Here is a 71,943-nt window from a genome sequence, read left to right on the forward strand (position 1 = left end):
GTGCAAATAATTGAATGTTCATTTGTCATATAAGCAAATAACTCAATGCTCATTTGTGAAATGAGCAAACAATTCAATGCTCATTTGTCAAATGAGCAAATAATTTAATGCTCATTTGTCAAATGAACATGCAATTCAATGCCCATATACATACTCTTATCAAAGAATATTAGACTTATGGGGATATTCAATTTTCACATAGAAGTAATGAGCAATTAAACTAATTTTATTTAAAACAAAGTCATTAATTTCAGCCAGAGCTAGTAATAACACATAAATGAATTACCTATTGGTTTGGTATGTGGTATCAAAGGATACCATATCACCAAATAGAGCATAACTCTTTTTACAAAGGGGGTCTGCCCACAATGCTCTACAAAGGCAATAATCTTCATCCATCTCAAAATCAAAGAAAAAAGCGTTCCACATCAGCTTTTTGTTGGTAAAGTTATCCACGAACATTTGAGCATCGCTTCCTTGAATGTATGCTTTTAAATCTCTATGAAATTTTTTGAAATCTTCCTTAGATGCACCAATGTTTTCATATCCTCCAACAATTTCCTTCATCATTCGAAAAGTTGTAACGGGACCAATATTCACCTATTTAAAGAACAAAACAGTTTGTCACATGAGCAAATAATTCAATGCTCATTTTTAAAATGAGCAAACAATTCAATGCTCATTTGTCAAATGTGAAAAAAATTATTTTCCCATTTGTCAAATGAGCAAACAGCTTTTATTAGAACATACAGAGAATTCATGAAACATAAGAGAATTTGAAACATAAGAGAATTCATGAAACAATTCAATGCTCATTTGGCAAATGAGCAAAAAATTATTTGCTCATTTGTCAAATGAGAAAACAACTTTTATTAGAACATACATAGAATTCATGAAACATAAGAGAATTTGAAAGTGTTACCTTAGAATTATTCACAATTATTTTTTTGTGTAAAATGTTCATTTTCCTTCCTTCTTTTTGGAATAGATTGCAGCTAGGTGTATAAAGTGCATGAGTATGTCCCTCATGAAATTTTGTCACTATGAATGTGTTATCATCACAATGCTTTAGGACAATATGTGCCTTGCACCCAACACGAGTAACGAGTCTCTTCCTTTTGATTGAAGATTTTTCTTCATTGTTTTCCCCTTCCTTGTAATTTAAATCTTTTTCTACAGTAGTCTTTCTTTTTTCTTTGTATCCTTCCTTATTGCACAAGATATACTGATATTTTAATTCTTTGCTTCTTCTTTGTCTTTTAGTTGTAGACTTCCTTGTATTGAAACCAGAAGCAAATGCATAGCCTTTATAAAATTCAAGGCCCTCTTCAAGATTATTAAACTTCATCCCTATAGCTGGTTTCAACTCATTGGGGCATATTGGATGCCATTCTTTTGTTCCTCCAGGAGTGATCAAAGGTGCTACTTTAGGAGAAACTACTATTGTAGGAGTAGTTGGCACATTTGTGATGGTACTTGATTGACTCTCAACTTGTTCGTTGTTGCTCATCATTTGTGAATATGCACCTCCTTAAACACACTTAAACACACACATGCACTCTTAATAATTAGAACTGAAATCAGATTCTTAAACAAACTTACACACACACAGACATAGATACACACTTACACACACACACACACACACACACACACACACATACACACACACACACACTCAATAATTTCATAATCTATAATTATAACTGAAATCAGTTTCTGAAATCACAATTGCAAGCAGAAAGAGGAGGGGGCAGGGGGGGATAGGTTTGGTCATTTGTCAAATGAACATGCAATTCAATGCCCACATATATAAACTCTTACACTCAATCACACTCACACTCACACACAGACACACTGTTACACTCACTCACACACACACATACACTCTCACACACGCACACACATACATACACAATTCTGTATACTTAGTGTTTTTACAAGCTAATATTTGCAAAACTTATAGATCCTTGAATTAATTATGAATGTCATTATTATTTGCTCATTTTAATTGTAGTTACCTCATTTTAAATGTTCTATTATACATATTTAGGTTTGCTCATTTTAATTTATTTGCTCATTTTGAATTTGATTGAAAATAAGAACATAATAACAGCAAAGTTCAATTTGCTCATTTTTATATGACTTTGCTCATTCCATATCCACTTTGCTCATTTCATATCCACTTTGTTCTATTATACATATTTAGGTTTGCTCATTTTAATTTATTTGCTCATTTTGAATTTGATTGAAAATAAGAACATAAATAATTGATTCAATCACTATAAAGTTTAATCTGATATTATTAAAATCTCTATCAAACCTAAATAATTGATTCAATTCAATCAAATAATTGATGCAATTAAACATTCAATTCGATTAATGTAATTCGAAAATTAACATGCAATTCCAAATTTTTCAGAGATGTAAAATCAAAATATATTGAATATTCAGATTAACATGCAATTCAAAATTAAAATTACAAACAAACCTTAATGGTGGTGAAATTGCGACCGTTGAAAATTGCAGAAAGAAACCGCTGAAATTTGCCGAAAGAAGAGCATACTCAGTGAATCGCCATCGATAAGTAAATTGCCATTGATGAGCTTTGATTTGCAGACAGAATAGAGGGGAGAGATAAATTAGATGCTGAAAGTTAGTTGTAGGCAGACTTATAATCTCAGCAGTTGGATTTCATCTAATCTAGCGGCTGAGATTTGTTCTCACATAAGGTGTGGATTCTCACATAAAGGGTGGTTCTCACCGGATCCCGGCCCTATATATATATATATATATATATATATATATAACTCTTCAAAATAAATTCTATCAAAAACAAAAAAAACAAAACAAAAAAGCTAGACAAAATGAGTTTTATTAAATTCTGACATTATTACAAGATTAACAAATTTCAGATGAAATAGTTCATACTCCGTGCTAAGTAAGTTAACACTCAATACACACAAACAACAAAAAAATTGTGCAAGTATAAGCTCCATCGTCAAAATAAGTTAAATATAAATGATACCACTTACTAATTAGTTCACTTTAAAAGTTGAATTTGAAAAACCATTTTTGGATATCAAAGACTTTGATGCAAGTAAAAGAAACCATAAAGGGCCTCATAAGCATAGTATTGTATTATTATGTGTGTATAATCAAATCATTTGGGTCAACAATAAGGATTCAATTGACTTGATTACATTACAAATCAGATGTCATATATTAATTTGTTTGACCACAGTTTCAATTTTTTTTATATTCATCAATTATAAATTATTTTTATAACTAATTCTAATCTTACATACAATATAATGCAACATAACATAAATCACAAGAAAGATACCTATTAACGGTACACTTATGAGAGCTTAAAGAAGAAGAAAAAAGAAAAGAAAAAAAAAACCGAGTAATATCCAGGTCAAACTACAAGCTGCCTTCAAGGAGTAGAAAGAAAACAAGTCAAAAGCTAAATCCCATCAATTTATCATGTGAAAGAAATTTGTATTGAAAGAATGGTTAGAAAAATTCTCTATAATCATCTAAACTTATGTACACAAGATCAACATGAGCTATAGCCAGGAATACATACACACGACGAAATTAAAAGGCGACAACTACAAAGAATACAACAAAGAGGAAGCTAAGAGAAAGATACAACAAAAATCCAACAAAATATAAAGAACATAAGCAACAACCTCTGGGAGCTAAATCCTACTTCGTATTACATAGCATCCAAATATTAATTTCCAGAATATTGAGACTTTTTTAAGGTTCTCAAGCCATACGCATCATCAACCACAACACTAGTTTTCATGGATAAATTTCCAACTAGAACGTAAAAACTGAAAAGACAGCTAACATCTAAACGGTAAAAGGGCGGTGTGATGCTTTGCAGGATCCGGACACCATGCATACGACTTCAACTCCAAAACCTCAAGGTAATGTTCATCTCCAAATAGTCTCCCAGTCCAGCTTCAGTCTCTGAGTCAAGGTTGCCTTCAACAACTACAAACAAATAGATCTTATCAGATAATATTTACAATAAGAAAAGGAAAAAAAAAACAGATTCTAAGACTGAACAGACATAAACCAAGCATTAATATTACTTATGGTATATTACTTCAAACATTCCCATGAGTAAAGTTAAAAGTAAAAAACCAGATTAGCCAATATATTCTGCAAGCATGTCTCCTGAATCCTGCTTTAGGCAGGGCAATAAGCATGACCTTCAAGGACTCGTTAAAAACGCCACAGAACAACCTATTAGAGCAAACGTTTCTACAAGAATTATATAACAGTAGCATTGTATAGCAGACTTTAGATCAAATTTGTATGGAAGGGACTAATATATTCACCATTTTGTCAAGGACCTTTTATGTCGAAAGTTGTCTAAAAAGACCTTATAAGTATGTTTTGTTGTTTATAAAGACCTTGACATCGGAATTCGGCGTTTAACTTTGATTTCCCGGCATTGACCCCCACATGCATGTCACGTGACATTAAAAAAATTACCCTCTCCCTTTTTTTCCCTTTTTCCCTCCAACCCTAGCCTTCAAAACACTAGCAAAGTCAAACACCGGATTCCAATGTTAAGGGGAAAAAAGTGAGAGGGTATTTTTATTAATGCCATGTGACATGCACGTGGGGGGGGGGGGTCAATGTCGGAAAATCAAAGTCAAAACGCCGAATTCTAATGTCAAGGTCCTTCCAAACAACAAAAATCTTCAGAATATAAGGTCCTTTCTGACAAAATAGTGAACATATAAGTCCCTTCTAGACAAATTTTCCAATTTTCAAAAATCTTTGAAGTCTATCATGGTTTGTATATCATAGGTTGATAGTAAGAGGCTTGTACGTTATTACCACAACAAAGTTGAGAGTTTTTACTATGCTTGGTATGTTCACATTAACATTGAGAACAAAATGAGATACATGAACATGACCAAGTTCAGGATCCTACTATCTTTTGCTACAAGTATATTATAAGACCTAGTCCTTACACGAGCCTTTCCCAAAGACTTGATCACATTATAGCACAAACCTCATAACTTGCTACCTCTAGCAATGGCTATGCCTATCGCACCTATCAAGTCTAGGAATCACCAAGGAACAGTTCGATAAAGCAGCAGGCACGAAATTTTGTAAATTAATAGAAGAGAAAATTCCAAGATTCATATTAATTCATCAGGAAAAATAAAAAAAATAAAAAAATAAAATAAAAAAAAAACTCCCAACATTCAAAACTTAAAGGAGATGATAAAAGATCCACAGGTATCATTCATGAGATTAGCAACTTCTACAGACAAATAAATCTCCAAACTAAATGAATAGAAAATAATAATTAAATGTTATATAACAAAAAGTTTCATTCAGTAGCTTCCAGTCCAGTGTAAGTTGTAACAACAAACTAAAGACCAACTTAATTATGATGTAAAGAACCTACAATCAACAAAATCTTCATATTTATTCAAAAATCAAGTACATCAAATAAAGTCTAGATCATGCAGATAGACCTGTAACACCAACTGAAAGAGTATACCATGAAACCCAGGCCAGAACATATATTACATAATGGGCGAAGAAATTAAATGAGTACTGTATAGTTTGCAGTGCAATAGGTAAAATTTCACTATTTACACCAAAATAAGATAACCTGTAGGAGCTTATAAGAAGCCAATTACAATTCAAAACGAAGAGCAGATCAGCATGAATTCAAAAAGACACATATAACACCAATCAACACAAATGCACGCGCACGTAAATCGTACACACACAAACAATATTTGGTCCTGTCTTATAAAACAATATTGGAGTAACCTAAAGCTTTTTCATAGATGGCCCTTAATCACATATCTAAAAATTAAAATAAGGATTTCTCAATGCTATACTGTTAATAAATAACAAAGGTTTATAAATTCTATACTTGAATGAAGCAGCAGCACGTAATAAAGGTCATTTATAAAGTTAACAGAAATGAAACAAAGATGGCTAGGTGGATAAAATGGCATGAGAGAAATAAGAGATGGTAAATTACTTACCTCCTACATGAGAGTAGAAAAGCACACCCCAGAAACATAAGGAACATGAGTGACTTAAGAAATGAATCATAACTTGTGACCCAAAAAAGGTAGAAGCTAAGAAGCACAGTGAACCCCCAGTCATCCAGCCTCAAAAGCAAGCATAGTAGTAAATATCAGCTATTCAGAAGTTATCCTCCTCCTCTTCCCATAGTCAGCATCTCTAGATCTTGGACGCTCTTCTTCTTGGGACACACGGGACTTACTATGAGTCCTCGATGGCCGCCTCTCCCATTCTTCATCATAATCTGCTTCACGGTCCCTGTACCTATGATGATCAGCATATCTATCTCTGTCTTCTCTGTAGCGATCCCTGTCCCTTTCTCGCTCACGATCTCGATCACGAGAACGCTCACGATCACGGTCGCGTGAGCGTTCACGATCACGGTCCCTCTCACGGTCACGAGTTTCTCTGTCATCACGATGTCTTCTATCCGGCCATTCATGATCGTGTGCTGCCTCTTTCTCCCTAGGTATATCCCTGTCATATCCAGGCTCCCTATCTTCCCGATACTTCCTATCAGAAGACCCTGAAAAGTCTCTATCAGGAACCTTTTCTTTAACAGGATTCTGCCAACCAGTCCGGTCGTGACTTGCCTCTCCATATTGATGGTCAGACACAGCTTCTTCCCCATAGCTAGACTCAGCAGCTCTCCCAGCATGCTCATCACCAGCCCATGCACCCATATTGGGATCAGACCACATACCCATATTAGGACCATCAACACCAGCATTAGGCATCATTCCCATCCCATTCATGGGCATGCCTCTTCCAAAGAATGCAGGATTCACGTGTGGAGCTACTCCAGGCAGGCCAACATTACCCACAGGTGGGAAATTTGACATTAATCCTTGAAATGGAGGTTGAGGTCCACCCGGGAATCCACCATAATTGCCCATTCTCCCCATAGGCCCTCCAAAACCAGGATCAAAACCTTGACCCATCATGGCTTGAGGATGCATCATCGGAGGAGATGGCCCCATACCTTGACCAAACCCATTGCCACCATTCCCCATAATACCTCTTCCAGCCATCCCACCAGCAGGCCTGTTTCTTATAGGTCCAACTGGGCCCCTACCACCCATGCCTTGAGGATTGCCTCTCCCCCAACTGCCTCTCATAAAATTCCTGTTTTGATCCCCACCTTGGTAATTGCCACCAGTTGATATGTTGTTCCCAGTTGGCTTATTTCCACCCTCAGCAGGGCCTCTCCTAGGTTGTGAAAGTGTTTGTGGTGTCGTCTGTTGATTTCTATTAACCTGTGCCTCACCCATCCTCTTGACAGTAAATGGAGAAGCAAATGCAACGACACATGGCCTGCCATTGAAAACATGTCCATTCATTCCCTCCTTACAAGCTAAAGCAGCAGCAGCATCATAGAACTCAACCTGGCAATATCCCTTCGACTTCCCACTAGCCTTTTCATCAAAGAACTTAACTTCTTTAACATTCCCATACTTGACAAGCTCAGTTTCAAGTTCTGCATCCGTAGTCCACCAATGCAAATCTCCAACAAAAAGAACATTCCCACCACCCCCTCCACCACCAGCACCACCCATACCAGCACCCATTGGCGTAACTTGCACAGCAGAACTTCCTGTTCCACTCATGTTCCCAGCAGTCCCATTCACAACCCCACCTCCACCACCCTGTCTAACAATTCCCTCATTTCCTACACTCATACCATGTGGTTGCTGGGGTTGACTAATCCCTTGAGGTGGCATACTATTAACTGCTTGCTCATCTACATCACCTACTTTACTTGAATGCGGCCCTAACTCAACCCTCAGTCCACCTCCATAACCACGTCCTGCACCAGACACCCCAGCTCCTGAACCAGAACCCATACCACCATTAGGCTGTACAGGGCCTTTAACATCATTCCCTCTTAAACCCTGATTCTGAAACCCATCTACTCTACCCACATCACCCTCAAACTTTCTCTCTCCCTCACCCTGCCCAACACCCGGTATCGACAACCCATCATCCTCAGACAAAAAGGGGGGTGGAGGATGCTGAGATTGAGACTGAGGAGGTTCAAGCCTACTACTTTCACCATCATTCCTAAACCCTACTTCCTCGTTTTTCCGCAAAGATTGCAAAAACCCTTCTCCTACATTAACATCATTATAAAGATCTTCGTAATCATCATCTTCCTCACCAAAACCCTCATCAGTAACCGCAGAAATCGCTTCATTACGGTGGAATTGCTCCACCTGATCTCCTCCCCCTCCTCCTACTCCTTCAGCATCATCCATCTCTCCCCCTTCTTCTCTAAACCTCTCAAATTGTTAAAATTAGGGTTAGCTTAGTGACTTCTAGCTAATTAACGGCAAAATTAAGCAAATTTAGTGCAAAAATACAGCGAATGTTGCACACAATTTCAAACAAATTGAATCCATAAACAGAAACAACAATAAAAATTGAAATTCTACGGATTTGACTTACCAGAAAGGAAAGAAATTGCAGACGACGAGTGTTGGATTGGAGGGAAAAGGGAGAGAAATGAAAGGGAAAAACGAAGAGAGAGAAAGTTTGGAAACCCTAATCTGGAAGATTGTGTGTGATTTGAAAAGAAAAGGAATAACTTAATTTTAAAAATAAAAATAAAGGGATTTTCGAGAGAGAGAGGGGTGAAAATTCTGATCCGTATTCCATTGTGTCATCAGACTCATCACTAAATAAGTTAATGGTAATTTTACGAGCAAGTCCGGGTTTATCTCCTTCCTCGGTCACTTTTTTTTAATTAGTTAAAAAAATAGTTTAAAAATCAAGTGATAAATATCGTAAATAAACGATAATAAAAAGTCAAGATGGTATTTTTAAAAGAAAATTATTAACTAAGGGCCTGTTCATATTTACTTATTTTCAATTCAGTTCAGTTTAGTTCAGCTCTTAATTTCCCTTTCTCATAAAATATTCATTTCAGCTTAGTTCAGTTCAGTTCAGTTCAGCTCAATTCAGTAAATATGAACAGACCCTAATAAGGGTTCGTTAGGCATTGTTGTGGTTTTCAGTTTTTTTTTTTTTTGTATTTTAAAAGTGTATAGTATATGTTATATAATTAATTAAAAAAAATAGTCAAACTTATTAAAATCATGCTAATTTAGAAAACTGACAACATAAAAGTGAAAACACATTTTTCTTGTTTCCTGTTTTTTGTTTTAAAAAAAAAAACTGAAAACTGAAAATAAAAAATAATGCCAAACAAGCCCTAAGGCCACATCAAAAGAAAAGTTGTTGATTTTTCAAGTAGATGAACTTGGAATTTCTTGTAATTATGTTCTTCATGTTTCACCATCACAATTAATATTTGGAATTCAATGCATGAATTTGAAATTGGGAATTACTTATTGATGTAAAAAAATTATTTATGTGCACCGAAATAAGTGATTGTCTTATAGTTATTTAAATCCACCCTCACCTTATTTTTTAACTCTACTTTTTTAGGGTATATCTTAATTGAATTGAACCAAATGGAGTAATATCGTGTTCATGTGGTGTGCTTATTTGGGTGAGTTTATATTGGGTGAGCCTAAGTTTTCGCAAATTAGAGAATGGTCACTCAAAATTTACAAGTACCTTAATACATGTGTCTTCTAGTTATTATTATTTTTTTTAATTATTTTCTATAGATCAATGGTAGCACATCATAAAGGTGGTCCCACGGTGGATCTCATTTCCTCCTAAAAAAATTACATCATTTAGTGTTTTATTCTTGTTAATAGTTAATAGAAAATTTTCGATATTAATATCTTTGATAGGGTTAAAATGTTAAATTAATAAAAATTTGATATTTGAAAAGTATAATTCAAGACAAATTTAATAAGATCACACACAATTATATATATTTTTTCTTATATATAAAGAGCAAAAGATAGTCAAAGAGCGATGTGTGACTAGTGAAAATTCAAATTGTGCTATTAAAAAACGGAGGAAGTATTTCGTTAACAGCTTACTTATTATGTAGTATTATTGTAATTTAGGTTATCAATTAAGTTTTACAAGTTTGAATTTGAATCCATAGACCATTTCCCGTTAGATAAATTAATGAAGATATAGGTTTATTAAGTTCTATGTCTGCTTATTTAACTTGATATCATATCCGTAAGGGTGATAATATTTCAGCTCATTTGGCGGCTAGACTACTACCTCGAAATGGGGTGAAACATGTATTTCTAAGCTCTTTCCCACATGAATACATGACATTAGTGCCTTGGCGGAACTTACTTTATTGGAATAAAATCCAACCCCGATTTTTCCAAATAAAAAGTCGTGTCACTTTCTTCTGTTTTTAAGATACTTTGTAAAAGACAACTTATCAATTGTAGCCTTGTAAATTTGAGTTTTTTTTTTTTTAAAGTAAACTATTTATACCTTATAATATACATATGTTTTTTTTTTCTCTTCAGTTTGACAATTTCCATACATACCCAAATGAATATTTTTGAATATCTTTTATATAATATATATTTTGTAATGTTATTGTCAAAAATATTTAACAACTTTAACCTAATTTTGGACTTTAACACCAAAAATACCGGTTATTAGAGTCCTCAAGGACGCACATTATTAAAGGTTTAGCAAATCTCTGTAAATTTAGTTTCTTTATCTACTTATTAAGTTTTTACAATTACAAGTACATGATTCATCGTTTTATTTGTACCATGAAACATCGAATTGTTAAATTGATTCAGGTCATCGGGTGGTGTTCGTATTGGTTTTTCTTTTCTACTCCATAATACGGAGTAAAAAAATACACCGTATTTATGGTGTACATTTTAGTTCCTCTTCAAATAAAATACAGTATTAGTCTCCACAAATTTCTCTCCCGATTCAGCAACGATCTCCTCCGGCTAAGAAAATCGGCAGGTAGAGCTTCTTCTTTCTTGTTTCATAAATTTTGCCCTTTTATCTGTTATAATCAACTATTATGCATTTTAAACTTTGTTATATTTCCCTAATGATTTTGAGTTTAATATAATTCTAGTATCAATGCAAGTGAAATTATTTTTGGGGGTGTGTAAAAATTTAAAGAAGAGTCATTTTTATTTGATTGGATTGATTAAATTTTGTGGGTATGAGAAAAACTCCATAAAATCAAGAATAGGAAACAAGGGTTTTAGATATGTGGTTGTGTAAGGGAAAGATGGAGTTTTTAGAGTATGCACATCAGGTGTTCGATGAAATTCCGCAGAACAAAATGAACGTTGATTAACAAAATTGGAATCTTGGAATATAAGTTCTGTTTTTCTTAGTAATGGTTGTTAATTACTCTATCAAATAAGCAAATTTAAGGTACACAGTAGTGATTTGGAGGCTAGTTTGTTAGCAAATGATTCATTAGCAGACCCCAGGTAGTGAATTGCATTTGAGTATTGCTTGGTAAGCTCTAGGCAGTGATTAGATGAATATGTCATTTGATTAATTTGATTACGCAAGCTAGATTTGCTGATGGGGTGCTGTGTAATGCTTGATCAGGTACTTTGTTGTCATTTGAGTAAGCTAATACTGTAAAGGCTACTATTTCTAGTAAAAATCTGGAAAGGGAAATTTCCGACGAGAATATTTCAAGCAATTAGCTAGGTTTGAAAGAAGCAATTGTTTGATGGCGTTGAGACGTGCTCTTGGGTGGTCTGATGGTGAGCTCATGCGATCAGATGCGAAGCCTTGCTCAAGATTAATGAGACAAACAGCTGGGATTTTTACAGTTGGTGGAGCATTGGGTTTTTGGGTCTTGTGTAGAATGCACTATGGTATGTGTGTGTTTTTTTGTTTTTTTTTTTATTGATCTTAATCTGCTTCATTACAAGTTTGCACTACTCTTTACTACATGGTGTATACTGTTTCATACCAGTTTACACATTCGCATCCCTGTCTTCCTTTTTTATTGTATTTGTCATACCTCCATTAATCAAAGATAAAAACTTGTGAGGAACTACCTGTTATATAGGTCTTTTGAATTATATGTAGTAAACAAAGCTTGAGAAATTTATGGTGCCTCTGCTACTGAACTTTTGTACGTGGCGATAGCTATAATACTCAAAATTATACAAGATCCCTCATAGTTTTGGTACCTATTTGTACTACAAATTTCTATGTAACCCTGTTTATGGTAGTTTGATTTCAATTGATTTAGCTCCTCTCCCTTCACCCACCTGGTTGGAGAAGTCATTCCTTACGTAAGGTTTGAAGTTCCTCTCCAAATCCTTTGGGCACTCATTTCTACCTCTAGTAAGCTATGTAGGGCTCATGGAGACATGGACTCTCACCCTCCCTTTACCCCAAACCTCACCAAGAAGCCCTTTGGACAAATAGGGGTGCTTTATTTCCCCTTTTTTGTAAGCAAATCAATGTACAAGACCAGGAAGTATATCTAGACAGTTGGGGGAATGTCTTAACTTGCAAAAGTTATTCATTACTTTTAAAAGTTTGAACAAGAACACTGCGTGGATGAGAATAAAATAGGAAAATCCAAAACATATGCATACCATGTATCAATGTATGATTTCTCAGTTTCTCCCTATATATCCTTGTTGGGGGAATCACCTCTAAGGTCATTTGGTTGTAAGCAGATATATTTTGTCAATCTTATCACTTAAACTTTCCAATGTGCCGCTTGTGATTTTCACTTGAATTAGTTCCCAACCTTTGAAGAATTATAGCAGCTGACATGCTCATAATATCTTTGCATCATTCTAATGTACCAATGAACATAGAGTAAGTGAACTAAATTCTTAGTGTATTCTAAAGTTTGAGGCCTTTAGCTGAGAAAGTTTCTATATGCAGGATTATAAATTTCATCGGATGATCAAACTGATGATCTTGATCTATCTTTGCTTACTTTCAATCTGTCATTACCCTCATTGGTCATTACCCTATCTGCCCCCAGACTTTTTATTATAGCTATTTTGATAATGGCTATTAGCTTCAGCATACTGTTTAATCTTTAGGACTGAAAAGGATTATTGCAGTTAACGTAATATGAATAAAACAGATGGAGCTCAAAGTTTATGTTTATGTCTTCCTTTAGGAAATTGGAACTTCTTGCCCTATCAATTGATGAAGACTAGAAAGTGTGGCCATGCCATTACCACAGCATAATTAGCTGCTATTAATTTATAATGTACCTAGTCAGTTTCATATATTATTTTATCCCTTGTGTTAGAGATTCCTTCATGTATACTTGTGGCCATGAATGAAGTGATCAGTCTGATAGCAGTTGTGCAGATGGGTTAATGTCTACATCTCTTTTATTGAGAATTCGAGGTGTGGTTTTGTCAAGTCAGTCCCAATATTAACTAAAAGGAATATAACACTGAGAATACAATTATATGCTCCATCATTAAGCAGTCAAAGAGAGTACTGGAGTGAACCAGTTGGGATTATATTCAAAAGAGTGAGGTTTGAAGTATACCGGGCTGCATGAGGATGGCTCACGCTGTAGATTCATGCTTTTAGTGCTCCTCTATTTTACTCTGTCTCTCTGTTTCACATTAAGTATCTGTGTCAGATGCTCAACTCTTGAACATAGGTGTTAGAGTATTAGACACTTCAATTTGGATCAATAGTAACCAAATTTCATAAATTGGCCATGTCCGACCCTGCACATACTGCACTTCTTACCAAATCTAAGTAACATAGGTGCTTGTACTGAATTGCTTTGATGATGATAATATTTTATAACCTATGCAATTGTAATGATCTTTTCTGCATTAGTTCGTAGATGTAGTACTAGTACTATTCCTCCATTTAGTTTGTCACAGAATTTTCACTGGGCAAAAACTTTGACTCTGAGCTTGCTGAAGATTATCCTGGTGTTAGATTATTCTTATGAGCGAGATAACATTAGGCACATCAACTGCTAAATCCAAATTTCACTGGAAGGTGCCAAATAATCAGGTTGTATCTTTAGAGCTTGCTATGGGAATATTAGTTATACTCGTATTAAGATGATTTATTTAAGAGCTTACGTTTACCTTAGTCTTGTGTTATTTTTGTCCTCAAGTTTTATCACTGGTGATTTTGTCATTCACCAAGTGTTAGATACATCAACAGATGTAGCTAAATTATACTACGCAATTGACATGAATAATTCAAAGTTTCAATCGTCTTAATATATTCCACCTGTAGATAATCTAGACAGTCACAAAGTCCTATTTTTTGGGTGTATCCCGACTCTCTTCTCAAGATAGTCTAGAAGTGTTTGTATTTTCTACTGTATATACTAGTACAACATACAAAATTAGACCCAGCAAAAATTAGAAATATTATTTTTAGACGATTATGATTATGTCCCTTTAAAACGTGTGATTATTTAGCTTATAATACAAAAGTGCAATTAAATTAAAAAGATTCTTAAGTGCGGCACTTTTGTTGTTTTCATTTATTTTCATTCATTCTTGTGGTTTTCTGTCTGGCAGGATCAAGAGTAACAATTCCCAGAAGTCTCAGATGGGCAGCTTGTGGAGCTGTATCCGTTAGCTCAACAACAGCTCTTCTGGTCCGCCTTTTGAGTCCTGAATGTGAACCCCAGAACATAGTTGCTTATGACAATAAAAGCTGAGTTGCCTTTTAAAATCAATGTAAGATGTATGTTATCCCTTGTATGGGACAGTCATGTAACAAACTTCTAACATGTAGTCACTCAATGTGAGAAGTGGTCTTTTGATTGATTTATTACGAGTGCTCGCCAAATTGTTATTCTTGGATTTAGTTTGATATAGGGTTTTTCGGTTTTTCCCAAACCAATACCTCTTTCACGGTTTTGCCTAAAATTAGTTGTAAAATTAGTTGTCACATTATCGTTATTTATGATTAGAGTTTCTTCCTTACCATCAACTTAATAGATGCCCTTGCTTTTTTTTTTTGGGTGAGGGCTAGAATTTGTTATATACACCCGGGATCATTTGTTCATTCAATTAACAAATGAGCAAATAATATTTTTACTTATTTGTTGATTGAATGAGCAAATGATCCCAAGTGTACGGTACACATAGGTATACATAATAGGCTCTCGGAGGGGTGTTCCTAATTTCATATGCGATCCATCTACTAAATAACCAATCGATTGTTTTAGGTTGTTCATTTGCGCAGAAAGGGCAAATACAAACAGGTTTGCATAATCAAAATGGGTAAAATTAAAAGTGACTTCCTCTCTAATAATAGCGCACCTACACAAAAACACATCATTATTGCAGCGAACAAACTTCCACAGTTCTATGTTTGCTTCAAAACAAGCTTTAAACCAGAAACCAACATTGCAAACCTTTATAGGTTGTTAATTTTTGTTGTTTTGATTGAATTAAGGAGGCGTTTGGTTAGTGTATCTTTTGGATTGAAAACGGATTCGATTAAACCGATACCATTACCGTGTGTTTGGTTTGAAGGCATGATAACAATTACCACTACCTAAGGGTAATGGTTACCCCTCATTTGTTACCTCTCAAAAACTTGGGGTAACAAATACCCTTACCCCCCTCTTAACAAATACCCTTTTCATGGTTAAACCAAACAAATGAAAAAGTAATAGCTAAATGATTCCTTTTCCCCCTCTTATTTATTTCCTTTCCACTCCATTTCCATTTTCCGAACCAAACACCCCCTAAGTTTTGTTAGATTCCATAAGTAATGATAGGCTAAGCAAAAAAAGCAAAATTTTCAATAAAATGATGCATTAAGATTTAAGGCTGTGGAGTAAAAGATTTTAAACAAATTCGTTCATTTGTGAAAATGAGTAATTGATATGAAATAATACATTGTAAGACAAGCACATTTGCACAAATGTTTTTGTTACTAGTTACTATTTATTCAAGCTTGATTGGCACACTGCAAATATTTTTATGTACACATTACCTGAGATTGAAGAAAAAAAAAAAAAACACCCTTTTGCAGATGACTTAGAGCGAGGTGACCAAATGGACAGGTTGGGTCGGGCTTTTATATAAAAATATCGTGCTCAAACCCGCTAAAAAGGTGCGGGCTTTTGCGGGATTTGAATTAAAAATGCATATTTTTACTTGCCCAAACCCGCACTTTTTTCGGGCGGGTTGGACTAGGTCGACGGGCTAGGCCATAGATGATCAACTCTAAGATGACTTCCTTTTTTTTTTTTTTTTTTTGAAGAACTTCACATTTTGCAAGTTATGTGAAAATAGAAATTTTAAACGAATACAAGAATAAGAGGGTGAGGAGTGGGGGGCAAAATCCTAATCTCCTAAATAATCTCGAACATAAACAAGGGTTTAGTTGATTCTTGTCATTCTTCTACTTCGATGACCCATTCCACTTGCTCCATAACACGGGTTTATTCGTTTTGTAATCTATAACATTAATCCCTTGATCTGTTACAATCCAATTGCAATCTTTATAATCACAATGGTGATAAAAATCACTTCTCATAGTAAAAACATCACTTTTCATGTAGCCATATTTGTTAGACCAAACATTGCACCAATAAAGGGTAGTGTTAAAGATATTTGGTTTAAATTTCCATGAAAATGCTTGATGAACATTTAGTATGTGAAAACCCAAATCATCATTCTTTGATTTGCAATTAATTCTGATAGGTTGATTGCCAGGCAATTCATTCTTTATTGAGACGTGAAGATCCGCAAATATGACTACATATTGATTTAATATGACTATTGCAAATAAAACTATTCCCCAAGAAAATTTATACATAATGTTTGCCTAAATAATGGAATATTGGTTAGCTAGTTTGAGTGTATTATAGAAAATGGTTTATTTGAAGGTTTTTATAAGGCATATCACTTCTAAATTTTGTACGGTGAAAATATGTGTGTTATTACCTCCTAAATTTACTCTTTGATTTCTCATGGAATTTGGATATCCATTATAATGTATATTATTTAAGTATATTACTAAAAAAAGGAATGATTTTCTTCATACAAATCATAGTAAAAGAGAAAATAGATTGTTGGTAAAAATAGGTTTTTTATTTGAACAAATAACTTATACTTTGTATATGACACTTGTCCATGGCTAACTTATAAAAATAAATAACCTATCTATACAACTAAAGTAATCACCAAAGAGACACTTGACATAATTTTGTGAAAAAATTTTCCCTCCAAAAGTGCTATTTACTTATATTATTTCCTTACAAAAATTCTATTTAAAAAATTAAAATTCTTTTAATAAATTTTATTTATATATATAATATGCAACACATAAGGATTTAAAAGATAGACATTAAAAAATTCAAATTTGAAATAAAATAAAATTGTTACATAAGTCATTTAATTTCAATCAACTATTTGTTAATAAATCTTACTTTATGAATCCGTGCATTGCACGGGACCAAAAACTACGGAGTAGTAAATAATAAAAACTTATAATAGTTTTTTTTTTCAAAATTTCCTACAATATTAATTTTGTTGATTTTCGTCATAATATATACTTCCTGCTTTTTTAAATACTTGCAACAAATCCCTAAAATGGAAATGTCAATACTTGCAACACACTATAAATGCAAGGCCGACCCTTAGGGTGTGCGGCATGCGCAACCGCACAGGGCCCAAAATCGCTTGGGCCTCAAGTTTACAATTATATACAAAATTGTTGTACAAATTTCTAGTGTTATTGTTATGGCTTAGTGGTAAGTATGGTGATACTAAGTTTTGTAGATACGTGGTTCGAGCCTTGCTTATGTACTTTTTTTTTAAATTCCATTCCTATATTTTGAAAGATTGTAACAATATTTATATTTTTATCCCCAATAATAATGGTTCCTTTGCTCAATTTCATTTTTAGAAAATATTACCATTCTCTCTCGTCTTTACAATACCCCGTAAATACTTTTATAACTTATTTTTATTTTTGCTTTTCAACATATTTTGATCTCTTCAATATTATTACAAAAATTACATATATTTCTTTATTCTAAACCTCTTCAACAAATAAATCATAGCGGAGCATTTAATAAAAAAAATGCAATATTATTATACGTTACTTAAAAAAAAGAGGGGAGGGGGGCCAAATGTATCTCAATTGCACAGGGCCTCCATAATAGTTGGAACGGCCCTGTATAAATGGATAGTTTTTTGGGAAAAAGTTGTACTATTTTTCTTATTTAAAGCATATGACCCACTGTACTCTAAAAAACCTCTCACCTCATTTTAAAGTGTATTACATCATGTGAACCCTACTTCTCTTAAATAGCGTAAAAAAATGTGTGTTATATCTATTAAAAAACGGAGGAAGTATATCTTTATTAGTAGTTGTTTGATTTCTTGTAAATTATTTTGATTAAATTAGGTTTCATTGAATTCTATAAATAATGATCGGCTAGGTAATTTTTTTTTATAAGATGGTACATAATTTAACCAAAACATACTTCCTCTGTTCTTTTTTACTTGACCTATTTCTTTTATCACGCTTGCCAATGAAAAACTTTAACGATTAATAATTCATAAGTAAAAATTATAAAAGTTATATATTATGATAGTTTTCTTGAGACGAATTCAAAAATATCCAACATGAACATGTTTTTCCTTACAAATTATTCACAAAAGACGGTCAAAGGAGGAGTGGTGAATAGTATAAAAGTCAAAGCAGGTCAAGTAAAAAAGAACGGACGAAGTATATGTTTGTTTGAAAAAAATAAACAATCGTCTGTACATATGGTAAGGTGCACAAAGTCGTTTTTATAATACGAAGTAGTTGAGAAAATGAACAATCGGTTGTACATGGTAAGGTGTACAAAGTCGTTTTTTATTATACGGAGTAGTTGAGAAAATGAACAATCGGTTGTATATTGTAATGTGCACAAAGTTGGTTTTATTATAATTGAGAAAATGAGCAATCAATTATAAGTGTAAGGTGCACAAAGTTTAGTTGTAAGGCCAAAAACTCAAAGTTAGTAACATGGATATTGTGAAAGTCCATAGAGTGCGAGGTAGCTCAAATGGTTAGCGCTTTCCTTCCGATTTCATGTGATCCTCTGTTTTACTTTTTACGTAGGATAGAGAAAAGTATTTAGACACATTAGTTTTAATGTTTTGGTATATACATAATACTATGAAGTATAATTTAATGTGGATCATGTGGTTGCCTAGATAGATAAAGTGAAAATTTTCTTTATATAACGTGTAAAGAATAAAGAAAAAGTGGGAAGATAAAAAAGAACATATCGTAACATAAAGTCGAAAGATAGATAGATAAAAAAAAGAAAAAAAAAGAAGAAGAAGAAAGTATGTTTTTAAAATATCAAAATTTATTATTTGTGCATTAGCATTTAGCAAGCAAGAAATTCCAAATAAAGCGCTTAACAAGAATGGAAGAAGTATAACTCATCAACTACAGTCAAGTTTTCTTGCTTCGAGATCTTTAACCAAAAAACAACAATGTATAACAAAACTGAGCAGGTTAGATGTACTCAGTATGCGATACTTTTACAAGAAGTACAATATTAAGATTATTGAAGGGAAAAAATAATTAAAAAAAAAAAAGAAGTTGTAACGTCTGACATAGCTAGAAGTAATCTTGTTTATCACAAATTCACAACCATAGTGATGGAATGATTTGAATTAAAAAGAAGAATATTGTTTACCAAAAATTGCCAAGTTACATATGTTTTGTTGCAAGATTATTATTGTTGCATAGCCTATTGAGGGGATGGACTAGGTGATCCTTGTTGCTTCTCATCATTCCACTTGTGACAAAGCACAGGGTTGCCAATTTTAACATCAATAACATTAATGCCTTGATCTGTTATACTCCAAGTGCAATCTTTATAATTACAATAATGATAAAATTGTTCTTTCTCTGAGAAAACTTTACTAGATACATAACCATATCTTGACCAAATATTGCACCAATATAAGGTTGATTCAAAAATATTTGGAGTGAATTTCCAAGTAAATGTTTCCTTGTTTTGAAGTATGCTATCCCCTAAATCATCATCCTTTGATTTGCATTGATATCTCAAAGGGAGATTATCAGGCAAATCATTCTTTATTGTAACATGAGTATACCAACTATTTGGCCATCCTAAGATGACTTTGTATTGGTTTGAAATGACTATTGCTAACATGATCATTACCCAAGAAAATCTTTCCATTTTTTTTTTTTGTTTTGAGAATTTTGTTTAGCAAGCTCTTAATAATCTTTATAAGTTAATTAAAATGATTTAGTAAGGGGTATATGTTACTTGTTCATATATATCATTGATTAAGTTTATTTTGTATGGTGAAATATTGTGTAATTTCCTACTTTCACTCTTTGATTGCCCTTGGAATTTGGAATAGTCACTACCTTTGACATGCATTTCTAAAAATAATGAAGGGTATATTTTTGTACTTTTATGAATCATAAATAGAACACATGGATTTAGCCCATTGAGGGTTCCTAAAATGAGATAATCTAGTTTATCACGACTTCACCACACACATACACACGCATTTTTTTAAGAAAAAACAAATATAATTATTTTCTCAAAAAAAATTAGATTAATTTTAACTAATAAAAAGATTAAACTATAAAGTATGTGATATAATTAATGTTTTATACCTTCTAATGTGTCAAAACTTTTTTAAAGTCACAAATTCTATCTTATCGGCTCATTCTAGTTGATGATACTCATTCCATCGGGTTTTTTTTTATTTGTTCCATTATAATTTGCAAGATTTTCGGAGAGTGAAAAAGTATTGATCAGAAAAATAATGGAAGGAGTGTGGAACCCAATTTTCATAGTTAGAGAGAATAGGTAAAAAGGACAACTTAACAATTAAAGAAAAGTAATTAAGGCGTGTTAAAAAGGAACGTGTGTGGAGTGCCTAGTATAAAAATATATCCCCTTAATTTCCACATACTAACTTTGTCGCAATTAATAAGAATCAGAGATGATACTATGATACGGAATATATAATTATTTAAATTTAATGGAAAATGTTATACATCTTAAATTTACACTTGAAAATGTTATACATATTAAATTTACACTTGAAAATCGTAAAAAGTTAAGAATTCATCAAAATATAAACACTAAATACATTTATTTACGCGTGTTTTTGTCATGAAATCCTTATTTTATACAATTTCTAATAGTATATTTTCAATAGTATATTTAACAATAGCATTACCCTTATATTGCCTAATTGATACTCTGTAATTACTAAAACTCAAAAATATTTAACGCTTGCCAACAAAAATAAAATCCAACCGAAACCACCCAAAATAGGCGCAAAACTTAACGGAACGTTTACCCACCTTCTATAGCCGGTAGTCAATTTTACAACAACGGCTACAAAACCTGCTATAGCCAGTCACCTCGAAACATTCCACTTCAACGGTCACCTTTATATATATATATATATTTTTTTTTTTTAAAAAAAAACCTAATTCTTGCACACTTTTTATTGAATTCTCACTATATATAAATCTCTCATTTTTCATCCCAACAAAAAAACAGAGAAACCCCCAAAAAATCATTAACCAATCTTTCCCATATTTTCTAACGACAAACATTCCCAATTATTACTTCTTAAATTCTGAAAATCAGTGGAAATATTGTTTGATTTTAATTTCCCAATTTAGAAATTGAAAATGCATAGATTATTAATTTCAGTTTTTGTTGGGTTGATTTTATTATGTAATTTGATCACTCCATCAAATTCACAAATTTCTCCTTCACATGCTCCTTCATCACCCACTTCACTCCCTAAGATTTCGAGATCACCGGCGATTTCACCGGTGCATTCTCCTCCGGCGCATTCTCCGGCGCATTCTCCGGCGAAGTCTCCTTCTCAGTCATCCCACATTGTTTCGCCTTCGCCTTCCGAATCACATTCGACAATCTCACCGTCTCCGGCGAGTTTTCCGGCGAATTCACCGACATCATCGTCTCGTAGTCTAGCCCCTCCAACACAGGCACCGGTTTCTTCGCCACCCGTGATCGCCCCTGTTTCTCCGGTGGTCGGAAGTACACCTCCGGTGAGTTCTCCGGCGGAAGTTCCGGCCGTCGCTGAGACTCCGGCGGAAGTTCCGTCGGTTTCTGAGGGGCCGGTATTGGGAATCCCATCGAGTTCCGCGCCACCAGCCGAGGTGCCTTCCGGGATTGTTCCCTCGGTGGCAAGTTCGCCGGGAGTGTTATCGCCCGAGGCGGCCGAGGGACCAATGCCGCTTGCTGATGACTCTGGAGCAGAGGCTAAGTTTGGGGTTGGAAGTATTGTTTTGAGTGGAGTGGCTATTTTGGTTGCCATGGGTGTCTAAGAGATTATTAAGATATGGTTTTAATTAAATTTTAGTTTTAGTTCATTTATTTATTAATTTGTTTATGTATTTATTTTTGGTAGTAGAGATTTATTAGTACTATTATTATTATTAGTACTTCTATTATGATTAATTGATTAGTATTATGAGATATGATTGTTTTGATTGAATGTAGAGTAGTATCATTTTATTATGATGAAATTGATTGTGAGATTAATCATTAAACTCCATATGATTGAAATTAAAACACTTTTTTTTTTCTTTAAACGTTTTTCATGTCATTTTTTTTTTTAATTTATTTTAAATAACAGTTAATTTTCCCATAGACTTTGGGAGGTAGTTGAGAAGATTTTGGAGATTGAATTGTTCCAAATCCAAAGGAAGTCCTTGTATCATTGATATTACATCATACTTCATGATTTATAACACTGGCTTAGGCCTTTTTTATGTTTGTGTTTGTTTGTTTGTCTTTTGTTTTTAATTGGAGACTTTGGTTTAAGTTTACTAATTTATGAGTAGGTTGAAATAAAATGCACCATGTACATGATGAGCTAAGCCGTGGGTTGGTGCGTGCGTGCGTGCATATTAGTTACGAGTACATTTCAACAATTCAACATGTGTAATTTATGCATCTCTAGTCACTTAAAAGTCTCATATTCTTATGTAAGTGTATGGGGAAGCATTTGATTTAGAGATAAAGGTTTTTGGAATATCAATCATTGGTTCGCCAATACTGTATATATGGAGCAATACTTTTGTATATGTGTTTTATAGTCATTAACATCAAATTGTTGTGTGTGGTACGACATGGTGATTAGAGAACATGGTCGTGGTTAGAGGTAAGAGGTCACATAATTATACTACATATAATTTCACTTCAGGATTGCATAGGATTGTTTGATATAAAGGGGTCGAATTAGATTTTGGTACAATTAAGATGCACAGTCTTAATGAAACTTGTCAAGAAGTAAAAATATGTATATATATGTCTCATAGATTTTTTTTGACAGAAAGAGTGGTATATTTTAAATTTGTTTTTTTCTAAAAATTTAAAACCTCTTTTAATACTTTTGAGATATTAATTATGTGACTAGTGACTTTGTTAAGTGGGTTCATTATCGATGACTTTTGTGGTATAGATTGTCCCGAGTTTCTATTATTGATTGAATTTAAATTAATGAAAGCCTTATAAAGATGCATAAATACCTACTCATTACTTATTTACTTTATTTCTCTAAATTAGGACCAACCATGCTACTTCATGCATCCATAATTCCATATGCTAGCATGTTACCAATGTAATATGACTGTTATGGATCAAGTAATACTTTACATGTAATACATATGGACGATTTTAAGTTGTAACATTATCCATGCATAATCCCATAAAATATATGTACACAAAAGCATACAAGCTAAAGATTTTTCTAGTTTTTTTTATATAAGGTAAAAGACTAATGAACGCCCAGATAAAATAATTAAAAGTAGAAATATTAACTTGAAGTAAACATTAATTACATCATTTGACGCGTGATTTTTAGCATCCAGTCATGCACTTCCAAATTAATACCATATTAGGAAATATTAGGATTATCTAATGTTCCGGAGACGTTCGATAGTAAGATCCTTTTTATAAATATATACTCCGTATAATATAAGGAAAATATTATACATAGCCCATATAAGTATTAAATTTACACTTGAAAATCGTAAAAGTTAAGAAATCATCAAAATATAAACACTAATAACACTGATTTACGCGTGTTTTTGTCATAAATTTCTAATTTTATACAATTTCTAAGAGTATATTTAATGCTTATATATAGCCCTTAGGGCTACATATAACATTACCCATAATATAATCATACATTGATCATTAACAAGCTAATCATTTAATTAAAGCAATCATTAAGTGTACCATGGAGCATCATGGGAAGCTTCAATGTAGGACCCAATTAATGAATACTAATTGGAAAAAAAAAAACCAATTGAATGATTTAGCAATGCCCATACTTTGATTGCTTGGTGCTCTGGCAAACAAAAATTAGGGTTAGATATTTTTGTACGAGTATTTTGTTGCATTGCATTCTTATCCTTTGTGGATGACTACTTCCACGTTGGATTTTTGGTACCAAACTTAAGACTTATTCTCTTCATATGAAATAAGATTATCTTGCTTGATTCTAATAAGATTTGGTTTGATTTGATTTGATCTGATTTAGTTTGGTGTTTAGAGAGCCACAAGGGCGGATGGTGAGAATCGATCCTAGGGGAGCTCTAACCACTTGAGGTATCCCTCACTCTCATGGGATCTAATTAGGTTCTGCTCATTGTCTACTTTTCAAATATACTATTTTGCATAAAGTTTTGTTTTGTTGTTTTTTTATTTTATTTTTTATTTTTTTTAATTTTATTATAATAACAGTTAAAAATATTTAGCAATAAGTAAATAGAAATTAAAATATCTAGCTAATTTGGTCTAATACAAATATTTCTAGTTAGGTTTGATCTGATTTTGACTAGAATAAGTAACAGGTATTGGAAATTAGTTAAATAAAACCTATCTTTATATCCAATTTGCTCTTAAATTGATTCGTAATTTAATAGTAAACCTGAATTTTAAGATGTATTCATTTTTTCTTTAAATTCACTTATATCTCTATCAAAACTTATATTATATTGGTCACGATTGAACTTATATCACCTTCAATATTTGTGTCTTTGCGACCAATTTCCATACGATAAATAGGCCAAATTGAATCAGCGTAACTTCTCTAATCAACAATATCGACAATTATGCTAGAGAGTAGATACTTTAAGCTACTAACCTATTTTTAATTGTTATTCATAACTTTAAAAACTTGTTAACATTTTCTAATGGAAATTCTACATCATACCCCTGAGGTATTGACTATTCCACGTTGTGCCCCTACCTTTGAAAAGTTCCTCGCTGTAACCTCAAGCCTCAAGGTCCCAAAAGTGATTAAGCTGTACCCCTGTCGTTATCCTTCCGTCACATGTTGCCGTTAGTGGGGCCCACTTTACATCTATTTATTTTTTTTCTCGATTTTCGTGCTAAAAACGTCGACAATATCGACATTTTTTAGCGGGGCCAAATTGAATCAGCGTAACTTCTCTAATCAACAATATCGACAATTATGCTAGAGAGTAGATACTTTAAGCTACTAACCTATTTTTATTTGTTATTCATAACTTTGAAAACTTGTTAACATTTTCTAATTATATATGAGTAGTTTTATACCTTTTATGGTGTATAGTAGGAAGTCGAGTAGAGGATGTAGCATCCAAATGCAACAACAGATAATATAACAATACGTATTAAATTATTGCATGTGTATTTATTCGTTTATATATATGAGCTGTGAACAGTATAGGTAGTTATCCCTCGTGTACTCATAGACATTTTCAGTAGCCAAAAAAACAAGGTGACAAATTATACGTAAAAACTAAAATATGCCAACTACATACTTTTTTTTTAGCAGGAATATATGCAAAATAGATTTTAAAAAATAATGAATTTTCTTCACTATTTTCCTTAATTTTTTTTAATACAAAAATCATATTTCTCCATCCTTTTTGAAATCTACTACTCCGTAGCATACAACTAAAAATGACTTGCTATACAATGTGCTCCGTCTACTACAAACATTTATACGATAGGAAGTACTCTCTCACTTCTGAGGTTGAGGTGATGGAGTAATGTTATCGTGCTAAAAAATGTTGTCGTATTACTTTAATCAAAGGGAGTAGAAGAGATCGACTGAAGACCGTTGTATACATTGTATATACCAGTAAATATACTTCGTACTATTATACATATAAAATTACGAAGTACTCCGTAGATTCCTACCTTTAAAAAAATACTAGTAAAATTAAATGAATAAAAGATCCAGTGATCCACAAAATACCTGTAAATAAAAAAATATAATTAAGAAATTCTGTTTAAGAAAGATTAAAAGAGGCTTTGATTTGAGAAGTTGCCCATAAAAGCTTGGAACCCAAATCTTTCTTCCACACTCTTTCTCTCTCTAAAAAAAAATTGCCCACTTTCTCTCTCTAAAATCCTTCGAAACTCCTCCAATAATGGCGGGTGTGCTCTGCAAATGCACCCCAAAACGAAACTCATACGGCTTCAATGAATTGCTCTTTGGCGTTCGAAAGGGTCGAAATGGTTTCCGTACTCAACGAAACGTTTCTACCATTGTTCTTCCCCCTCTTTTAAAGAAGAAGTTCTTCAAATGGAAATCTGTAATGGGCAAGAATTCTCCAGTTTTCAGGTCTACTTGATTTTCAGCTCATTTTAGTTTCAATTTTGATTTTACTACTGTTTTAGTTTTATGGGTATAATTTGTTGATGATTATTTTGTGTTAATTTTGGATTATCGATGAAATTATTGGGTTTCTTGAATTATTGCATGCTTTCTTGATCATTAAGTTGAATTATTTGATTGGATGATTTTGGGTTTTTATTTTAAGTCATTGATTTGATGTGGGTTTTTTTTGCATTTATATGTGGTGCCTTGATGATGTATAATATGATTTAGTTACGAAATGTTTATCGGAATGTCAAGGGTTAACTACAATCATTAATCGTATTTCCTAAAATGGTAATTATTTCGGGTTTTATGACAAAATCACGCGTTGATCTGCGTTTAATATGAGCTGAACCTTGGAATTATCTGTATTGATGTTGCCTTGATGTAAAATTGTGAAATGTAGTCATTAATACTAAACTAAAATGGGGATTTTTGGTTTTCTTGAAATGATCATTAATTCTTGGCTAAATATTCAAGATTAATAAATGAGAGTTATGAGTTTAAATCTGGTTTTGGAGGGTCTTTTTGGTGTTCTTGAAATGATCATTAATTCTTGGCTGAATGTTTAAGTCACTCTATACTATTAGGATTAATCTGAGACTGTAAAGATTATATGATCAGAGGGCTCTATTCTGAGAATGTGAAGAGTAGACTTCAATTTTATATCTGGGTTTTTGAGGGTTCTATTTTCGGCAAAGTGGTGTGTAATGATGGATCGAAGTGAAGTTACATAGATGACATGATCTTGTGCGTACTTGTCTTTTTGGGCTGTGGCTATAGGCTAGTTTGTCAACTAATCCATTCCACAATAAGTGTCTCTTGTGGCTGGTTTAATCACGTTAAGGAGTTAGGGTGTGTTCTTTTCATCGTACGTGGGTTTCTGAGGGTTCTATTTTTGGCAAAGTGGTGTGAAGTGATCAATCGAAGTGAAGTTGATCTTGTGTGTACTCTGTCTTTGTGGGCCTGTGGCTATAGGCTAGTTTGGCAACTACTCCACTCTAAAATAAGTGTCTTCATGTAAATTTTACTTACATATGTGTACTAATATTTAACTTAATTCATTTGAACTTATTGCCCCAAAACTTAACTCATATGAACGTACTGTAATTGTAAAGCAAGCTTTGGTAGCTCTTATTGTCACTGAATTGTATTGGACGTATTAGCCCTGAACTTAACTTGGCAGAACAAAACAAAACTTATATATGTAGTGGTTAATTAAGTGGAAACAAGGTGAGGAAATAGAGCCTTTATCTTTTTTGTCTTGTACTTTAAATTTGATTCTTGCATAGGTATTTTAAATGACAACTAATAATGGTTTAATATATTAATTTGCTAATAAGTCAACTTAATTAAATTGACTAGTAATGTTGATGTAACCATTAAGAAAGTACTGTATTTTGGATTTCATAACTCAGAAAAAGAGCTCACTAGTACAGCAGCTACAATCTTTCAACTGACCCATTTTTGAAATATTAGCTGCTATTTAACTTTTATACAGGGGATCTACATGACTTAAATAGAGTTTTTTTCCATTAGGGCTTTATCCATTTTCTAAGAAAGTGTTAAATTTAATAATCAACATTCTTTCCATGAAGTTATTTCATACATTTTCAGCAATGTGCAAGTGTTGGTCTAGTACATGTCAATTCTGTTCTAAGTTTTATACAGTTACAAGAATGTGCTTGTATGTAATGCAACTATGTTTTACAAGATATTTGCATTTTAGCAATTACACTTGCACATGTTTTAAGCTGACTTTTTTTCTAAATCCAAGCTGTGAGCATATCTCACTTAACTTTCAGTCCTTCCTCCTTCCCTCTTATTTTAAATTTTTTGTTCCCATGTAGCCTTGAATGTCAGGCGTCTTTACTACAGGTTTGAGCAGTCATGTAAAAGAAATATGTTTGCCCTTCCTCATTTCTGGTTTAGATATTATAAATACATGTGTTTTAATGGTCACAAATTGAATGAAGTAGGTATAAATAGTACGTGCCTGGTACTTGTAAAGTTAGTTTGGTCACTTGTGATAAAAACTAATTTTATCCAGTGATCTACATGTTACAGTATGGATGCCCGAGAGAGGTCAAAATCCTTGATTTTAAAGTCATCAAAGCAGAAGAGAGTGCCTGTTTTTGTGATGATGCCCGCTGATTCCTTTAGCATTGATACTCTTGGGACTATAAGGATTAAAAGGTAAGGTCCCCCGCCCTAGTATAAGATTTTATTTTATACACGTTCTAAACAAGTTTATCAGTGTTCCTTATCATTGCCTTTTACAGACTCAAGGCTTTGTCCGCTTCTCTAAAAGCACTCAAGGCGGCAGGTGTCCATGGAGTTGCAGTTGAGGTTTGGTGGGGAGTTGTGGAACACACTTCTCCTTATTCTTATGATTGGTCTCTTTATGAAGAGCTTTTCAAAATGGTATCTGAAGCTGGTCTGAAGTTGCACATTGCATTGTGTTTCCATTCAAATGCTCGCTTATCATCCCAACATAAAGGTTCTGTGAGCCTCCCACTTTGGATTCAAAAGGTTGCTTCACTTCCCCATTAAATGTTGCTTGACTGAAACTTTGTTTGATTTTAGCTGTTTTGAAGAAATTTTTAATGTCATCTAGTTTGTGGGAGATCCTCTTTTATATTATCATATTTCTCATGTCATTGGTATCCATTGGTGGACATGTATAATATTCTCTACTTATAACAGTGTGATTTTGTGATGGTGTTGTCCTATTTTTGATGATTTCCCTTTTCTCATTTGTCATGGCTAATCTGTTTCCGTTATGTGTTGGATTTGTCTAGTTATGTTTTCGTAATGTCAAAGATCATGCGGATACAAAGTTGGGAGGTGATAATATCAGCCTTGGGGGTTTTAATTTCCTCCTATGCACAATTGTAAATATATGAACCTTATTTCTTTGTCTTTCCCCCAGATTGGAGCTATCGACAGGGACATATTTTACCGAGATCGGAGTGGGAATTTCTGTGACGATTATCTTACACTTGGAGTGGATGAACTTCCTTTATTTTGTGGCCGTACTGCTCTCCAATGTTATGAAGATTTCATTTTTAGTTTCCTTGACAAATTTGACTTGTTAATTGGTCATGTAATTGAAGAAATAAGTGTTGGTCTTGGTCCTGCTGGTGAACTGAGGTGATATTTTTGGCTCCTTGCCCATAAGCATCAGCCTTTTGTTTCCCTTAGCTTACACGAGACTACTTGCAGGTATCCTGCTCATCCATCTGCTGATGGTCGGTGGAGATTTCCCGGAATCGGTGAATTTCAATGCTATGATAAGTACATGTAGGCCAATCTTTCAGCTTCCAAAACTTGCTATAAGCACTTTTGAATAATGCCTTTTTTTTGGGGGGGTAAGGTAGAATGTTCACTTATGCAATGTTATTTCAGGATGGAGGATCTCAAGATAGCTGCTAGCCAAGAAGGAAAACCTCAGTGGGGAGAAAATGGCCCACAAGATGTTGGAAGTTATAAGAGCTCTCCATCTGGAGTACCTTTCTTTGAAGCTGGTCATAAAAGTTTTCTTTCTGACTACGGGCATTTCTTCCTTGTATGTACTTCTCCTGAAAGGTCATCTCCCTTATTTATATGTGTCAATATCTTCGAAAGAAATTCTTTATGCACTCTACACATGTCGTCTTGTGCTACATCACGTGACAGCATAGTGTTTGAGTGTTTGCTCTAACAACAAGAATGCAAGACATTTTCTGGGGTACAAGTAAATTTCATTTCTTCAATCCTAGGCTTTGTAAGCATCACCAAAGTTGACATGGTGGGAGTTCAAAACTAAAGACTAGAGGAGTTATTTCTCTTATTCAATTAAATAATGAGACATTCTTCCAGGAAAATTATTTGGTTGCCAATCTCTTTTTGCTACTAATAGTGTGTCATTACTTGGAGTCTAGTATTACTAGAAAATTGAAATGGAGTTTTAAGCACTGCCGCAGCTGGAATTGAGTCACACTAATAAACTTAAAGAATAGCTGGAAATACCATCAAATGCTTTGGTTATTGATGAAAAACTGAAGTATCCACATGTTTCTGTCAATTGTCAAGAAAATCTGATGTAATTTTTTATTTTTTATTTTTAGGAATGGTACAGTGGTAAACTGATTCATCACGCAGATGCAATTCTTGGAAAAGTAGCAGATATGTTGAAGAAATATCAACAAGATGATAAAACATCTGTGCTACTAGTGGCAAAGATTGGTGCAATACATTGGTGGTACCACACATTGGCACATGCTGCTGAACTTACAGCTGGTTATTACAACACCGCTCAGAGAGATGGCTATGATCCCTTAGCTTTAGTGCTGTTTCGTCATGGTGCAGCTCTACACTTATCGTAAGAGTTCTCCTGTATATACCTTTGATCTTTTACTTAGAATTTACCCCTATCCTGAGGAAATTATGCAAGTCTATCTGCATAATTAATTGATACCCATGTTCTTAACATCTAATACTTCTCCCTTAGTTGTTTGGTGAAGTTTCTAGAGGAATTGTTTGAAAATATTTAGTTTTCTGAATCAGTAATAATGCCACTAATCTATCATCAATCCATTTTTGGTTAAGCTTTACTTTATAATCTATGTGCTTACCCTTGAAAGATTCTTTTTAGGTGCCTTGAAATGAGGGACCGTGATACACCACCAGGTTATTTTTGCAGTCCAGAAGGATTACTACAGCAGGTAAACATATTTTTTTTCCATTTCTCTTCAAGTTATTTTGCCTGAGTGCATCTCCATGTTTCTCGTAATCTGCTTCCTGCCTTCTGTTGTGGAAAGTTAAACAAAATGCCTATATATATATTGTTCGTTTATTTTACAAAAATCCCTCTTAACTTGTAGAACAATGCAGACCCCCCCCCCCAACACACACACAAAAAGAGTAGAAAACCCCTTTCTTCTCAAGTACGGAGTAGGTACTTAGCTTGTTTGCATTGGTAAGCTAGACCAATCTCAAGATCTTCACTAATTACTGAAAGGCAGTGTGGATAGCTTAAAATGAATTATAACACTTTTTTTTCCAGAACCAATGACATCATTACATACTCCAGTTCTTTCGTTCACGAGATCTCGTAGTCCACTGACTTATCTTTTTGAGCTTATTGGCAATGTTCTCTTTGACTAAGGATTGTTCTTCAATTTGACCATCTTAGTTTCTCACTGCTATGACTTTAGTTTCACTTTGATGAATAATGATGTTTAAGGAATGAAATAAGTGAGAGAATAGCACTAGCATATATTTTGTGAATAAAATCTTGTAAGATTTGGCTCATAAAACAAATTAATTACTCCCAATTTTAGCATCGCACTTGCCTTAGGATGGAATCTTGATCTATAAGTCATCCTAGATAGGTGTTAAAATGCACTACTCATCAAGAAGGCTTATTGAGTATAGACATCTTGTTCTGTAAATCAGAGGGCCTTGCAATATCTTTGTGCGGGAATAGTTCAGATGCTTTTGAGTCATTGCATGGATTTGAATGTATTAAGGCCTAACAATATACCATTTTGAATGTAGCTTCAAGCTGTCTCGAAGAGAAGGACTATAAGTTTGACTGGAAGGAATTGTGTTGACCGCTGTGACAAGGTAAACCATCTTGCTTCAAATAAATGCTTAATTTATTGTGCATGTGTGTGCAACTGCACCCATTGTGATTGGGGTGGAGTCTTTGGCTCTATGACAAACTAACAGATCCACTATGTTGGTGTTGCTGCAAAGTAATGTCTTTAGTACTTCTAGTCATTCCAGAGTCCTAGGTCTTAAATGAAGGGAAAAGGAAATTTGAATGTTGCCTCTCATATTTATGATTTGCATAAATAGCAAACTACAGGATGTTTGTAGTTGTCTAAAATGCTCTCTTCTTTTACTTCAGGAGTTATTTTGCATTAGTACTTGCTGTCTTGTTGATATGATTGTTTGGATCTGACCTTGGGGTAGGTAGGAATTGTGGGCTTATTAACCTACAAGTTCACATGCTGTTTATCCCGTTTGGTCCCAGCTCGGCTGTACTTTTATGAAATCTAGTCTTTTAGTACATAAGCTGAGCTGCCTGGATCAAAATTTTGGCTTTTACGAGTGTATTTATTCCCTTCTAATGTACTCCTGATACAATGTTAGAGATCATAAACCATTAGGCTGGAAATTGTTTATATTCATTTATTCAAGAGTCGAGACTCAAACTTCTGCCTCCTGACTTGTTTTCCCCTGCTCTCTCTCTCTCTCTCTCTCTCTCTCTAGCTTTTCTTTATCTCCAACTTATATTCAAATCTGTTGCTTTTATATTTAAAAAGATGAAACCTCATTTTGCAGGCTGGACTGGAGCAAATACAAACTAATTGCACAGAGGCAGAAATTTTAAGATCGTTCACTTATTTCAGATTGAGCAGCAGCTTTTTTAATCCCGAAAAGTGGCACAACTTTGTTCCCTTTGTGAGAAAAATGAATGCTGAACAGTGACACACCATTCAACCAATCAATCTTTTGTTGTTAAGGAATCAAATCGATCATAGAATAGCTTTCACTGCCCTGGAGTTTTTGTCAGGCGGGGTATTTTGATGGTTGTTCATCATACTGACTTCATCAACTTGTATTCTTCATTCTTTACAGATGTAAATACTAAATAGCCCTCCAATGTCAGAGTAGTTACAGCTCTAATTGTTCTATAGGAAACTATCAGCTGTTTTAGGGTACTTAATATACTCTCTTATAGATGTATGGAGTATAATCTCCTATGTAATGAAGCAGACTACTGCATTACACTTAGCCTTATATACGGCCTTACAGGAAAAAGGTTTGTTTTTGTCAGTCATATGACTCATATCAGCTGGTGCAATATTCTTTACTCATTATTTGCTATTAACACAGTTGATCTCTCGTGTTTCTGATCTGTATGTGGATTTATGGTTTCGATCACTTCCACATAAAACTTACAGATGAATTTGTTTTGATCTTGGTGGATGAAGCATTCATTAACTTGATCTGCAAGCAGTTTTGGGTTCATTAACGATTTATTTTCATTTTTGATTGGTATGTGTATATGAAAATCAATTTTGCCTTTTCATTGTTATTTTTTAAAAATGTTATCTATAAATTAGATAAATTGTGTTCATTGCAGTATTGAAGCTTTTTTTTTTTTTTTTTTTTGGCAAGTCATGAGATTTTACAGTGGCGCAAGTTTCTTAAAATGGGGCTGTTTTTGAGGACTTGTCCAATATTTGTGCTTATAACAATTAATTTTGGATCTCAATTCGTCAATGGCTTTGAATCATTGACGGTTAGGCTTTCCTGAATTTCTGTTGAGATTTTTCCATTTAGGCACGATTTATGGAATCATAGAGCCTAAACGATACAACTTAACCACATTTTGACATCATCAATTGTCCAAAAGAGTTAAATTGGCTCTTGGGTAACCCACTAACCCAAAGAAAGTAGTTGAAGGATTCATTCATCCTCTTATTAGACCGCTATCAATCTTTAGATTAAATTTCATATACAACATTTCGTATATAACTCATGTTTGAGAATTTAGTATTATGTTTTTTTCAAAATGTCACAACCTCAAACCCGCATATGTCTGATCTCAACATTCTCAAGTATATTTTTTAAAAAACAAAACTTCATCTCCGCTTCATCACTCATCAAACTTGTACCTATCACCATCTTGGAGCTTGATGTAAGGCGAGTATCTACGGATCTACCATTTATCAAACTCAATCTACTAATATCCTTAGCTTAGACATGTATAGAAACAAATCCTTTAACCTTAATACAACAATAAATACGTCAATGAACCTTTTTACTACCTCCGTTACAGATTATGTGCAACGATTTGACATAAAACAGATAGGGAAAATGTCTAATCGTTGCACATAAGTTGTAACGGAGGTAGTATGTAATATACTTCGTATTTCACAGCATACGATATTGATCACACGTGCACGCGCGCACACAAACCTAATCGGCCACAGCCCTATAAAAACAAAAGAAAAAGTACTAAAACGAAAAGGGTCGACATGGCCATTTACTTGCCCGTAGGTTCAAAGTTGATCTAATATGATATTTGGCCAAATAACAACACAAAAATCACTCTCCATTTCTCCAAAACCTTAGCTGCCAGCCATGGCAACAGCTTATCTACTCTCCTCACCTTCTTCCTTCAAATCCATCCCCAAAACCCATTACTCAACCTCTCTTCTTCCTCTCAAAAACCCATCATTTCTCTCATTTACAACAACACCCACTACCCCAAATCCCTCCAAAAGATTAATCCTTTGCAAATCCAAGAAAAATGATGAAAATATTGATGCCCCAGATCGATTAATCTCAGCAATTTGCTATTTTTACCCCCTTTTTGATGGAATTCAATATGGAAAATATGTAATTAACCAATTCACCCCTCTTCAACTCATTATTCAACCTCTAATTCCTGCTATTAAGGTCTTCCAAAGCTTCCCACTCAATGGTGTTTTGGTCTTTTTTACCCTGTATTTTGTTGTTGTAAGAAATCAAAATTTCAGTAGATATGTGAGGTTTAATACTATGCAAGCAATTGTTCTTGATATTCTGCTGATTTTTCCTGATCTTTTGGAGAGAAGTTTTAATCCAAAAGATGGGATTGGGTTGGATTTGATGATGAGTTTGGATAGTACTGTGTTTTTGTTCTTGTTGGTTAGTTTGATTTATGGGTCTTATTCTTGTGCTCTTGGTCAAGTGCCTAGATTGCCTATTGTTGCTGAAGCTGCTGAGAGGCAAGTCCTTTGAATTTCATTTCACTAATATTACTATTTTTGTTTTTATTTAATTATGTTGTTTATAATCTTCTCTGTTACAAAAATTGTATCAAATTATTGTATACTTTGGAATTATTATGAACAAGGGTAGTTTTGTTGTATCATTGATTTTTTGATATAGATGAATAGAAATTAGAATTTGGGAATTGCCCTTTGGATGAAAAGTATAATTTTTTATTTCAGCTTTGGATGAATGAGCATTACTTGAGGTTTTGTTGTTGGTCCATCTTATAAACTATGTATACATTTCATTTATGCATAAATTTCATTGTTGGTTGAAACCTCGACTCGAGAACGTAACTTAGTCCTTGTTTGATTGACAGCAAAATATATAGGAAGTGAAGGTTCCTAGTTTGTGTAACAAAGTAAGTCAATTGGTTAGAAAGTTTTTAGGAAGTTTGTAAACTTCCTAAGAAATGACACTACATGGGAAAAGAAACTTCATTTAGTCGTAAATCATGTTTATAGTGCTTCTTACTTGATTACATAGTGAACCTTGGCTTAAGGCTAGATACCCCTTTTACATCCTTGATCCATCATAGTAACCTACTCACTATGTCATGTTGCAATAACTCTTATGTTCATGGTGCTTTCAGTAGCTGCTAGCACGCGACATGCTAGTGAGAAAACCATTTATTTCAGCTGCTAGCAATAATTGTTGCTGTTCTTCTTCAAAGTTGGCATATTCTTCCTATTTTATATTTGATTTGGAAATCAAGCTGAGGATAACCAGGCAATATCCAAGGAGCAGGGGCACTAAGGCATTAGCCTGTCTAGTTGCTACTAACTCAGCTCCTTTTGGCTTTTGCCATTCCTCACTTACACTATTTATGTCCCAAGTGGGGCAGATCATCAACTTTCTCACCAAGCATCTCAATTAATGCAATTTCCGATGCCATCACCAATGTCTCCGTCACTGCACTAGCATAGGTGATTAGTTGATTACACGTTGACCATCACATGTGAATCTTTCTTAGAAACCAAGTTCAATCTTTGATCATTACCCTATTTGTAACATATCTCTCTCTATGTCCTAGACTTTCTTCGAGCCAGTGAAATGTTGCCTCATTTTATTTTCAAAAACCCTAGAGATTATTGTGTTGGGCGGACAATGACTGCCTTGCCTTTGGCTATTCAAGGCACATTGACATAACTGACATCAGAGACAGAAGAATGGTAATTCCTGTTAAGAACATCAGTTACGGTGAAGTAGCTGCTTTGTCGGATCCTTTTAGGAATTCCGAATCTCTTATATAAAGTAATGGCATGCTGTCGGTTCCACAAGCCCCACCAGACCAGATACTGTTTTGACAATTATCGTTGACTAATGACTACTACTTCGTATATCATTAAGCTGCTAGTGTAGAAGTTGTCTAACAACAATGCTGAGATGATCTACACAGAAAATGTAATGACCATGTTTTGCTTGAAACAAATTTTCCCTTGGTATATATTCTGAGGTTTGAGCAACTACAAAAAAGAGTTAACTTGGTCTGTTGCTGTATCATGCAGCGCCACTTTACCCTCCCTTTTATATGTTGAGCAAGGAAATTAGCTTATAGCTTCCTACTGATATGCTGGACAAGTTTGAGAATATTGGTGGGATGTGGGTCTAAAGACCATGGGTTATCTCAACCCGAGTTGTCTGTAAATGGCTTGATGGCATGTTCTAGGTAGTGGGTGCTGTTGATGTGGCCTTATTTCCTAAAGTGCTGTTTAAGGCTTAATAAATATGGCATTTATCCATAGAATCCATATAATTCTCCTTCCCAGTTTCTACAGCAACTAACTGATAATAAATTTAGGTCTATACTATTATCTTTTCATCTCAAGCCATTGCTTTAGTATTCTGTGCTGTGTATTTTGACTGATTAGTTAGCTTGAAATTGAACTACAAATAGCCCTATTTTGAATTACCACTGTGAAAGGTCCAACTGTGGGAGTACTTTCCTCAATAGTAAATGGCATCCATCTGCTAAGAATTAGGACCTAAGGCATGTCTTGAACCTCTATGTTCGTCTCAAATACTTTGGAGCAAACAAGCTCCATCCCCTCTTCTTCAATTCTAAGGTCTACCTTGGCAATCACTTTATTCTTTAACATTAGTCTTCTGTTCCTATTCTTTCCAACCTACCTTTGAGGAGAAAATGAATCAAGAATTTTGGCCAAAGAGAACATTGATAATGCAGAAAGAACCGCATATTTTGTCAGTTTAATCAGAGTAGCCCTGTATGATCTTTCTGTAATACCTGTGATTGGAATCATGCCCTCCCCACAAGGCCAATCGAAGCACCACAATGCTCCGGCCAATTACATGTGGACATATAGCTGTAAACTCTTTGCTGATAAGCCTTTAAGTACTCAGGCAAGGTAAAAAAAATTTACTGGTGCAATGAGATTCAGTTATCTGACCTTTCTGATAGACTTAAGATTTTCTGCCTGTGAGATTAAGCAATGTAAAGATTCACCCCTTAGTTGTAATCCTGTCAAGAAAAAGATAAGAAATATTTGATATTCTTCCATGGTTTGCCAGTGAATCAAGTCCCTTCCATGCTGCAAGACATGAGCATCCTGGTTATGAACACGTTGGTTACACTGGTTTAATCTCCAAGTAGAGTTTGCTACGAAAGCTATGATATTGGAGACTGAGGTTATTACATCCTGGTTCATGGAGACATTAAGCAAAGATTCACCCATTGCAATGTATTAAATTGGTTCAGGCCCTTCAGGGACAAGCCCTACTGCTAGGGTGATGCGAAGCCAGTAGGACTCGATACAACCTCCTAATTTCAATGTCACAAGGTATACGTTTTCACCACGACACCACTAGACTAAGCCAAGCTTATTTTGTAAGCCTGGTCCGAACACGAACACAAGTTATTAAACCAGGGCAATATTGCCTCAAAAAATCATTTATTTGAGTCTAATATAAATTTTTCGTCTATTTACACAAATCCTATATTGACTTTGACCATGTCTAGTTACTAATTTTACTAACATACCAAGTATTAAAATAGTATTATAATAGTGATAGGGCTAATTTAAATGTTTATTTTCAAAATAATTCTCTTTAATAATTTTTTTATCAAAACATAATTTAAGATAATGGTTTAAGTAGTGTGTTAGCAATCATGTCCTTCTAAAACGATGCATTGTGGAAAAGCAAAAGAATAAATTAGAATTGGACATGAGTCGGGCTAGCTTGAGGGCCAACTAAATTTAACACGAAAATGATCTAACCTAGCACACCCTTGCCATGGAACAAAAGGCACGCCGCATGGGTCTTACATGGGCTTAATTACAAATTTTGGCAAGAGCACGAAAGGCCAACTTGTGTGTCGGTATGTCTTTTTTTTTCACTACGGAGTCAAAATATATAAGGCATGAACTTGACCTCTAAGATATCAGCCTCGGGTTACAACATATGAGTCAGGTCGTGCATAAGCTTCATTTATAAATGACCCTCACGAATTCAACACCACATGTCTTTTTCTTAACTCAATCCGAGTCCATCTTTAATTAAAACTACTTCGTATTTACCAATTGAAATTGGACCTTTTATCAACCATAAAACTGGGCCAAGTAATATAGACCAAGTGTCAACCAAAGGTCATGAACCATCTACCACAAGTCAAAAATATCAAGATAACACAAACAAAGAAACTTCTAGTAGCAGCCAAAAATCCCTAAATTCCCAAAAAAAAATCACTTCAATTTCTCTCTCAACTTCATACCTCAATTCAAGAAATGGGGAGCTCACCAAGGAATGGATCGTTGAAGCAAGCAGCAATAGTAATGGGTGCGCTCGGTTTTGCGTGGTTAACCATCGAGCTTGCTTTCAAACCATGGCTCGACAAGGCTCGAGCCGCTATCGACAAGTCGGACCCTGCTCATGACCCTGATGATGACAACGACAACGACTTCGTTTCACACGATGCTCAAGCTGCTGCCGTTGAGAATGATAATGATGATTAACTGGTTAACATTGTTGGGTTTTGGTTTTCTAATTAGGGATTTCGGTTTAACCTTTTGATGATAATGTTATCAACTTTATTTATGTAATAATGCTTTAGATTTAATTTAATGTTATAAATAATGATGATAATTGATAAGGGTTTAATTTAGTTTTTATTGATCATCCAAAATTTTTTTGTTTCAAATTAGTTATTGTTGGTTTTTTATTTATGCTTAAACAAAGGTATGCAATTTCTAATCAAATAAAACAAGCAATTAGAAAAAGGGTCATATTTATTTGGTGGGAGTCGTGGGACTAAAGATAGGATATTACTAGTAGTGATGAAAATTGAAAAGATAAGATAACATGTCATTAGAAGCCATCTAGGTAATTATTTTAGGTTTCATTGAAACTCTAGCTTGATTGATGGTGGTTAATGGTTAATGATATGGTTAATCGGTTATGTTATCAATGACACCGTTCTTAGGCTTATGAACGATTTGTTCAACTTATTTTGACTAATTTAAAAAAAATAAGTGCACACAAGCTTAGATAAAATATATATTTTGCTACAATGATTATGAATTGTGAGTTTGTGACGCAATAACAAATATGTCATGTTATAGTGAAAGTTTACATGAAATTTAGTTTAGTTAAAATAATTGAATAAAACAAACTATATATAGCATTACTTGCTAATTAATTGATTGATTAAATATCAAATTTTGAATCCTTTGAAAATGATTTTTGGTTGTTTGTGGGACAAGTGGAAGCTTCAAAGAAGTGTTACAAAGAAGAATGTCTTAATAATCTGTCACATATACAAAGTTTTAATTTGATACATTACGTCCAAAACTTAAAGTAACTAAAATAGTTGATATCCGCACGTTTCACATCCCGGATAAATTGCGTGTTGAGGACCAAGTGTTCACGGGACAAATATACAATAACGTCAAATATGAAGATATAGCAAAAACTAGTAGTATTGATTAGTAACCACAATTCCAAAATAAAAGCAACAATTCCAAATTTCCAAAATCACTTGAATATCTTACTCTAACTTGATCAATTATAGGAGATGACGAGCGCACCAAAGGAAGGACATGTGAAGCAAGCAGCAATTTTAATGAGTGTGCTTGCTGTTGGGTGGCTAGCCGTCGAGCTGGCTCTCAAGCCGTGGCTCGGCAAGAAAGGAGCCACTTCGGACAAGCCGGAACCTACTGAAGCTAATGAAACTAGCGCGGCTCATGTTGAACCTACTGCGGCTAATGATGAACCGGCGGTCCAAGAAGCTGCTCCAACAGAAGCTCAAGCCGTTGAAGCCGGTGATGATGCAACTACAAGCAGTTGATTTTCCGTTAGTCGGCTTAGCGGCTGTGTTCTTTTCTTTTAAGCCTTTTTCAATTTAATAGCTTTAATTAAACGATCTTGTTGATCTCTGTCCTGCCCTTGTGGCTCTCTAAACACCAAAAAAACTTATTTATCTATGTACTGTTTCACGATCTAAAAAGGTGGGAAAATTACTATGTATTAAGTCATTTATTTTGATGACATGAATAATCATAATAAGTGCATGATTTCATTGGTGATTTAGACCATTTAGTGGTCATTGTTTATTTTATTGCCCAATTTTGATATTTTGCAATCCACCCTAGTTAGATTGCAAACTAACTAGGGTGGATTGCAAAATATATACAATTACATCTTTGTTTTTTCTAGCTATTTAAATTGCTACATATATATTGACATCCACAATTTCCAATATGAGTTTAAGCGTTAATATTATACTTACGGTAACTAATTAATTATATATTTATATATTGTAATATTGTACTGTATGAGTTTTATCAGTACGTAATAATGACTATCGGCATTATTCATTTTTTTTATTTTACTATTTTTCATTTATATATAAAAAGTGAAAAATATAAATTATGTTGGATATGTTTGTTTATATGTGTATAATTTTTTACAATTAAACAATACTCGTATTAATAAAGGTAAAGTTATTGCAAACGTGTCAAGTCATAATGAAATAACTTAGAAAAAAAGCGTAGAAAGTAACTCGTGGCCGGTGGCCGCCTATGGATTATTATCTACTAGCATGTCATCCAAAAAAAATCATCCAATCCTTTATACTTCATATAAATTGAAAACATGACTTGTTCAATTTTTTTTTTTATTTTTTTTTTTTTTTTTTTTTGTGTGTGTGTGTGTGTGGAAACGAGGGGCAAGCCCCAAAAAGAAGAAAAACACTAGCAGACTTGTTCAAAAAGATAAGAGAATTTATCAATAAATTCCAGTCCGTATCCTATATAGCTTTCTTGGAGGAAAATTTATAAATCTTTCATAAGAACTATGATTATTATGATTTATGACAAACTTATCCAAACATAGGAACTATATATATATATTCAATCCAGCTTACAAAGTTTCTAAGGAAAAGGTGGAAAGCTTAGGCATCAACTACATTCCCCTGGAAGTCAGCCTTAAGGAAGCTGTCGAATCCTTGATCGAGAAGAAGTTCATCAGTGCTTAATTTTGCTGTTTGATCTCATAGCTATTATGTTGGACAGACATTTCTAGAGCTTATGGAGTATAATCTTAGCTTAAATTGCATATACAATAATGTTCCAATTTCCAACTTTGATGTTTTAATTTCCAACATTATTTCCTATATACAATAATGTTTCAATTTCCAACTTTGATGTGTATTACTGATTACTGAATTCTAGTAATACATGTACATTTCAAAATATTATTGCAGAGGGAACTTTATCAAGTTGATCCTACACTTATCAAGTCTGGCTGCCTGATGTCTCGGCCTTTAGGTACCTCAAGTATGCCCGAGCAATGCATGCCTCAGCTAGCACTTCTCTGTCATAAATGACAAGTTTTGTACTCTGGAAACTAAATTCAAGTTGGTTGCATTGGCTCGGTAACTATATGGTTGTACATTTGTGTCGCGGTGCTTCTATGGCATCCTAGGTGCATCTTGCTAGTTGCTACCTTGTTAGTCAACCTTTACTAGCTAACAAGGTAACAATGCAAGCTACTTCTTTAATTTATTTGGTGGAATAGTATGGATCAATAGCCTACACCATGTTGGGCCAGCAGGCCCAGAAGTTGGCATTAATATCCCATAGCAATTGGCCCAAATATAATGTATTATATTGATAGTAGTTTATACAAAGTATAATTAAGTACAAGGCTCCTAACCTCCCAGCTTAGAATATTGAAGGAGAAAAAATTAAAAAAAAAATAATATTATGTGGTAGAATATTTTGATAATTAAGAATATTATTATATGTAAATAAAGAAAATAAAAATATAAAAATCACATTTCACATTGATCAATTAATACGAAGTATAACTTTAAAAGCTCCAAACCTCAAAGCTAAACAAACAATAAAAAATCATTTGTTAAACCCTAATTTTAAGAGCAAGTATCAAAATAAAATACGGAGTAATATTGATTCACATCAACTAGTACATTAAATTAACAAATAAGAAGGCAACGTTGCTTAAATTTATTAATTGTCAAAATATCATGGAAAAATAATTACTCCCTCCGTCCCTAAATTACATTCATGTTTCTAGCATTTATTCCTCACATAATAAAGGAAAACGGAATTGAAATTTAGGGACGGAGGGAGTATTATTTACTAGGTATAAAAAGGTGATTTAGTTGGTTTTTTTACAAAATTCATGGATTCAACTAGCTAGCTAGGTTCCTCAAATGTATTCCATAACTAGTTAGGAAATGGCATGGAATAAATCCCCAATTTAAGCTCTAATTAGATTTAACTAAATCAAGTATGGAGTAGTAATTAGCTAAACGTATCAACAATCCGAACAACATCCATATAAATATAGTCATATATAATAATCCGTATCTTATAAAATAATCGCACATAGCTCATGGAAGTTACAAAAATGATATGCTAATCACCGACCATTGATAACAGAATTTTCGATTGCCTCAAATACATGAAAGAATACTCATAAAAACGTTGTCCTTTCTACAAGAAAATTTATTAGAGGGAAGATTGTAATCAAATGACGTTAACCATTAGCAAGAACTAGGGATGCTCAAGGAATCAATCTTAACAATGTAACATCCACTAATTCTTGTTCTTTTACGAATTTAAGTAAGTTCCTTGTCAAAAAAAAAAAAAAAAAAAAAAAAAAAAAAAAAACAGGTAAGTTCAAATTATATTAGGGGGCCTCCTTAAAATGCGATACATGATGATTCGTTTTCGAGGTGGGTCGTTATGGATTTTCGTTGGTATTGACAAGAATACAAAATTTAAACAAATTGTCTAGCAATTTCAAAGCAATTAACAACTACTCGTGTATTTTCCTAGCAGGCAACATCTGAACTTAAAAAAACTTTCATAATTGAATTTTACGCATTCTCTAATATCTTTAAATTCATAAAATTAAAACATGTAAGATATTAAAACAATAATTAATATAGATTCATTAAAATGACTCTAGCAAGAACTTACACATAGACAGATTTAGAGACAGACCATATTAGACCACGACTAGCATAAATAACGCATGAAACCTTATGTAAATGCATAGAGAATGTGTTCAATCCTTGTTGGCATCAATATAAAGATGATTTGTGTATAGTGATTTATGACCATAAGGTGAACTAAATAGGACATTAGATAAAATAATATAGATTTTTAGAAAATTTAATTTTCAACATTCTCGATATATGACAAATTAGAGAGAAATAGAATAGAATGATTTGATTATTATTCATCAATAGGTTGAGTATTTATACAAAACCTAAGCTCATAAGATAGGAAACAATCTTCCTAAAAGATATACGTCTAACCATAAACTCTAAAGATATATTCTCAAAATAATATCTTAACATAAATATCCTAATTAAATATATTATTTACTTAAATGATATTTACGGAAAATATATCACACATATATTTTCCGATATCTCTAACACCCTCCCGCAATAGTAACGGCAGTAACACGAACGTTGCGATTGGAAATTCTTCACTTTGTTGAAGCAGAGATGCACACTCTTGTGATGTCGCCTTCAATTTTTTTTCTTCTTTTTCAATGATGAGAACGTTCATCTTTTCGAACTCATCAGTCATCAATCAATCAAGCAGGAACGTCATTCTTTTCGAACCTGCAAATATAATAATTTTGGTTTTTCCAGAGCAAAACTGAGCTCCAATCAAATATTGGTTTTTCAGAGTAAACCACACTCAAATCTTTTATTGGTCTTTCAGAGTAAACCACACTCAAATCTCTTGGTCTTTCAGAGTAAACCACACTCAAATTTTTTATTAGTTTTTCAGAGTAAAACCAAACTCAAATTCAAAAGAGCAAAATCATGCTCAAATCAACTCACAAACCTTGTCTCACGGCACAAGGATAACCAAATATATCTTGTCTCACGACACAAGAGAGCCGTTTTTTAATTTTTTTCATCTCCAAAGATGTGTTATAGTGGAGGAAGTCCACTCACATACTCCCAAAAAAAAAAAATCTCCCAAAAAAAAAATTCACATACACATATATGATACGTGTACCAACCCAAAAAAATAAAAATTTAAAAAATATTAATATTGCAAAGCGGAAGCAAAATTTTGAATCCCACTGGTGGGTTTAACTTTCTAACCCACCAGCAGGGGGGGAAATTTTTGTGAGCGGTCCCAAGATTTAACCTGCTCTTGATACCATGACAAATTAGAGAGAAATAGAATAGAATGGCTTGATTATTATTCATCAATAGGTTGAGTATTTATACAAAACCTAAGCTCATAAGATAGGAAACAATCTTCCTAAAAGATATACGTCTAACCATAAACCCTAAAGATATATTCTCAAAATAATATCTTAACATAAATATCCTAATTAAATATATTATTTACTTAAATGATATCTACGGAAAATATATCACATATATATTTTCCGATATCTCTAACAATATACCTCATAATCTACTACATTAAGCTTGACGGATCAGTGATTGACTTTTAATGTCTTCAAATCTTTCCAAATACAGACATTTTCAATTTGCGTTGATGTTCAGATTGAATAGTTGATGACATAATTTTTTTTTTGGGAACAAAAGTTGATGACATAATCTAATAAACTCATATGAATTGATTGAATTGGGAAGAAGACCCTAAAGTTTGAAACATGATATATGTATATATAGATCATGGTGGAGTGACATTACAAATTTACAATAGTGTCTTCTCTTTAAGTTCTGGATTAGTGAATGTGTTTGAACTAAAAGCGTGTTTGGACTAGTGAACTACTATATGTTGTATCATTCTCGTGCTCAATGTAACCATCAAGTAAATTTTATATTTGATAATTAGAATTATTTGTCGCGGTTTTAGAATTCAATACATGTGAAGATAGGGAAGGAAGCAATCAAGCAACATAAGTTTTAGCAAAATCAATTAGAAGACTCGAATCTAGGAGCTCAAGATCATCAACTTATTTTTTAACACCATAGAAATCAGTAAAAAATATCCCAAGTTCCAAACTTATAACGGTCGAAAAAGAACAAAAGATAAAATCTTCAATCTTAACCGTCGAGGGCCCACAAAAGTCGTCGGTGGAAGGACACTCTTTTTATTTTATTTAATTTTTATTTTGTTTGGGGTGAAAAATGACAAAGGACCTTTCTTAGATTATTCTGTCAAATACTCAAATGTGGACAACACTCTTGTTGAGTTAGGGACCCACCAATGGACCTTTCTACAAGCTCATCTCATGGTCCATACTTTTTTAAGTTGTGGTTACTTATTTGATTTGGACTTAAGGTTGGCTCAATGTATAAAGGTTACTTGCAATTTTGGTTGGGGTTTAGGGTTGAATGGTAGATCCGATATTATTTGAGTTTGAGTGTGATCGTCTCTTCTCTTAGATTATTACGAAATACTTCTTGTTTTTAGGAGGAATCAAATAAAATTTCACATAATGGTTTAAAGATATATCATGTTTATATATAAAGGATTAAGAATGATATGTATTGAGATAATTCAAACAAAAAGAATTTATCTAAATATAAATGTAATGGACTTGATGATAGCCTTTATTTGAGATAAATCAAGGTTAGCAACAAAATAGAATTGGAACAGAGTCTACTTTTATTTTGCACAAATAAGTGAATTTTAGCAATCATAATCCCTCTTAAACTTTAATTGATTAATGTCACTTTAATTTTGTGACATTTGAGTACAGTTAAGAAGGAGATGAGATCATTATATAAATATTGCATTATTGCTTGAATTATTTTAAGTGAAGGGTAGAATGTATTTATGTGATTATGTGCAAGCAAGAATCTAAAATTTTGTCTTAATTGTAATGAGTATTTATATTTAGAATGGATAAGTTTATGAGAGTAAGGGATAATTCAAGTGGTTAGAGTTTTCCTCCTAATTTCAAGAGATTTTTCTAGGAGATTTTGGGATCGATTTTCATCACCCCATCCTTGTGGCTCTTTAAGCACCAAAAAAAAAAAAAAGTTTATTTCACATTAAAGTGAAATAATTCTCCTCACTTTGCATCATAGCAATACTTCATTCTCGACTTTGTTCAATATATATATTTTGAATTGTTTGCTTTACTTTTAGCCTCTAGTTTCAGATCATTCTAGTAAAACTCATGACAAATGCATACAAAATCTCATTCATGCTTTTTATACAATCACATAAATTATGTCAACCGTTAGTCCGTTACTTTATATGTATAAATCATTATTTTTTTTTACAATATGCTTAACTTTTATTAAATATGGAGTATATATTAATATAAGGTTTGATAATATTAATTACTTTAAAATTGTTTATTTATTTAGGGCCAACCTTTCTTTCTTTTTTTTTTTTTTGAAATATTATTTAAGCCAAATTTATATTAATCATGTCGTTTATTATAAAACTAAGTTAGTAAAATAATATTCCATAAGATTATCAGTGTTTAAGTAATTATAATTACTTTTTCCATTTTTTAAATAAAAGTATCTTTAATACATCAAACTTAATTTTTATTTGCTTAAACAGCAGGATGGTAGGGATCACCTTTTTGATAAAATTCTGAAAGACAACAAAACGTTAAAGAACTCAATTAGGTGAATTTGGCTTCTTCTAATCAAACTATATACAAATATAAATGTATGATATAATAATTTCACTTTCTTACTCATGATTACCTAAAAAGTTCCTAATCCTAGTGCTTGTAATAATGTACATATATCACCTGGCTTTTAACAATAATGTATTCAATAAATCCACTTAACTTATAACTAATCAACATGTTACTATTTATACTTGTAATCAAGATAATTTTATAGAACCTTAAATAATTAACCAAGACTACTTAACTAATCTTGCAATAATCTTTATAAAGTTTTTGTTCATAAGATTCTTGTATAAATTTACATGCATCGATTGATGTCATTAATACTCGTAAGAGTCATAATATGAGGATTGTATAGCTAATTAACACGTATATAATCAGGCAAAGTAAAAGAACCTAAAATAATCAACCAAATCTTCAATAATCTTTTTTGAATTTTCAAATTTTGAGGATCCATAATCTACAATCTACTGCATAGATCGATATAATTAATATTCGTAAGAGTGGTAACAAGAGGATCGTATCTACTTGCTTAGGGCAGGGGCAGGGCAGCACAAAAGATGAAAGCTAAAAGAAAAAAAAAACAACCTTTATGCTATACTTGTGGTGGAGTGTTTTATTATATTCTTTTTGTATTTTTGGGGTACTCTTTAAATTTATGGCCTTGATTTCTGTTTAAGATGCCATTTCCACGTGATTTTGAGTAGTTTTTTACTGTACTTTCCGAGTCCTAAATCTTTTCTTTACAGTATATTAGTCAGTTTTGTTGGTTGGAGCCTTGGAGGTTTAATTGAATTAACTACAATCTTGAATATTGATTATTAACAAAGCAAAGTTCTTGATTTATTACAGTAATTGATTATTCCATTTAATTTACTCCTTTCGTTGCGAAAAATGTATTTTATGTCATTAATAATACGCCTTTGTTGCGAAAAATGTGAAACCAAGGAAGTATAAAAATTGTTTACGCTAATTAAAACACATGGTTAGCGAATTAAAATTGATTATTCTTGGTCTAAAAAGAGTTATTGAGGACACTTGAGTCAAAGTATCACGTATGAAATTTTAGGAAATCTTTGTCCACCATCAAATGTAATGTAGTAGCCATTAATGTAAATAACTACATACTATCCTGGTTTTCGATCATACTTTCATAACAAGAATAAATAAACAAAATTAAATCCCTCTATATTTAATTATGGATTTATGGTTGAAAAGGACGTGTAAATCTTTATAGAATCTCACCATTGATACATTTGCTCCACATGATTGGATCATCACATGCTACAAATCTAAATCTTGACCACAATTCCCTAATTAGACACCTTTGATAGAGTAGGAACGATTTTAATTTAGGGTATATTCTCATTGACTGAACTCAGCTGAGTTGAACTGAACTGAATTGAGCTGAGTTGAACTGAACTGAATTGAGTTGTACTGAACTGAACTGAATTTCAACGTAAGAGAACAAACCCTTACTCTAAAACAGCAAAAGGAAACAAATCAACCAAGTAATACAGAGTATATTAATTCTTTTTTATTTGTGATGTTTCATTTTGAAACTCTCATAACAATTATACTTTGTATGTTATTGTTAGTAATTATTAGTATGATTGAATAAGCTAGGCCGCTACTATGATACAGAAGATTCTCTCTCCCGATAAAAAGTATACACATTACATATATACGAACTTTAATTGTTATGAGTATTTAACCGTCGTATAAAAAAGTGTAGTCGATATTTCTGATTTTAAGGCTTAAACAATGGATGAAAATTGTCATTTTTTTTCACAATAATCATCTTGGACAGCTTGATATTATGAGAAAGTAGCATAGTTCCATTTGATAACATCCGTCATGCATTACCTTTTTTCCGCACTAATTAACCATGATTAATCCACAATATTTATATTAGCACACAAAAATCAAACCAAATCCTCCTTATAATATATACTTGGGACAATTATTCAAACCTAACCCCGACATTTGTAGTTGTCTTTCAAGTAAATGATTCAATGGCAACTTGACAATTGTTCAACTTTGACACGTTTCCTTTTCATCTGTTTTATAGAGAAAATTCCATCTAATGTAAACAAAATTAGATAATGATAAATGAATTAATCAATAACTTATGCATGTAAATGTGGGCTTCATCACTACAAGTGTATAACCATTAGTCAGCTTTAATTAGTAACTAAAATTATAGAGTTTTGGATCCTAATCTAATGTCACTAGATTCTACATTCATGCAAGCTTTGTTAATGGAGTAGATTGAAGACTAAAATATAGTCCTGCAAACAACTGTTAACAAGAGAGTGAATCCATTTCTTTATGAATGCTACATGCATCACTTTCTCTGTATGTATACCATGTTAGCAATACAACCATATCATAACCCTTCAAATTATTAAATAAAATAGGAGAGATTCAGAAATATAACTATATAAATGGCACGTTTAATTTAGTCATTTTGATTAATCAATAGCCATATGATTATAAAGTGTATAATCAACTTTAAAGAACAACTAGATGCTTCTCCCTCTCCCTATTAATCTTAGCTAGCAAATAATAAGCAAAATCTCAATAAACTAACTCATAGTGGCTCAATTAGTAATTCAACCCCAACTCCAAACCCACTTTCCATCCAACTTCACACTCACTCTAGCTAGCTCCCACACATACACTCACTCTCTACTTTACTCTCTTTGTCTCACTTCTCAACACTCCCATTTTCCAAACCTCATTCATTTCTTCCTCACCTTTTCCTCTCCACCACATTCACAAAAAAACACAACCACATTCACAATGCAAACATTCCTCTTTGGAGCATTGCTCCTCCTCCTACTAGCAACCACCTCAAATGCACACAACATCACCAAAATCCTAGCCAAATTCCCCGAATACTCCACCTTCAACCACTACCTCACCACCACCCACCTCGCTCCCGAGATCAACACTCGCCAAACAATCACCGTCCTCGCGGTCGACAATGCCGCTATGAACTCCCTCATTGCCAAACACCTCCCTATCTCCTCCCTCAAAAATGTACTCTCCCTACATGTTCTCCTAGATTACTTTGGCGCCAAGAAACTCCATCAAATAACCGATGGTACCGCCCTTGCCGCCACTATGTTCCAAGCCACTGGTTCCGCCCCCGGAACCTCTGGCTTCGTCAACATTACTGATCTCAAAGGCGGCAAAGTCGGCTTTGCCGCCACTAAAGATGCCGACGATTCCGGCTCTCTTTCCCTCGACGCTACCTTTGTCAAGTCAGTCAAAGAAATTCCTTACAATATATCAATCATCCAAATTTCCCACGTATTGTCTAACCCTGACGCTATGGCCCCCGCGCCAGCGCCCGAGGCGACGAACATTACCGACATTATGTCCGCGCACGGCTGCAAGGCCTTCGCCGACACACTCAAAACCTTTCCCGACGCTCTCGACGTCTTCACCTCCAACGCCGAGGGCGGCTTGACGGTGTTCTGTCCTACCGACGACGCCTTCAAGAGCTTCCTCCCCAAGTTCAAAAACCTAACCAAAGAGGAGAAATCCTCTCTCCTGCTCTTCCATGGAGTTCCGATCTACTATTCAATGGCGATGTTGAGGTCCAGCAATGGAATGATGAACACTCTGGCGACTGATGGTAAGAAGAAGTTCGATTTCGAGGTTCAAAATGAAGGTCAATCGGTAACATTGAAGACGAAGATTGTGACGGCGAAGGTTACCGGAACCCTAATTGATGAAGAACCGGTTGCGATTTATACTGTTGATAAGGTTTTGAAGCCGAAGGAGATCTTTAAGAAGGCGGAGATTTCGCCGGCGCCGGCACCGGCACCGGAAGCTGAGGCGCCGCAATCGTCGAAGCATCACCATAAGTCGCCGCCTGCGCCGCCGAGTGATGATTCGGCTGATTCGCCGGCCGATTCGCCGGCTGACTCGCCGGAATCCGATGATACGGCAGATGATTCGAGTGAAGGAGGAGAGAGAGTGAAGAAAGGGTTTTGGATGATTGTTGTGTCGGTGGTGATGGTTTCTATGTTGGTATAGAAAAGAAAGAGATAATGTTGAGATGAAACGACATCGTTTCGTTCAGGTAAAATTGAGAAAAATAATTAATTTCGGTTATTTAAAAAAAAATAAAAAAGAGAAATTGTAAAAGTATTTGATGATTTTTAATTATGGTGTGCCCAAATTGTTGGCTTGTAATTTTTTTTGGTTTTATTTAGGATTTTGTGTGCCAAAATTTGTTTGTTATTTCTTTTTTTTTTTTGAGTGAATTTTTATTTGGGGTAGGAGTTTGTGTTTATTTTTTTTTTTTTTTTTTGTTGGTTAATTGGTTGTAATTTGTGTTTGAGAAATTGTAAACACACATAATTGAAGATAATTTATGGTGATATATTAGTTCATTTATCAATTTGTTTCTTTATTTTTCTCTTAATGTTTGAATTTGTTTTTATATATACATGTTTAGAAATTATATGAATTGAACAAAGTTTATGAGTGATTTAAAAAAAAAAAAAAAAAAAAAATCCCAAAGTTTATGAGTATAATGATGTCATAGATTCATAGAGCATAATGTATCAAATTGTGTTGTGCAATGTAGTTTGATTAGCAATGTTAGTTTAATGTTTTGTTTAAAGAAATTAGGTCGAATTTTTAAATATATAGTCTTAATTGCGACAATGTCGACAGATTAGTCAAAACTTACATTGACTCATTGATTTGCAAACTTTACGTGCTGATTACTTCAGTCGCATATACAAATATACAATAGTGTTAATTGATCAAGTTATTACAAATCATCTGAGCTTGCGAATTATAATAATATACTCGTATTAATTTCAGCCGTAAATTGTTCTCTTCTCAAGCCTTTTCAAACTATATAATATTCCGTTAGATTTCACAACTATATTATACTCCGTTATCTGTATGAAATATTATCTAAATTTGAAGTAGTACTTTAAGCGTCTGTTACTTAATCTCAATTCAGTTTAGCTCCAACTAGTTCAATTCAGCTTTTAGTTTTCCTCTCTCATAAAATATTTATTTTAGCTCCGTACAATTCAGCCCTAACAGTATTATACAAAAAAAATAAAAAAATAAAAATTTGTGACAAAAAAAAAGTTAAATGATTTATTATTAGAGAGAAAAGACGAAGTTATTAGAAGGCAAAAATAATGCTGAGGTGGAGGGTGAATGGGGTGGGTAGACATAGCACGTGAAAAAGCATGTGAGATGACAAGGCAAATGAGCCCACGAGAATTGTCCATTAAATACCTTACCAAATTATATGGACCATAGTAATATCTTACTTGTATTTTTTTTATTTTTTAGCTATTTTTAAATAATTAAGTAGGCCATGTATTTTTTTAATTTCATGTTTATTCATTTATAGCCGTTATAACAGTAATCATTCAACTAGTGTTAATGACCTGTTTTGATTGACTGAAATGAGTTGAATTGAACTGAACTGAACTTATTAGAGCTGAACTGAACTAAATATTTTATGAGAGAAGGAAATTAAGAACTGAACTGAACTTATTAAAACTGAACTGAAATGAAATAAACTGAAAATAATTTGGAGAGAACAAGCCCAAGAATCTAACAATTAGTTAATAATGATTTACACAAAGTACGAGTTAAGTACATTGATAAAAAGTTATTGGAAATAATAACATAAAAGTTACTCCATATTGGATAAATCTTAATAATGATTTACACAAAGAACGTAATAATTCACCACCAAGACCTATTTGGTAAAAGGAGTTTAATTTTGTTTGATTGAATATATATTTACATGGAGATTATTATTTTTGGTTAAAACTATACTTCACGTGTATTCATATATCAAACGAACAATAACGATAAGATTAACATCAGCCAAAAGAGCATCAAAGAGAGATCATAGAGGGTAGATGCATGTATGCATGAGGGGAAAGATTAAAAAATGGCAATACGTACACATATTTATTTGCATAGAAGGAGGAGTAATTCACGGCTCAAATTGTGGAATATTTGAGCCTTGGTGAGCTACATTACATATTTAATTTTATGTAATAGTCATTTTAAATTGTTAATGTCAAATGAATTGTTGCAATATGAGATTAAAAAGAAATTCATAACATTACATTAAGGGCATGTTCACATTTACTTAATTTCAGTTCAGTTCAGTTCACTTCAGCTCCAATCAGTTCAGTTCACCTTCAATCAGTTCAGTTCAGCTCCTAATTTCCCTCTCTCATAAAATATTTATTTCAGCTCAGTTCAGCTCCAATAAGTTCAGTTCAATTTAGTTCAATTCAGCTCTAATCAAAGTTCAGTTCAATTCAATTCTATTCATCTCAGTTCAGTAAATGTGAACAAGCCTTAATTAAACTTCATATGTATAATGTATTTATCTAATGGAGTGGCTAATTTGTTTGAATAAAGCTAATCTCCTCTAATACGAAGTATTTTCATAATTTATACTTCATAATTAAAATGAAATAAACATCCCCCCTAGTTCGAAACACACGATGCTGAGTATACCAAGTTAATCTATTTTAGTTTGTCACGCTCTTAATCCTCCATTCTTCAATTATATGCATCTTTATTTACATTCATCTTTTGACTTAAATGAAAATTTTTAAAAAACCGAGAAAGTATTACAAGAATACGCTTAAAGACCCCCAAAACATTGATAAAAAAAATAGTCACAATTAATCTAGGGGGACCATTTGCTATTTATGCACCTAATAAGCACATATGTGGATAGTGAGCATGTGACCATGCCATTTATAAGGATATGGGTTGGCCTTAGGACTTGATTCACTGTCATTTAGATGAAGCTCTATCCTACTGCCAAATAGTAAGGTAAGCATTAGCAATGTTGTTGTACATTAGCACGGGATACATTCAATTTGCGAAAAAAAAATAATCTTGACAACAAATGTGGGAATATAGAGTAATGGAAAGTTATTTTCGTTTAAATTAGAGTACACAAAATTACAAGAATAAGGATTTGGAATGTCATCAACAAAAATGGCTCCTCTATTAATGTATTATTATAGCCTGTTATAGGACCAAAGCAATAGAAGACGAAGAATAATCCATGATTCGTATTGAGACTAATGACTAATGGCCTAATTTAAGCACAACCGTGTTAGTTGTTACCTTTTCTCCTTGCAAACTACCTTGTAATGGAGTACGAAACACTAGCAGACGACGAGACTATAAGACATACTCTAATTGGTCTAAACTACCAAGTACCAGTAATGATATCCGAAACACTAGCAGAAGACGAGACATAAGACATCTCTACTTGTTATACTATCGCTCATTCTCAAACATCAATGTTCTAATACTCAAATTCTACCATCAAGTTTCATGCCACGTGCATTGTACATCCTTGAACTGCACTATAGTGCACAGCAGACTAAGCCCCTTCACAAAACGTCTACAGAGTCGTCAGTCGTGTCACAACACCCAAGCATGAACCCCCAAGCATCAGGCCAACGTCAATGTTTTCTTCACACAACCCACAAGAGGTTACATGCTACAGCCCCTACTTACCCCCTTCATCGTTCTGTCAAATTCTCAACGTAAGCTAAGACCTACGTCAGATCAGCCACTTCTTAGCTCAAACAAAAGCCTAACCCATATAACTTAGTAAAGACCGTTCTGATCCTTCAACTTCAACTGCATGAGAAAACCCCTGATTCCAGACCGAAACTAACTGAAATCAAACACTCCTTATAATTTAATGCCCTCTTTTAACCCCCATTTACATATTATCTTTGATATACTACTATATTGCCATCAAATAGAAAATAATACAGCAAAATTCCAAGAAAAAACTGTCTACAAAGTACAAAAGAGTCTAACTATCTTGCATGATTTTCTTCTGAGGGAAAAACAACAGCTCATAACAGATACGAAGTAATATTAACAAAATATGCAGTAATACACAGGTTCGATAATAACTAGTATAAAAAGTTTGAAACGTTTAATATTTATTGCATCACTAGCACAAGAATTCATATTACAGCCAGTAGCCAGTGTATCCAAACTTATTCTGAGAACAACCATTACTACCCAGATTTGTTCTGAGAGTATTATCTTATAGATTTCTCTCAGCACTCATCTCATATGAAGCCAGAGAAACATGATCATTTTCTCCGATTACATACCTGCCCTCCCGTTTTGCATCCCATCGTATCCACTAGATTTCCCAAAGAATTTCATCCAGAGCTACATCTTGCACTAACACAAAAGCATCGAAACTCTGGGCATATGAAGCAATTAAAATGCTGTTCAATGAGTAAAACAACAATTACCCAAATAATATTGAAAGTTAAACTGTGAACGATAGATACAATACGATCCAACTCCAATGTTTCACAGTTGACTTGTGGTTGTATGACTTGACTGATGCAGATCTCTGGTGTTCATGTATAAATAAGGTGGTTTATCGTCAGAGGATGACACTGATACTGGGGAAAACCCAGCATAATTCTTGTCCAACTTGACTAGACAAAGATCAATTATGCGCTTGAAAAGACCAGACTTCTGGGCGATAGGTTGAGCTGCGAATTCTGGAAGCGCCATCCACTACAGAAAAAAGGTAGGAATTATGTTTATGTAAGCTGTTCCATTTTAGTGCCAGCATGGGGTTTTCCGGTTTTCCTTCCCAGCTGACATTACTAAAATGATAACGCTAGAACAACCATATTTAACTCTCAATTACATGGTGGATCAATTGGTTATAAAATTCTGGAGTAAACAAAAAAGTTTGAAGCACAAAAGATGGACAGTTTTGCTGAGAAAGCTCCACATGTTGGGCAATATCAGATTTTCTCAACAAATACTCCAATATGGTCCCATAATTATAATATGGTCCCATAATTATAAAAAGTACTCTTAGAAACAGATTTTCTCAACGCAAACTCCAATATGATCCAATTAAAATTAATCTAAGAACTAGAAGTTAGAAGTGTAGAGAGGCTTTAAGGGGAATCCGGAAAACAAACAATAAAGCAGCTAGCGCACTATTAATAATACATAGAACTACTATACATGTTTAAGTTAGTACCTGAGCTGCCTCAATCTCCAATTCTTGCCTCTGAATATTGAAAGATAATGGGCGCAAGAAGCACAAAAAGAAAAAATCTGACTTTTCAAAGAATGCTTTGTGAGTTTGCCTGCAAAATGATAAAAGCCAAGAAACTATTAATGCTTAAAATGCCTGGCTGTGTGGCCTTCCTCTGATAACTCTTTCAGCTAATATATGCACAATACTGAGCTGACAAGGCATAGGATAAACCTTACATTAAAACATAATGCTTCATATTTGTAAGAATGATAAGTTTGGGCTGAAAAAATCCATTTATGTTTTACAGGTTTATTCAGTGAATCAGTGAATCACCTACATACACTATATTCAGAATGCTCCTTTACAAAAATCCAGATTAGGGCCCATTAGGCACACCATGTTTGAGAATTATAAAAAAAATTTTAAAAAATTGGAGACAAAGCCTTGGGTTATCGATTTATTCCACAATGGCCAAGTGAAGATAGCATTATACAGTTACAAGGAAGCAGAAAACCAGGGAGCCAACATTTCTGAAGCACACTCGAGACAGTATCACATATCACAAAGTTCAAAGCGTGGACCACATGCAAGTTTACAAAAGCATATGATGGACATACCTGAATGCTACTACCTCGATGAATTCTGCATCAATCTAAAAAGGCAGAATCACATTAGCAAAACATTGGATGCATCCTCTTTCATAATTGGAATAAATGACATTGAGAGACCACTTACTCCTGTTTCTTCCTTCACTTCTCTGACGGCTGCTGCACAAATATCTTCTCCCTACATAACAAAACCTATAGAAACTTACAATATGCCTAATGCAGCAATAAAAAGGAAGCGGAAAGTAAAAGTCTCTTAGAAATATACTTCATCCACAACTCCAGTAGGGATCTTCCAGATACCTAATCCTCGAAATCCGCCACTCTTTTCCTGTACTACAAGCATCTATAAATAACAATTGATCAGGCTCTGTCAAACTAACATCAATGCAAAATATGACATTCAGAAAAGGCCAAAAAAGAAAAGGCAAAGCTTAATCACAGAAAACACATTTCTAAACTATGACTTATATAAAAAGCATTCGGCACTCAGCACTTCAGCAGTTGGACATTAAACGTTTAGAACCATATTCATGGAAAAATCAAATGTGCTACATCGATGTTGACCACTCAATATCATTATAAAATCAGGGGGATGAGAAATCAATCATCCTTTTAGCACACAATACACATCATATAGACCATTTTTTTTCTGGGAGATGAATTTTAAGAAAGGAACTAAATAAGGGATTGCACAATTGTAAGGGACAAAAACAACAATATATGTACCTCTCTATTTTCTGTTAAGACAATAGCACCAACTCCTACACGATGGGTAGCATTTGCAGGGATTGTACAAATAGTTTCAGGAATCCAGTAAACCAGCATAAGATAATTCGGCTCTGCATGATGGTACCAAAAGCCCTCCTATAATCAACATAACATGAATACAGAATGAAAGCTACAAATTCACAAAGTAGATTAGAAAGTTGAGTGTCATATCTATGGTAGAATAGAAAGTTATGCAGGACTAATCGATGTTAATCTAATTTTCTTTTTCTTTGTGTGTGTGTGTGTGTGTGTTTTGGAGTACCTTGACCACAATTTCAATGAGGTTTGCAAGTCCAATGGGCAATTTTATCCACACACCCTTCTTACCCTGCCAAAGCATAGCGTGATCATTCATCAGCACTAATAACAAACAAATTGGTACTGCAGTGACAAAGTGAGAACTAACACAAATATTCGTCGAGAAGCCAATGAAGGAAGATACCTCATGCTTCCATTGAGACATTGAAGCTCTAAGTGCACCAACAAAGACTTTGGAATCCATTGGCTCCTGCACATCCACAATGACACCTCCATGGTCGTCGTTTACTGCAGGAAGCAGCCGGATCATATCTACTGCATCTATTTGATTGGTCAACAGTGAACGGTCTAAAGCATCTGACATGGATCCAACAGCTATACTAATAGTATAGCCTGGAGAAAAAAAAATAAATTCAGAGAATTAGCTTCTTAGAGTCCAAGTGAAAATACATGATAGTAGGCAATATATAGAGATTTGCCAAGGAGTTGGTGACTAATAACAGTAAAAAGCCAGTAGTATAAAATACAAACTTAAATTCAAATTAATAAAAACCGCAGTACTCCACAGTCCACACCCCCCCTTCTTAAGTCTTTGCGATTTTGACAGATTATTGCAATTGGTTAATATTTATTCTATTTACCATAATGGACTGCTGCCAGAACAAAGGACATGTTTCTTAAACTAGTAACAATATATGATGACCTTTCCATAGTATAAATAACTTTCAAAAGACAAACAACAATTTGCTAAAAGCCACAGGCCTACAATCCCCACTCCCACAAAAGTTGCGAAGACTGAGGAATAGCACGGTTATTTGTCTAATAGTTAGATATCTAGTAACTATATAAATGACTTCCTCAGCTTTATGCTCACTTCAACAATCTAATATTTTTCAAAGGCAGTGATCACTTTGTGTAGTGTTAGATGCCTAAAAGTTAAATCTCTAGCGTTTTTCTAAAGAAGACGTCACTTTGACTCTCTAGGTCACCCAACATCGCGATTCATGAACTAAAGTCGAGGAGATCCCAAAGAACACAATTTAAATGGACATTATGTGCGATTGGGGGATAAGGTGGCTAATCAATCAATAATAGTGAGCTGTTAGCCAGTATATGATCCTCAAGATCAATCAATTCACACTAAAATATAGGTGATGGGTCAATCAATCATCCTCCCTTAGACTAATACTACTGAAAGAGCAACTTTAGTGCACACATCACTATCTTGAATAAACACTTAATACAACAAAATGGGATGATTCTCATGTTCATACTATCAAATCGATTTAGTTCTCAAGTCAAGTTTTCACACTCAAATCCAAGCTACAAAATGAACCCAAATCACTCTTCCCCCCAATTATAAAATTAAACTAAGTTCATAACACCAATTATATTATAATTGATTCCTACAAAATAAGATAATGAAATAAAGTTGCCAAATTTAACAATGATAATACATTTATATTATTCAATTTATACCCACCAAGATAACAAATAAAGCAGCAAATTTAATATATACTGTAATTTTTTAAAAAGCTAAATCATCGTTTTGGGATGAAAATGAATTAAAGTCTGCAACTTTCATCCCAATTTTATCCAATATCATATTCATTTTCTATTCGATTAATTAAAATCAAGGTAAGATGATTAAATAAAATCAAGCTTAAATTCAAAGTAAAATCAAAATTAGATGTTTTTTTTTAAAAAAAAAAAAAAATTCTTTCTATAACTATAATTCCTCAAGAAATAATATATACCCAGATAAATTACATCACAATTTATACCAATTTAAAAAATAAACAAATAAATAACATTCAGAACTAAAAGTGGTAGCAAAATTTGAACCTGGGATGTCGAAGAAACGAAGAACTCCAACTGGCAAACAGAAGAGAAAATAAAAGGATGAGAGGAAAAAGAAAAGGAGAGATTCTACTTGTTTTTGAGTGGGGAGCGTTGAATTTATTACTTGTTCATAAATTGTCAATTTAGATGTTCGGGTCGGGTTCATAATTGGGTTTGGTCAATTTTTAAAAGTTTACATTATAAGAGAAAATAGATATAAAAAAAAGTTGTGATTTATGACAGAAGAGAGAAATTAGCAACAAGACAACAACATTAAATTTTATTAGTAATCAGCTTAATTTCAGTTCAGTTTGTTTCAAAAAAAAAAAAATTCACTTCAGCTCCAATCCATTCAGTTCAGTTCTTTTCTTTTGCTAATTTATTTCAATTGATTTAAGTTCAATTAAGTTTCAATCAGTTTAGTTATTTTATGTAAATCGGAACAACCCCGGAGTATGTAAAGTTTTCTAATTCTAGACAATATATATATTTTTGAAACAAATTCTAGACAATATCATATTATTATAAAATCTATCTTAAAATATCACAAAGATATACTCCATATTATTTTTTCCTAGATAATCTCATAAGATCAACAGAAAATATATCCAATAAACTTTTACAAAAATCGGGTGTACAATAATTATTGTACATCCATTTTAAATCTCTCTTAAAGTGATCAAAAGTTACCCCTAAAATGAATAAAAGTTACCATAATATGTATAAAAGTTACCCTAATATGTATAAAAGTAATCCAATACAAATAAAAATAATCTACGTTTTATTGGTAAAGAATCACATTTTAAATGACTAAAATTCAATTATTAGTGATTGAAAGTTTATAAAAAAAATCATATTATGTTCAAAGTTACCCAAAAAAAGACAAAAAGTTACCCTAAATTGGCTTAAACTTACCCCTATACTGCTCGATGTACACTAATATTAGTGTAAACCGGATGTATACAAAAAATTTTGTTGAATTATATATATATTCTGATTTTCCTAACAATTTACTTACTTTATAGGTAAAATTTCATATTCCTTTCCTCAATTTTTTTTTATCCTCCCTAGTCCCTATACACTTGAACATACTTTATTTCCTCTTTTTAAAACTTACTACGAAGTACTTCGTATGTATTACATATTAGGTAGTTTAGCCTGATAAACAAAAAGGATTACTTTGTTTCCAAAAACAAAAAAAAAATAAAATAAATAAATAAAATAAATAAATTACTTTGAGATTGATCGAAGAGCTAGAAAAACTAGTGAACGTGATGAATAAAGGATATTATATTCATAAGGAGCTTATCATTGAGATACTCTCATGGCTACCCGTTAAATCTCTTGGGTGTTTTAGGTGTGTTTTCAAGTTATGGTATGGTGTAATCAATGATCGAGATTTTATCAAAACCCATCTTTGTCGTCGAACCCTTAAAATACACTCGAATAACGCCCTTATCATGGTTAACCGGTTTAGGTCCGGGCGTCTAAGCAAGTTCTACTCATTTAACGTTAACAATCTACATTCTAACTATTATTTATAGCTTTAACTATTTTCTTTATAATTCTACCACCCGAGCTTTAGTGGGTCATGTGAGGTGCACATGCTAGTCAACGCCGGAAATGTAAATCAATTGTCAGAATCCGAGAAAGGATGGGACTTTAAAAAAAAATTAAAATAGGTGTGCTTTGACAAAAAAAAAAAAAATTATAAGATGATTTTCAACAAAATTTGGTTTTTATAAGATGATTTTCAACAAATTTTCCTTTATGTTAAGACCCAACCGATATATTTATGTTAAGTTATGGTTCGAATAATATGAAAGATAAGGAAAGTTTTATCAAATTTGTTTTATCAAATATATTATCATAAGCTATATACTTGCCTAATAATACAACTTGAACAAGTATTCAAATCCTATTCGAAGTATGTATATTTTTTATATCTTCTCTAATCCCTATATATATATAAATTTATGATCAAACGTCTTCTTAAAACTTACTCATAATCAAACCTCTTTTTAAAACCTATTTCATAATACTATATCAAACCAAGAACGTGATGATGAAGAAAGCAAATACATCAGATTATGAATATCTTCCAATTGAGCTTATGATCGATATACTCTCACGGCTACCCGTTAAATCTGTTGGTCGTTTTAAGTGTGTTTCCAAGTCATGGTGTGGCGTAATAATGATCCGTATCTCATCAAGCTCCATCTTGCTCGATCCCTCGAATCAAACTCTAATAGCACCCTCGTCATGATGAACCCTCATATATATGGAAGACAAAGCAAGTTCTACTCTTTAAATGTTAACCACCAACACCCCAACAATTACTAATTCACACAACTTTGTTATCCTAAACAAAGTGAACGTCCTGATTGTACGATATATAGCACGTGTAATGGCTTACTTTGCTTAGCATTGGCAAATAAACATGATGAGGGTTTATTCTCTTTATATGACATTAACCATTGTCTTTATAATCCTACCACTCGAGCTTATAAATTACTACCCGTATACAAATTCACCCTAGAAGAAAAGTTTGTTGAACTCATTAAAACATTGTCACTTGGCTATGATTGTGTTTCTGATGATTATAAGGTTTTAAAGCGTGTGCACTTGTTGCGGGGTTCTAGAAGGAAGGATGTACTAGATAAGAAATCGTTGGTCTATAATTCGTGGGAGATGATTGAAGAACCCCCTTGGGATTCGCATGTCTTGCAGAGCCATAACTCTATCTTTGCTAACAACTCGTTCCACTGGTTGAGTCCCGAGTGTAAGGAGATAAAGTGTTTCGATCTTTCCACACATAAGTTTTATGAGATGCCACAACTTCCAGATAATATTTTAAGGGATGCACCTAAATTAGGGGTGTTACAAGGAAAAGTGTGTCTAGTGACGATTTGTATGGATATATGGATATTAGAAGAGTACAACAATAAGGCATCTTGGACTCAATTATTTCGTAACATAATGAGGCCATCGGCGGGCTGTCCTTGTGACGCGTATCAACTTTGGAAACTCAACATGAATATTGGTTGCCTTAAAGATGGAAGCAATATATTTATAGCGTTCACTAAACGGCATACTCGTGATCCGAAACTCCCGTGCTTACGAGTAGTAAAAGGATTGAAATGTTGCGAAATGGAGTCTGGAGCTACTAATAAGATAATTCATACGCCAGACTTACCGGATGATTTGTTGTTGGCGTCTAAACAACCTTGGGTGGAATCCCTTGTAGATCCCCTTGCATTATCACTAACTAAACCTTGAATTGAATAATGTACGCTAGAGTTATTCATACTTTTTATTATGTACTTCGTATTACTATACACTAGATTATCTTATTTTGATTTCTTGCAGATATTCATTCTTTTATACATACTAGTATTAGTTTTATTAATATGTATTACTCTACGCTTTTTATTGGATTATCTTAATTTGATTTCTTAATGATAAAAATTATACTATTTGAATATGCTTAACAGAAGTGTTTACTTATTGATAAAACGGATAGAGCACCCACATTTAGATTTTTGAGCATATGACAATTAACAAAGTAAGAGAAGACCGTTAATTAGAAGAAAATTGAACTTAACGGAATCAGAGAGAAATCCTTATAAATTAATTAAACCAACCAAATATTTTAATAAATAAGGTCCTAACCAATCTAATATATATATATATATATATATATATATATATATATATATATATATATATATATATATATATAGGGGAGGGATCCGGTAAGAACCCCTAGATATATAAGAACCCTAGATATATAAGAATCCATCTCAACCGTAGGATCAAGTTGTTTTAGACGGTTAAGATTAAAACACGTGTCCAACTTTTTCAACCCCCTTACCCACCTCCCAACCTTTTCTCTCTCCTCTAACTTTCTTTCCCTTCTTCCCGATTCTCTCATTTTCTCTCTCCTAAAACCCCCAAAAATCTGATAGAAGTTGCAATTTGAAGGATTTTCGCTTCAGGTATGTTTTTCTTTTCGATTTTGTTCAAATTTTCATGAAATTAGCATGATGTTCAAGTGAATTTGCAGTTTTAATTGGTGATTTTTGCAATTTTTAGGGTTCGGATTTAGGGTTCTATTTTTGCGATTTTTAGGAGTCGATTTTTGCGTATTATTTTGTGCGATTTTTGAGTTGGATTTTTCGTATGGAGTTTGATTATTTTGAGTTCGAGTTTAGCAAATTTAGGGTTCGAATCTTTGCGAATTATTTTGTTCGATTTTTGCGAATTATTTTGTTTGATTTTTGCGAATGATTTTTGTTCGATTTTTGTTCATTATTTCGATCAATTTTTGTTCATTATTTCGTTCGATTTTTGTTCATTATTTTGTTCGACTTTTGTGAATTATTTTTGTTTGATTTTTGTGAAATATTTATGTTCGAAAAATTTGATCTGTCAATTATTTTTTTTTTTGTTCGAATTAGTTCGATTTTTGCAAATTAATGTCAATTTTTGAATTTTTTTTTGAGTATGTGTATTCGAACAATAGATCTGTTGCTGCTATGGCTATTACTACAGCCTCTTCTACTCTGCCTACTGCCCCTCCTATCTTCTTCAAGGTTAATTTATATATGTTTTGTAGTTGAAGGCATTTGGTGAATTTTATGAAGAAATTGATAACAAGAGTGTCGTTTTGTCCACTTTCGAAACAAGAAACATTGAGATGAAATGGAAGAGCAATGCAAACAAACATGATTGTGGAGTATTTTTGTTGAAGCACATGGAAACCTATGAAGGACAATGTCAAAAACAATGAAATTCGGGGCTAGAGAAGGGTAATGTACGTGTCAAGACATATGATTGATTAGGTTCTAATTACATCTCCATATTCTGATTATGTTCTAAAGTAATTCTGATTATGTTCTAAGTTAAATGTCTATGTTCTAAAGTAAATCTGATTATGTTCTAAAGTAATTATGATTATGTTCTAAGTTTAATGTCTATGTTCTAAAGTTAATCTGATTATGTTCTAAATTACTTGATTATGTTCTAAAGTAATTCTGATTATGTTATGAGTTAGATGTCTATGGTCTAAAGTTAATCTGATTATGTTCTAAAGTAATTATGATTATGTTCTAAGTTTAATGTCTATGTTCTAAAGTTAATCTGATTATGTTCTAAATTACTTGATTATGTTCTAAAGCAATTCTGATTATGTTATAAGTTAGATGTCTATGTTCTAAAGTTAATCTGATTATGTTCTAAAGTAATTATGATTATGTTCTAAGTTTAATGTCTATGTTCTAAAGTTAATCTGATTATGTTCTAAATTACTTGATAATGTTCTAAAGTAATTCTGATTATGTTCTAAGTTAGATAGATTATGTTCTAAAATAAATCTGATTATGTTCTAAAGTAATTATGATTATGTTCTAAGTTTAATGTCTATGTTCTAAAGTTAGACTAAATTTAGAACATAGGCAAAAAAAATTTAGAACATAGGTAAAAGAATATTTTGAACATAGGAAAAAAAAACTTTAGAACATAGGTAGAAAAAAATTAGAACATAGGAAAAAAAAAAAAACTTTAGAACATAGGTAGAAAAAACTTTAGAACATAGGTGTAGAATATACGAACAACTTTAGAACATAGGAAAAATTTGGAACATAAGAAAATGATTTGCAACATAGTAAAAATTTAGAACATTGGGTAAAAAAAATTAGATCATAGGAAAAAAAAATTGGAAATTTAGAATATTGGGGAAAAAAAATAAGAGCATAGAAAATAAGTTTAGAACATAGGGTGAAAAAATTTAGAACATTTTAGAACATAGATAGAAAAAATTTAGAACGTACAGAAAAAAAAAATTAGAAAATACGTAGAAAAAATTTAGAGCATAGGATAAAATTTAGAGCATACGGAAAAAATTTAGAACATAGGTTTAGAACATAGACAAAAAATTTGAATATAGGATATATATTTAGAACATGGACAGAAAAATTTAGAACATAAACAATAAAATGTAGAACATAGGAAAATAGTTTAGAACATACATATATTTAGAGCTTAGATTGAAAAATTTAGAGCTTAGATTGAAAAATTTAGAGCTTAAGCAATAAATTTTAGAACATATGCAAATAATATTTAGAACATATGATAAAACCTATTAGCTCAATTGGAAGAGCACTATGCAAATGCATAGAGGATGTAGGTTCAATTCCTACATAGGTTATCTTTATAAATAACTAAAAAAACTTCAAATGTTTTTTTTTTAAAAAAAAAATCCAATAAAACAAATTAAATTAGCACTAAGTTATATGAGCAGAAAATAAGTAGACTAAATTTAGAACATAGGAAAAAAAATTTAAAACATATGTACAGAATATTTAGAACGTAGTAAAAAAAAAAACTTTAGAACATAGGTAGTAAAAATTTAGAATATAGGGAAAAAAAAAACTTTAGAACATAAATAGACTGAATTTAAAACATAGGCAAAAGAAATTAGAACATAGGTAAAAGAATATTTAGAACATAGGAAATAATAAAAACTTTAGAACATAGGTAGAAAAAATTTAGAACATAGGAAAAAAAAACTTTAGAACATAAGTAGACTAAATTTAGAACATAGAGAAAAAAAAAATTAGAACATAAGTAGACCAAATTTAGAACATAGGAGTGGGCAAAAAAAAATTAGAATATAAAAGAAGAATTACAAAAATGCCATTACTAAATGATCATTTTAGATTGTTGGATCAAAACTAATAAACGGCTGAGATTGGTTCTTATATAAGATTGGGTTCTTATATAGAGGAGGGTTCTTACATGAGCCTTCCTCTATATATATATATATATATATATATAGTGTGGATCACGTGAAAACAAACCTATGGCTGAAAACTGAAAACGGGCAATTAAGACCATTAGATTACAATCTACACTAACTCAGCAAATCTAACGGTTGATATTTTCTCCTCTATTCTCATGCTAAATACGCGGTATCTATACTTTCTCTCTCTTCTCCTTCATTTTCCACGTTCTATTCTCTTTCCTCATACTTTCTCTCTCTTACTTTCCCCAATCTTTTGCAAAATCCATACTCACTTTCAGTTACTTTGATTCTTCATCTACATCTATTATCATGTGAATTATTCGGTTAAATTTTATTTTATTTGATTAATGTCACTAGTTTGCTTGATTTGAGGTACTTAATTTAGCTTTATGCTTTATGAATTTAGTATTCCGAATTTTATGCGTATTTTTTTGTAGATTGAACTTGAAATTTTAGCTCCAGATCAGTGTGTTTTGAGTACTTAGTAATTTTGTTTTTGAGTATTTCGTTTCTGATTTGAGTATTTTTTTTTTTTTTTTTTTGTGATTTTCTTCATAATCGTTGTTTTTGAGGTTTTTTTTCATAATTTCGTTATATCATTGTTTCTGAGTAATTTTTCAAGTTTTTCGTTTATGATTTGTATATTTTTTTAGTTTTTTGTTTTTGATTTTTGTTTACTTTTGTAATTTGCCTTTTTTTTTTAATTATAGACTTGATTTGAATTTTTGAGTATCAACTACATTTTCATTTTCATAGTTGTAGGTTTGAATGGTATTTTGTTTAACTCTGATTGAATTTAGTTAATTAGGTTTCTATGAGTAATTTTTGCACTTTAACTCTGTTGTCCTTGCATATCAGTGGAATTTAATCGTCACGTGGCTAAAATGTTGGTTGTTGGAGGTTGAATTGGTGATGTTGGAGTCGGGCTTTGGTGGCTAATTGGTGGAGCAATTGGTGGCTGTTGGTAGGTGTGAGATGCGACTATAATTGATTTATAATTTGAAAGCCCGACTTTGGTCTCGTCGAAAGGTAAATGAAACATCCAAAGTTGCTTCAATCACGTGGCTGTTGTCAAAAGAACATCATGTGGCTGTTTATTTTGCCATTTATGCATCAGATTTGGTTTCTTGGTTTTGCAATTAGAATTTTTATACTCTTTTCCTATTAATTGCTACGATTGATGGTGTTTGCTTAGGCAGTTGCTCGTGGTGTGGTTCGGGAGTTGCTGCAGCTCGGATTGGTGTTTGGTCAGTGGTGCAGCGGTCGAGATTTGGTATGGTGGCGAGCTAATGGTTGCAGCTGGTTGTGCGATTGGAGGTGGAGCTACTTGAGTGATAGCCTGATAGGCTTACATATAGTTTGGCATGTGGTGATATAGGAGTAGTTATTTTATTTTTATATATAGTGACCTTTGGGTAAACGGTTGTAACCTTGTTTCTATATATAGTGACCTTTGTGGCTTTGTGTGAATATCGTCAAAATTGTTATACTTTAATATAATAAGCTTTTTTTTATATATAGTGACCTCTGGGTAAATGGTGTCAAATTGATATAAATATCCCAAGTTTATATATAGCTACCTTATTTTTGTATATAATGTCCTTAGCATCATGGATACGTTGTAAAATTTGTTTCAGTCAGCTTATTTTTGTATATAGTAATTTTTATGTAAAGTTGTTAGAATTGATATAGTTACCTAATTTTTATATACAGTGACCTTTATGTATATGGAGTAAAAAACTTAAAGTTGATATAATTACCTTATTTATGTACATAATAGTGACCTTTATGTAACAACTCAAAGTCGATATAGTTATCTTATTTTTGTGCATAGGGACCTTTATGTAAAAATGTTGTCAAATTTGATATAATTACCTTATTTTTATATATAATGAACTTTGTGTAAAATATCGTGAAAATTGATATAGTTACGTTATTTTTATATATTGTGACTTTATTTTTATATATAGTGACCTTATGTAAATGTAGTAAATTTAGATAAAGTTACCTTATTTTAGTATGTAGTGACCTTAAAACGATTAATTGATTATATGTAAGGTTGGAAAGAGCTTAGGGCTTTTGAACCGTCTGATCTTTTGTGATAATATTGAATGGTTGAGATTTGTTGTTTTCAGCTTAAGCCTTGTTTTCAGCGAAACGACCCCGTATATATATATATTCGAAGGCTACACGTGAAAGGATTCTTTAGATGTATGTTGCCTCCTTGGACATCTGAGAAGGTATACTACCTGACGTAGCAGGACGCGAGGCAAGGCTTATCTGCTCGGGATAGACAGCTTTTTACCCTTGCGCCCTGTGAAAAGGTTGGTGCCCGGAAAAAGATAAGCGTGTAAAAAGGTTAAACTCATGCGGTTATGACTTCTTCTGGAAGTCGTTAGTAATAAATATTGGTGATCATTATTTGATTTAACATTCATTAATAATAATTTGATGATAAAACTTGATATTATTAATGTCATTCTTCAATCTCATATGAATTATAATATAACATATGTAATTATGTACGCTAATCATGATTCTTCTGGACCATGAGAAAACATTCTCGTGCATAAGTATTCCATTGATATTATTTAGATGTTTCCTGATTGACATGATAGCTCTCTTGTAAAAACAAATAGTAAATCTTACTAACTCTCATATGCTCAAACTTTAGGCTGAGATGTCAATAATGTAATCACATAGACTTTTCAAGAGTTTGATAACGATTGCAATATTCAAGACATAAAAATTGTAGGGTTGGGCATTTAATACGTCGTATATAAGTTCTTCAGGAACTCCTTTTACATGATTCATAACATGTTATTAAATAAGTGTCATCAATAATTTCATTACAATTATAAGCCCATTGGAATATAAATATCTCTTTCTAATTTTTCATCAAAGTTGTAAATATGTCTTACTATACTTTGAAAGAACATTCACATACACCACAACCATTATATGAAATTAATCCATGCAATATGAGATATATAAAACATTATAACATATAAACAAATTATACAATGAGTAATGCATCTAACTTCCTACATATGCAATAAACCATTAACCTATGACTCACATACACATGAATATAAGACTTGAAATAATGCAAGACACTGTACAGTGTGGATTTAAAAATCCATATTTCATTGGACTTCGGGTCCATGATAAACTTATGATCATTATCATTATGTCGACATCAAAATGTACATATATTTCAGATCCATTACTTGTGGATTTAAAAATCCATATTTCATTCCATTATGCATATGCATGTTATTCATCGGTTCCATTATGTACCGGTATCATAAAATTCCTTTAACTTACTTTCCGCATGCTATTTTACTATGATATCTGAATACATTTCTCATTGGTACCATCATAATTTTTTCTTACATCATAGGCCATCTATTATAATAATTCAGATATCTATATCACTTTTAGGGTATTTCATACACTATGATATTTATATACTATTACACTATTAGTGTCAACTGCACTATCTTGCCTAATATCATATCTATTAAACATATCTTTATTTTGGAACCGATCATATACAACCTACACTTCAGGTGTAGTGATTCAAGTACAATTGGCAAGATTTTATCTCAATGTATACACATAATTAATATGACCAAAATGTATCTTCAACGCTATGCAACATGAGTCATAACTGAATACAAATCAAATCATAAATGTGCAACATATCTTGATAATGTATATACAAAAGTTGGCATATATAAATTTTCAAACTACCATTATAGGGATCATATTTATTATTTATTTATTTTAATTAATTTTTCCAACTTTTTCTAATTCGTTCTTCTCCCCCTAAGTTGGTAAAATATCTCATTTATAGGGGCATCTTATTATATACCAACTTAGTAGACAAATTTGCATTAATAAAATTCACTTCATTAGGAGGATCACAATCAAAATTTATCTCTTCTGGAGAACAATTTTAATAAAGAATTATTTATTCATTAACTTTATAATTCATGTGTATTTATTATTAAATTTTCAATAATATTTTTCTCTTCTGCAGATCAATGTCAATGGGGAGACATATGTTGTGCAGTTGTACATTTTTCTTTCTTCTCCTATTTCATATGTGCTGACATATAATAGCCCCAATCAAAAAAATTGTTATACAAGCATAAATCACTTGCTCGTAATTCTAGTTGGTGATGATCTTCAGGATCTTTAAAAACTTAAATAGTATATTTGGTGAGCCTCTAATCACTTGATAGTTGACAATAATATATAAGTTATTTTGGTGAACTTCTGGTCAGCCATTACTCCTTTATATATATAAAAAAAAAATCAAAACATATTAAATCTTGAAATTTCATCAATACAAATTATTATAACTCACAATCCAAATGTAAACCAATCTCAATGTTACGTCTTGCCATTCAATTCATTTTATATATTTAACATTGAGAAAGCGTCAGCACATTATCAAATGAAACTTCAGGTTTCCATTACGGGTAATTATTATTAAACCCGGATGGCCTAATTTAATTATCACATCCAATCACTTCTCTAAATTTGAACACTGGTCAGTTTTCAACACTAGTGATCACTTTATTAAACTTACTATATGCATGGCCATGAATGTGATGTGATTTTAGAATACCAACATGTGTTTCTTTATACAATTGGCAAGACAATCGATTAATATTTTATCCAATAATTACTCATACTCTACTGGAGTTTAAACTATAAACTTGATACATGTTAATCTTGTTGGATATTTCATACTCTTCTGGAGTCTTTTATATATAATCAAACATATGAACTTTACTAACAGTGATTTCTTCTAGAAATATAATGATATTTACCACTTCCTCAAATTTGTCATTGTCATTGGATTCATTGTTACGACACTAGAAGATCTCAAGTTATGTATTCATCAGGGGGAGAAAATACGCGCTGCACTCTTTTTCCCTTAACCATGGTTTTGTCCCAAATTAATTAATGAGGATTGGAAATGATATGACATTCTTGAAACGTGTGATTTCATTATTAAAAGAT

At 32.9% G+C, this 71,943-nt stretch overlaps 10 protein-coding genes across 11 annotated transcripts in view; 6 read left to right on the forward strand and 4 right to left on the reverse strand.

Moving 5' to 3' along the window:
- Positions 1–1,550, reverse strand: part of LOC110706792 (protein FAR1-RELATED SEQUENCE 5-like) — a 2,981-nt gene extending 1,431 nt beyond the window's left edge. The window contains exons 1-2 of the mRNA XM_021884743.1: positions 923–1,550; positions 287–600 (exon numbers count right to left, since the gene is read on the reverse strand). Coding sequence (XP_021740435.1) covers positions 287–600; positions 923–1,513 — 905 coding nt within the window. The 5' untranslated portion in view covers positions 1,514–1,550. The remainder of the gene's footprint in view (positions 1–286; positions 601–922) is intronic.
- Positions 1,551–3,624: 2,074 nt separating this feature from the next.
- Positions 3,625–8,711, reverse strand: LOC110706997 (cleavage and polyadenylation specificity factor subunit CG7185-like). Of its 2 annotated transcripts, none has more exons than XM_021885013.1 (3): positions 8,530–8,711; positions 6,042–8,355; positions 3,625–4,008 (listed from the first exon to the last, which is right to left on the reverse strand). In XM_021885013.1, the coding sequence occupies exon 2, from the start codon at positions 8,337–8,339 to the stop codon at positions 6,201–6,203; it is 2,139 nt and encodes a 712-aa protein (XP_021740705.1). In that variant the 5' UTR covers positions 8,340–8,355; positions 8,530–8,711; the 3' UTR covers positions 3,625–4,008; positions 6,042–6,200. The 2 variants fall into 2 exon arrangements, with proteins under 2 accessions (XP_021740705.1, XP_021740706.1); XM_021885014.1 differs by having other exon boundaries at positions 6,042–8,363.
- A 2,053-nt stretch (positions 8,712–10,764) lies between these two features.
- LOC110706998 lies at positions 10,765–14,802 on the forward strand. Its single transcript, XM_021885015.1, has 3 exons — positions 10,765–10,953; positions 11,563–11,837; positions 14,505–14,802. Exons 2-3 carry the CDS (start codon positions 11,690–11,692, stop codon positions 14,645–14,647), a joined length of 291 nt encoding a protein of 96 aa, XP_021740707.1. The 5' UTR covers positions 10,765–10,953; positions 11,563–11,689; the 3' UTR covers positions 14,648–14,802.
- Positions 14,803–19,708: 4,906 nt separating this feature from the next.
- LOC110706793 (S-protein homolog 74-like) lies at positions 19,709–20,164 on the reverse strand. Its single transcript, XM_021884744.1, has one exon. It carries the CDS (start codon positions 20,162–20,164, stop codon positions 19,709–19,711), a length of 456 nt encoding a protein of 151 aa, XP_021740436.1.
- A 1,274-nt stretch (positions 20,165–21,438) lies between these two features.
- LOC110706999 (lysine-rich arabinogalactan protein 18-like) lies at positions 21,439–23,017 on the forward strand. Its single transcript, XM_021885016.1, has one exon. It carries the CDS (start codon positions 21,649–21,651, stop codon positions 22,312–22,314), a length of 666 nt encoding a protein of 221 aa, XP_021740708.1. The 5' UTR covers positions 21,439–21,648; the 3' UTR covers positions 22,315–23,017.
- Positions 23,018–26,101: 3,084 nt separating this feature from the next.
- On the forward strand, positions 26,102–33,472 carry LOC110707000 (inactive beta-amylase 4, chloroplastic-like). Its single transcript, XM_021885017.1, has 10 exons — positions 26,102–26,612; positions 28,716–28,844; positions 28,931–29,180; positions 29,581–29,801; positions 29,874–29,951; positions 30,057–30,216; positions 30,758–31,011; positions 31,285–31,354; positions 32,190–32,258; positions 32,982–33,472. The coding sequence occupies exons 1-10, from the start codon at positions 26,419–26,421 to the stop codon at positions 33,126–33,128; spliced, it is 1,572 nt and encodes a 523-aa protein (XP_021740709.1). The 5' UTR covers positions 26,102–26,418; the 3' UTR covers positions 33,129–33,472.
- A 1,117-nt stretch (positions 33,473–34,589) lies between these two features.
- On the forward strand, positions 34,590–35,685 carry LOC110707001 (protein TIC 20-v, chloroplastic-like). The gene has a single exon (XM_021885018.1). The coding sequence runs from the start codon at positions 34,791–34,793 to the stop codon at positions 35,430–35,432; it is 642 nt and encodes a 213-aa protein (XP_021740710.1). The 5' UTR covers positions 34,590–34,790; the 3' UTR covers positions 35,433–35,685.
- Positions 35,686–40,306: 4,621 nt separating this feature from the next.
- On the forward strand, positions 40,307–41,031 carry LOC110707003. The gene has a single exon (XM_021885019.1). The coding sequence runs from the start codon at positions 40,495–40,497 to the stop codon at positions 40,765–40,767; it is 273 nt and encodes a 90-aa protein (XP_021740711.1). The 5' UTR covers positions 40,307–40,494; the 3' UTR covers positions 40,768–41,031.
- Positions 41,032–50,060: 9,029 nt separating this feature from the next.
- On the forward strand, positions 50,061–51,965 carry LOC110707004 (fasciclin-like arabinogalactan protein 1). Its single transcript, XM_021885020.1, has one exon. It carries the CDS (start codon positions 50,358–50,360, stop codon positions 51,600–51,602), a length of 1,245 nt encoding a protein of 414 aa, XP_021740712.1. The 5' UTR covers positions 50,061–50,357; the 3' UTR covers positions 51,603–51,965.
- Positions 51,966–55,512: 3,547 nt separating this feature from the next.
- LOC110707005 (nudix hydrolase 10-like) lies at positions 55,513–60,282 on the reverse strand. The gene is made up of 9 exons (XM_021885021.1): positions 60,105–60,282; positions 58,444–58,652; positions 58,264–58,329; positions 57,960–58,097; positions 57,499–57,576; positions 57,361–57,411; positions 57,243–57,277; positions 56,626–56,734; positions 55,513–56,144 (listed from the first exon to the last, which is right to left on the reverse strand). Exons 1-9 carry the CDS (start codon positions 60,265–60,267, stop codon positions 55,932–55,934), a joined length of 1,062 nt encoding a protein of 353 aa, XP_021740713.1. The 5' UTR covers positions 60,268–60,282; the 3' UTR covers positions 55,513–55,931.
- Between the last annotated feature and the right edge of the window lie 11,661 nt (positions 60,283–71,943).

The sequence above is a fragment of the Chenopodium quinoa genome, unplaced genomic scaffold, assembly GCF_001683475.1.
Source record: "Chenopodium quinoa cultivar QQ74 unplaced genomic scaffold, ASM168347v1, whole genome shotgun sequence".
Classification (NCBI taxonomy): domain Eukaryota; kingdom Viridiplantae; phylum Streptophyta; class Magnoliopsida; order Caryophyllales; family Amaranthaceae; genus Chenopodium; species Chenopodium quinoa.

Bases quoted from the DNA above. Each gene is read 5' to 3' on its own strand.
- LOC110706997 (XM_021885013.1), bottom strand. From the start codon at position 8,339: ATGGATGATGCTGAAGGAGTAGGAGGAGGGGGAGGAGATCAGGTGGAG.
- LOC110706998 (XM_021885015.1), top strand. From the start codon at position 11,690: ATGGCGTTGAGACGTGCTCTTGGGTGGTCTGATGGTGAGCTCATGCGA. The intron at 11,838-14,504 runs GTATGTGTGTGT...TCTGTCTGGCAG, and splicing joins CTTGTGTAGAATGCACTATG to GATCAAGAGTAACAATTCCC.
- LOC110706793 (XM_021884744.1), bottom strand. From the start codon at position 20,164: ATGGAAAGATTTTCTTGGGTAATGATCATGTTAGCAATAGTCATTTCA.
- LOC110706999 (XM_021885016.1), top strand. From the start codon at position 21,649: ATGCATAGATTATTAATTTCAGTTTTTGTTGGGTTGATTTTATTATGT.
- LOC110707000 (XM_021885017.1), top strand. From the start codon at position 26,419: ATGGCGGGTGTGCTCTGCAAATGCACCCCAAAACGAAACTCATACGGC. The intron at 26,613-28,715 runs GTCTACTTGATT...TACATGTTACAG, and splicing joins AAGAATTCTCCAGTTTTCAG to TATGGATGCCCGAGAGAGGT. The intron at 31,012-31,284 runs GTAAGAGTTCTC...GATTCTTTTTAG, and splicing joins GGTGCAGCTCTACACTTATC to GTGCCTTGAAATGAGGGACC.
- LOC110707001 (XM_021885018.1), top strand. From the start codon at position 34,791: ATGGCAACAGCTTATCTACTCTCCTCACCTTCTTCCTTCAAATCCATC.
- LOC110707003 (XM_021885019.1), top strand. From the start codon at position 40,495: ATGACGAGCGCACCAAAGGAAGGACATGTGAAGCAAGCAGCAATTTTA.
- LOC110707004 (XM_021885020.1), top strand. From the start codon at position 50,358: ATGCAAACATTCCTCTTTGGAGCATTGCTCCTCCTCCTACTAGCAACC.
- LOC110707005 (XM_021885021.1), bottom strand. From the start codon at position 60,267: ATGAACCCGACCCGAACATCTAAATTGACAATTTATGAACAAGTAATA. The intron at 57,412-57,498 runs GTATATTTCTAA...TTTGTTATGTAG, and splicing joins CTACTGGAGTTGTGGATGAA to GGAGAAGATATTTGTGCAGC. The intron at 56,145-56,625 runs GTACTAACTTAA...TTTTTTCTGTAG, and splicing joins TGGAGATTGAGGCAGCTCAG to TGGATGGCGCTTCCAGAATT.